The sequence below is a fragment of the Pteropus medius genome, unplaced genomic scaffold, assembly GCF_902729225.1.
Source record: "Pteropus medius unplaced genomic scaffold, Ma_sr-lr_union100, whole genome shotgun sequence".
Classification (NCBI taxonomy): domain Eukaryota; kingdom Metazoa; phylum Chordata; class Mammalia; order Chiroptera; family Pteropodidae; genus Pteropus; species Pteropus medius.
Window position 1 is genome coordinate 4,023,793 of NW_024340692.1, and position 72,089 is coordinate 4,095,881.

The 72,089-nt window shown below is 42.4% G+C and overlaps 2 long non-coding RNA genes and 1 pseudogene across 4 annotated transcripts; 2 read left to right on the forward strand and 1 right to left on the reverse strand.

Moving 5' to 3' along the window:
• Positions 1-7,507: 7,507 nt before the first annotated feature.
• Positions 7,508-45,176, reverse strand: LOC120611171 (uncharacterized). 2 transcript variants are annotated; one of them, XR_005655090.1, is made up of 4 exons: positions 43,766-45,176; positions 41,991-42,123; positions 30,525-34,857; positions 7,508-8,366 (listed from the first exon to the last, which is right to left on the reverse strand). It is a non-coding gene; the product is annotated as an uncharacterized LOC120611171 (long non-coding RNA). The 2 variants fall into 2 exon arrangements; XR_005655102.1 differs by lacking the exon at positions 7,508-8,366 and having other exon boundaries at positions 32,455-34,857; positions 42,921-45,161.
• LOC120611098 (uncharacterized) lies at positions 29,433-50,812 on the forward strand. 2 transcript variants are annotated; one of them, XR_005655084.1, is made up of 3 exons: positions 29,433-29,724; positions 41,304-41,477; positions 50,429-50,812. It is a non-coding gene; the product is annotated as an uncharacterized LOC120611098 (long non-coding RNA). The 2 variants fall into 2 exon arrangements; XR_005655082.1 differs by lacking the exon at positions 41,304-41,477 and having other exon boundaries at positions 29,437-29,724.
• A 1,001-nt stretch (positions 50,813-51,813) lies between these two features.
• Positions 51,814-51,932, forward strand: LOC120593627 (uncharacterized; annotated as a pseudogene).
• Positions 51,933-72,089: the final 20,157 nt, after the last annotated feature.

Genomic DNA, 72,089 nt, shown 5'->3' on the forward strand with positions numbered 1-72,089 from the left:
GGAGGGGGATCACATTCATTAGCCAAGCATTTACCTCTTTGGGTTTCTATCTCCAAATCTGCAAATCAAGCCTCACGATACTGTCCCATCAACCTCACAGGGGTTTGAGAACAGAGGCTGTGATTACAATAAGAAATGTAAAGACATCACGTTCAACCCTCTTGTTTTCCTGATAAGGAACGTGAGGCCCAGAGAATCCCCAGCTAGGAGAATGCTGAGCCTGGGTTTTCACCCTCCCAGCTCTCAGGCTGTTATTCTTTCCCTGCAAATAGCCGAGTGTTATGCACTTGAAGTGGATGGTTATTGTTCCCGCCAGAGGGAACACAGCAGAGCAAGATGATAGAGTTTCTTATTTCAAGAAACCTAGTACTTGAAGGTGCTTTGAATAACACATACTTTTGAAACTAACTAAATATTTGGAGTGTGCCTTCTCATTCTTCCTTTCTGATCTAAAAGTAAAAACAAGCCTCTATAATTTGGTGGTAGTGGGGGGGATTGAATTAGATAAAAGGGAAAATTTAACTCGGTAACCAAAGATGTGAAAGTGCCCTGAAGTATTTAGACCAGATTCACATTTTTGGAAGTAACTCTTAAATTTCCACTGAATCACTGAGAAAACACAGTCAGCCCCCCTCGGTGACTTCACAGTTGCTGTCTGAAAAGGTCATTGTAATCCACCCTCTTTATTCCACAAAGCAGCAACTCCAAAAGCCCGATTGGGATGACCATTATTTGGGGGACCACAGAGGAAATTCGTAAGCAAATAAAATTTATTGTAGTAGTAACTGTGCTTATGAAAAGTTTACTCATTATTTTACTTGGTGTTTATAATAACCCTGAAGTATGAGAATTGTCCCTATTTTCCAGGTGAGGAAACTGTGCCTATACCCTCCACTGACTTCCTACACTTCACCTATAGAGGTCTATTCACAGACCCCACCCTTCACCCCCGCTAACTATACCTTGTACTTTTCACCCTTGGTCATGTCATTCCCTCCCGCAGGCTCTAGGAAAATTTCACCTTCTCTTTGAAATCTTCCCTAATCTTCTCAAGAAGAATTTGGTTTAAAGAATATAGAAAAATACATAAACAAAGATGTTTATTTCAGTATTATCGCTAAAAGAGTAAAAAACCTGAGAGAACTGAGTCCAACTGTTGAGACACAACATACATACAATTATGGTACACACATACAATGGCATATTATGCAATGAGTGAAAACTAAAATGAGGAAAAGATATATCTGTATGTACTGATGATATAGGTTAGAGAAACAATATGCATGTTATGATACCACCACATAAAAATTCATGTTTCCATGTGCACAAAAATTTTGAATGTTTACACCAAAATTCTTATTAGTGCTTGTCTCTCAGATTAGATAAGAAGTAGAATTTTACTCTCTTTACTAAATATGTTTCTAATTTATATTAATTTTTATGGTAGTGAATTGTTTTTATAATAAAAGCTTTTTCCTATTTTGGGGGAAAAAAAAGGTTTTTCTTCCTCTCTGGAAATGCTTCTAGCCTACAGTATACCTGGAGGGTCTGAATATGTCTTACACATTTTTATCCCCTAGAGCACATAACACACTGCCTCACATGTCAGAAGTTATCTTAAATTGGGATATTTTCATTGGTCATAGAGTGCTGACATAGGAGATTAAATTTAAAAATCCTGCTTTCTGGCGTTTCCTCATATATATTGTGGATCCTCCTGACACAAACACACGCATAACTCACAACCACCACCTTCACATACACGAGTGGACACTAAACAAGGCAAAGAATGCATAATCATCTTCAGAGGAAAAACCTGTTTATCAGATTTGGAGAGAGAAGCTAGACCACTCTGATATATAAAATAAAGAGGAAAAAATGAGGATGAATTTGTTGACTCTTCCCCAATCCCTGTTTTCTCATGATTTTAAGGTTTTAAAATGTTATCTCTGGGAGATACTGTGTTAAAACCAGGGTCAAAATCCATCACCAAGAAAGGAGAAACTCTGTTTAAAGTGGTGGTGAAGAAATGGGGATGTATAGGCCCCTATATTTACCTCTCCCCGGTTGGTCATTTGTTGGGAGTCATTGTAAATAATTTAAACAGCTGAGCTGTATTCTTGAAATCAGTCATAAGGCAAGGTATGAAACACAGGCAGCCAGAGCATCTTGTCAGAGGACCTTCTTAAGGACAAAAAACAAACAAACAAACAAAAAACAGGTACCAAGTGCTTTTTCAGCAAACAGTAGTTGTAACTGCAAGATTCTTTGGAGACCCAGAGAACATACCTATGAAGGAGAGCTTCAAAAGTAGAAGTCTGGTAGACTAAGAAAGAAAATTGGGCTTCATAACTACCCACAGATAACAGCGAAGTGGTCTCATGTCAGGACAAGGCTGTCAGTGTGCAGCCCCCGCAACCCCAAAAGATATTTTTAAATGTGGTGGAGGTTCCACCTCCACCACACCAGTACTTCAGAGGTTTAAGTTTGCCAAAATCACTTTATGGACTTGTAATCTGTTGGGAGAAAATAGTTTGATATTCTCATGCATTAATCACAAAGGCTTTATTGACTAGCTCTGTGTCTGTTAGGGTATCCAGTAAAGAAGAAGGAGAGCAATTCTGCCATCAAGGAACCGAGACAAACATGCAGGAGTGTATAATTATGAACTTTGGTAGGATTCAATGCTGTGCAAAGGTGCAGTTCATCAGGAAGTTATTTGAGGCCTCTTAGGAGCCCTGCAAATGCTGAGAACCATATGGGAACTAAAGAAATATGAGATGAGACTCAGATGCTGTTCTCCAGGACCTTAACATTTTCTTGGGAAGTACAAGATTTTAAATGGGAAATAATGTGAGAACAGCAGTATAGAATAAAATACCAAATTACGTGGTACAAAAAGTGATACATTAAGGGTTAAGAAAAAGAAGAAAAAGGTACTTGAAGACTACCTTTCAATTCAGTTCAACAAACATTTAAGGAATTTCTTACTATGTAACAGACACTAGGTAGACACTTGGGAGAGGAGAAAAATAGGACAATTTGGGACAAAACAGATTTTCTCCCCTCAAAGAACCTATGGTCTATAGTTTAGTAGGAGAAACAAGACATATAAATAATTACGATTAATATCAGACACTATTAATTGGACTCATTGCTGAGCCCTACCCAATCAGTCCAACCAAAGACAGGTAGATATTGAGTTCCAAATCAGTTAGGAAGATGTTAGCAGCAAAGAGAGAGAGAGAGAGAGAGGGAGAGAGAGAGAGAGAGAGAGAGAGAGAGAGAGAGAGAGAGAGAGTGAGAGAGAGAGAGAAGAAGACAGTTGGAAGAAGAAGAAGAAGAAGAAGAAGAAGAAGAAGAAGAAGAAATAGCTACAGTTGTTAAAGAAGAAGAAGAAATAGCCAGCTGCGGAGGAGGGAGGAGGAGGGAGGAGGAGGAGGGAGGAGGAGGAGGAGGAGGCAAAGAAGCAGGGAAAAAAAGAAGGAGAAGAAAAGAAGGGAAGAGAAATGAAACAAAGGGAAGTAAAGACCTTGAATCAGAATAGCTTAACCCATAGGAAATTTGCTATTCATTTAACTTCAAGTCCAGAAGTAGGACAATCCCCAGGCTGAAGGTACTCTCAACTTTTGACCTTGTTGTCCTCATTATTGACTTCTCTCTAAAGCTTGTTGCACTTGGCCAGCAAGATGGCTATAGCAGTCCTCGGCATCACTTTCAGATATGACACCAAAGAGAAAACAATGGACAGTTGCACTTAGAAATTTCTCTCCCAGAAGACCCCCAGCAGACTTCTCCTCACATCTTGTTGTCAAAGCTAATGTAGACAAGGAACCATGACCACTGTGGTCTCATACCATGAGCTGGGCCCTACCCTTAGTGCTGTAAATAAGACAAAGTCCCTGGCCTCAAAAATCTCATAGACAAAGTGGGGAAACAGATAAAATAGCACCCAATTCCAGTACCATGTGCTATAAGAGCGCGCGGGAGTGGCATTTGTGAGGGACAGGAGGGATGAGGAAGACAACTCACAGAGCAGTAAAGCTAGCTGGTAGGAGATGAAGGAGTTATAGGCAGAGAGAGAAATAAGTTCTAAGGCTAGAGACAGACTCCATAGGTCAACCAGCTCATGTTCTGGGCACTGCCAGGAGTGATATATTCCCAGTGTCTGGCCAACGTGTTGGAAAACAGTAACCCCTCACTAAATATCAGTTTGATGTCTGAATAAATGAGTGCATTAATGAGCATGGTATGTAAAACAAGAGCAGGCATTTTTGTATGTGTGTAGGAACTGATACCGGTCTTTCATGCTCTGCTAAAGAGCTTGAATTTTATTTTGAAGACTATAGGAAGCCATTGAATGTCTTAAGTACAGGAATAGCATGGTCAAATTTTAGGTTTTATAAAAGATCATTCTTGCTGTAGTATGGCGAAAGAAAGACTAGAGGCAGTGAGATGGGGTAGCAAGAGTCTGCACAATAATAAAAGCCAGAGGATTAGAGACTAGTCACTGCCGCCCAGTGGCAAGTCGAAAACCCTAGACCTCTCTTCTGATTCCATCCATGTGGCAGACAATTCTGGGACTCCTTCCTCTCAGAGACATCTGACAGGGGATCTCCGCCTTCGTTTCCTGGACTCAACGGGACCACAGCTTGAAAGAAGCAGTCCTCCTCCTCTGGCCTTTGCAACTGCTTAGGCGTAGTCGTAGTGATACTTCTCTGTGATCTAGGAGCACCTTCTTAGAAGAGAACCCTCTTGCTAGTTGAAACACACACACAAAAAAACCCATCAATTAACCAGTTTCTGGGCCAAGGGAGTATATATAAGGGATTATATATACCAGAACTTTTTGAAGTGGCAATCTCTCTCACGTGCCTGTAGTGATTGAGCAGGGGTTAGCCGAGAGATTTTCTGTCTCCATAAAGGACTCTTACCAAATCAGCTCTTCCCTGTCTACTTCCTGTTACCCCAACAGAGCTCACTCCCAGAGACCAATTGCTCTGGGCTGTCATTTCCTCATCTATTAAAAAAAAGGGTGGAGAGGGGTGGCAGGGGTTAGATCAAAATCTGATTTAGCCTCAGGGAGTTGTTGAGGGTGAAGAACATCCTGTCTGCTAGGTGTTCCCAGCGCTTCAAAAGAGCAAGGAGAAGGAGTATTATTCATGCAAGACAGTGTTTTCCACTCCCCTCACTGGGGAGTCCCTCATCAGAGAATGGAGAAGATGGAGCATAGTCCCCCCCCCATACGCACCCTCTCCACACACTCTCTCCCCAAACCTGGCCTTGGGGAGGCTCCAGGAGGGAATAAATCGCTGGCAGAACAGCCCTGAGAATAGAGCAGCCCAGTCGCAGGTGTGCTGCAGGCAGCCCTGGACGAGGTCTGGGCCAGGCTCAGAGGCTGCCTGCTCGCCCGGCTCCTCTCCAGGGCACAGACCCTCTTTGCCTTTGCATAAACCCCGTATCCAACCCTGGCTCAGAACTTGAGGGCCATTAATAATGAATCACTGGGACTTGAATTCAGTTTAGCCAATGCACATTCATGGGGGTAATAATCAGGGTTTTTATCCATCCTGCATGTTGGCCTGTTTTTTTTTTTTTTCTTTTTGCTACAGTCACCACCTGAATAGGATTAGAGAAAGCAAAATATTGCAATTCACTGGAGATCACATTTTCCTTTCCTCAAACATTGCCTCCACTTACCGCTGAAAAACAGAGGATCAGAAAGGCTGCAGCTGGGGCTCTGTCCTACAGAGGAGCCGGTGAGGCCCTCACTGGACGCAACCTGGCTCGGCTCCACCTGCTCAGGTCTTCTGCCTCACCTCCTGGCATCCTGGAGCTTACTCTGTCACAGAAGCCCTGCGTTTAGTTATTCACAGAGCCGAAAAAGGACTTTCAGCTTCCAGGAGGCCTTGGCAGGGGCGAAAGAGTTGCTGTTTTTGACTTGAGGCAAAAACCTCTGGGTGGAAAATGTCCTTGGAGGGAAGTCGTGGGGTGTCTTGTGTTTTTACAAGAGGAGCGAAAGGTCCAAAGTCCTCACCTGTGCTGATAAGGGGACAACAGTGGGTCTCCTGCGCCATGACAAGCAACCCTTTCTCACACACACACTCCTGCATATGTGCACACCCTACCCCCTGCCTTCCTGATTACGGTCAGGAATTTGATGATCTGTTTTTGTGGGCACTCCATAATGGTTTGGGGGCATTTCCCAGTTTGTTTCTTCTCTGGGACAATTGTTGGATCTGCTCAGAAGGGAGCCTTTCTGGGATATTCAATATCATGCATTTGTTGCTTTAAAAATACCAGTGCCCCAGCAAGAGAGGGTCATGTCCTCCTTATTGGCACATGTCCCCAGACATGGTGTTTTCTTTGTCTTGGAGAATCGCTTAGGTTTAATGGGTGTTGCATACAAAGAACGATGAGAATTTGGTGATCATTTTTTTAAAAATAATTTTAAAAAAACAAAACAAAAACAAAAGAAATTAAATAAAAACAGCTCTACTTGTACAGGACCCTGAGAAGCCACTCAGAGCAGTTCTCATACTCCCTCAGAAAAAGCCTTCAGTGGCACCTGGGAACCTCTGGACACATTTGGTCTCACAGGAACCATTCTCTAATGCCCAGCTCCTCGTCTTCTCTTCAGGGACCACAGGTCTCCTTCTGCCACACCCTAACCAATTCCATTCCTCTGTCCTAAAACTTTGGGAAGTGTTTTTAACGTAGGCATTTCCTGGGTAACCTCCACTGAGGTGTCTCATTCCAGGGCGTTTCTCCTAAGATGTCCTGGCTGAGTCTTACACCTCAGTAAGTCATATTAGAGCCAAGAAAACAAGGTAATATTTGTTGGCTAAATTGAAGAATGGGGTGTTCCTAATAATCACTGTTTTCTTCTTCCGCGAGCCACCTGATCTGCAGGTGCCTGCTTTGGGTCATGGTGACGGGGGTGGGAGGGCTCCACCCCTAAGTTTGATCAGGGACACAACATTGATCCATAAAGAATCCTGTGCTTTCTACCCCTGGCCTTGTGGTGGCTCAGGCAAGCTAGACTGGGATCAGCACTCAACAATGTTTTTCTATTCATTCCCTTCGGCTATTCCATTCCATTCATTCCCTTCTTCATTTTCATTTTCACGGCCTATTCCCATTCATTCATTCATTATTTCATTTCTCAACAATATTTTATTTCATTTACATTCATTCATTCATTTATTCCATTCATTTTCATTCATTCCCATTTTCATTTACAATTTCATTTCATTCCCATTTCATTCCATTATTCCATAATAACAATATCTCAACAACAATGTTTTAACTCTTTCTTTCTTTCTTTCTTTCTCTTTTTAATAATATATATATTTCTTTATAACTTTCTTTCTTTCTTCTTTCTTTCTTTCTTTTCTCTACTCTCTCTCTCTCTCTCTCTCTCTCTTTTCTTTCTTTCTTTCTTTCTCTCTCTTTTCTCTCTCTCTCTCTCTCCCCCACCCCATGGTTGTATAACAAATGAGCCAAAACTTAGGTAGCTTAAGCAATGACCAACATGTATCGTCTCACATAGTTTGTGTGAATGAGAAATTTGCTCAAGGTTTCTCGTAATACATGCAGTTAAGTGTTTGTCTGGGGCTGCAGTCAGCTGAAGGCTTTATTGGCACAGAAGAATTTACCTCCAAGTCAGGTTGCTTCACATGGTACTGGTTGTCAGTAAGAGGCCTCAGTTCTTCATATGAGCTTCTCCATGGGCTGTCTGAACGTCCTCACATCTTAGTGCCTGCCTTTCCCCAGAGTGAACAGTTCAAGATAAAGATCAAGGAGAAAGCTACAATGCAACACATCATTACTTCTACCATATTCTACTTTTTAAAAAGGAGGTGATAATTCTGGCCCACATTCAAAAGGAGAAGAACTAGGCTCCACTTTCCGAAGGGCGAATTGTTTAAGAATGTTTGGGAATGTTTTCAAACCATCACAGTCACCACGAAAATTCACCTATTACCTTGGAGGCCTCGCCTGTTGGTGCTCAGCTGCATCAGGCTGAATCGGGTGTTGAGAGGGAGACAAGATTCAAGACCAGGAGAGTTCGCAAGTCAGGCACAGTGATGGAAGATGCTGGACTGCCAGGTCACAACATAGTTTCGAGGGAGACATTCATGACTGTTGGACATTGCATGGGAGAGCAGTTGCCCTGGTCTTGCCTAAAGGCTGACAGGCTTTTATCCCAGAGCAGTTAGTCTTGATCTCTCTTGTTGTCGAATGGCTTATTTTTCCCACTGTCTTGGGAGCTTGTAGAATCACTTCTGAAGAAAATTATTTACTGGTCTGAGAGATTCGTTCCCCTTGTATGGGTAGGTTTTATTTTCTCCTGGGCCTTGGCCCTGACAAGGGTTCAGCAAGAGATTAAATCAGAAAGATCATGAACTCAAGAGCCAACAGGGAATGATCAAAAGGAGCATAACAGATCTAAGAAACAATTAGGAGTGGTAAGCATTATGGCAGACTAGAAAGCAAGTTACAGGTAATTTCACACCAGAAAAAGAGAAGTATCTGGATCTTTTAGGAATTGTCGGTCATTGATACTAACCCTATCATTAGGATTCCAGAAAATCACCATGATCCACAGGTAAAAGTAGATGTTTATGAGAGTCTATTGAAACAATTTGGGGTTACTTCAATCTCTCAGTGGTCCCAGTATAAAATATTTACAAAAATATTTATTTGTTATTTCCATAGTTCCCAAAAATTTAGTTTGAGTAAGTACACTCAGCAACTAATAGAATCACCACATTGGCTCTTTGACTTGTAGAGTGAGGGCTTTTATGATAAGACAGGCAAAGCAGAAGCACTCCCCTGCAGCACTCCCCTCTTACCAAAACAATAAGGCAATATCACATCCCTGGGGGACTAGCACAGGTTAGCCCACCAACGAAGACTTTAAAGTTGTAAAGGCAGTGGTCCCTAGCATATCTCTATTTAACTTCCCTGTTTGACCTCTTCAAAAGATAGATTGTATTATTTTAAGTGTTATTAGGTGATGACTGAAATTGAAGCTGATGTTCTAAATGTCATCTCTTTACCCTGTGTGTCTGCTATAAGGCTATCGATCTGGTGAATACATTTTCTTTATTGGAAGAAGTTTGCTTTTACCTAACAGGAATAACAATACATATTCACCATCCTGGTTTGGAGCAATATTAATTTTTTTGCTTTATGCCATAATTTAGATCAGAGTGAATTTTGATCCTCTTATTAAACCACAGAACATTATGTTGGACCACAGTTTCAATGACATCATGCTAATAGACCAAGTAAACAAGTAGGAGCAGATGCTATAGCCACTCCATAAAACCCATGTGCATCTGAGTTTGGGAGATACATCCATTGGAAATTCAGGGATCTCAGACATTTCTAGACGTTTATATCTCTGTATAATCTCGGAGTATTTTATCCAAAGTGAAAGGAACTTGCACTATGCATACTTTACCAGTAAGAACAAGCAACACATTTATTGTTCCTCTCTGAATTTTGAAGGCAATATATACCACACATGGTCGTAGTCCTCTGACCCTTTGCTGAGTAATGTGTAAGTTTACTTGAGTAGAGTCCAAAGCAGGAGAAGAGGCACAACACAAGCAATTCGGTCAATAGGTCTTCTAACTAATGAATACAATGATGCTTGAAGCATCAGTGGCTGTTCAGAGCGCTACCTGGAGCCTGTGCCAAGCCCAAAGAGAAAAATCACAATGGAGAGAGTTCTGTTGCCCTCAACATCATATTAGTATATATTTTTTTAAAAAATCAACTTTACTGAGATATAACTAACATACAATAAAGTATACCCACTTTAGTATACAGTTTGATGACAGTTCATAATTTATACACCTGAAAAGCTACAGCACGATCAAGATAAGGAATGTTTTCATCAAACCAGAATACTTCCTTTTGCCCCTTCACAGAAATCCCTGAGCCCCCCAGAACCTAGCCCTAGGCAGCCACTAATTCTGTCATTATATATTTGATTTCTCTTTTCTACAGTTTTACATAAATAGAATCAGGCAGTATGAACTCTTTTGTGTCTGGATTTTTTTTCACTCAGCATAATGTTTTTGAGTTTCATTTTGTCACATGTGTCAGTGTATCAGTGGTTTGTTCCTTTTTATTAATAAGTATAAATATAGCACAATTTTATTATCCATTAATAGACATTTGAATTGTTTTCAGGTTTTGGTTCTCATGAATAAAGCTGCTATAAAATTCTTGTAAAGTCTTTATGTGGAAAAATGTTTTTATTTCTCTTGGATAAATACTTAAGAGTGGAATTTCTGGGGCATATGTTTAGTGCATATTTAACTTTATAAGACAGCAAACATCGGTTTTTCAAAGTGGTTGCACCATCTTACATTCTTATCACCAATATATGAGGGTTCCAGTTGCTATACATCCTCATCAGCATTTGATATTGCTAATGCTTTTAATTTTAGCTATTTTAATGGGTGTATAGTAGTATTTAATTAGGGTTAAAATTTTAATTCCTTGATGTCTAATGATGTTGAGCATCTTTTAATGGGCTTATTAGCTATTTTCATATTTTTTGTGATATCTGTTCAACTTTTGCCCTTTTTAATTGGGTTACTTTTTTTCTTATTATTAAGTTGTAAAAGTTCTCTATCTATGCCAGACATAAGTCATTTGTCAGTACATGTATCTTGAATACTTTCTTCTAATCTGTGACTTACCTTTTCATTTTCTTAATAGAGTTTCTCAATGAATAGAAGTTTTTAATTTTGATGAAGTTTGGTTATTACATTTTATTTAATGATTTTTTTTGTCCTGCCTAAGGAACTCATTTTTCAGCAAAAGAAGCAAAGCAATAGACATGCTCGTGGTATTTGTGACGTAGCTATGTCACAAATCACCCAGAGGCGGCTGTTCATACCAGATGGTAAAATGGACTCTTGAAGACTCAGTTCCAGCTCCATCTGGGAGAACCATATTCTAGCTTTGGAATGAGTCCTGCAGGATGCAGCATATGCTTTGAACCAGTGACCAAAATATAGTGGTGTTTCACCGATAGCCAGAAAACATGGATCTACTAAAACATAGAACTAGGAAAGAAACCCCTAGTATTTCACTCAATGCTCTACTTAGAAATATTCATTTGTCAATCCTAGAACTCTGCTGGTTTGGAGGTTATAGTACTAAAACACACACACACACACACACACACACCCATGTTTCCAGTGAATTGGATATAAAGATTGTCACCCAGAATTTCAGCCTCCTCATTTCAATGGGTGCTGTTATTTATTTCGGGTAGACCTGCCTTCACAACTCTGACCTTCGACCTACACATTCAGAGATGTTCATCTTCTGTGAAACGATTGCTTGTGTCACCCTCAAAATGGAAGAACATTCTAAGGATTTTTAATCAGTCAGGTTTGTGCCTTATCCTTTTTGCTGTAAATATGATTCAATAAAACACTTAAAATTGCAAAGAAAGTTGTTTTTATCACAAGGGAGGGAATTTTTTAGAGCCATGTGTATATTTAATTAGTTGTGACATTGTTATATAAATAGTCAAACACATTGCCTATTTTATCCATTGGTATAGATTATTTTTATGACGAACCTGTTAGAATCCATTTTGCCCTAACAGATGAACAGGACTCTAAGTGATTCAGACACAAGATAGATGTGTTTCAATAGAGACGTGGTTCAAAAAAAGTCTAGGGCATGTGGCACCACTGTTTATCAGAAGAATAAAAAGCCTAGTTGTGGAGAAGAAAAAGGAACCAGGGTATGCCATAACACAGGTATGTAGGAGCTTGGAGAGGAAATACTCAAAATGAGATGCGAGGAAGAAGTAAAATCAAGCGTTACCTGCCCAAATAGCTGGCTCTCCCATTAAAAAACAGTGTAATCTAATAGAAACTCCACAAAGCACCTGAATTAGGAAAGAAAGTCCTTGTCCAAACTCTGCCAGAGCTTCAGTGAGAGCTCACAGTACCATCACTGCCTTTAGCTAGACCTTATTTTTCTCACCTGCAAAATGGGGAAATTAAATTAAATTAACTTAATGAAGATAACTATTCTGTTTTTTAGTCTCATAAGTTTAATATGATACTTAATTGAGCCCTTGGATCATCTCAAATAATAATACATAAAGTATTTAAATTTATGCAAGCTGTCTCTTCTGAAGAAGTGGAAACAAAACATATTCTCATTCATTAATCTTCAAATTTTCCAATTAAGGCATTAAAAAAAAAGTATCCTACTACCCAGATGAGGAGCCAAACCTGGATTTTAGTCTTAGCTCTGCCACTAACTTATTCTGTGACTTTAGCAAGTCACTCCCATTCCCAGGGACTTTATTTTGTCTACAGAATTACAGGATGAAATGTCACTCCTTCTGTGGTCCCTCCCAGTTTGGAATTCAGTGACGTGGGGCCACCTGCCGTAACTGATTACAGCCCTAACAGTGATTTGTCCCTGGATGTCTTGTCTCAGATGGGGAAATGTGGACAGCTTCTCCTAGCCATTTGTTGTAGAGAAAATGTAAGGCGCAAAGTATGGAAATATAAATTATGAACATTGTGATACACACTCATTCTATGCCTGTTGACACTCACAGGCCTCTTCTCAGCTCTCCCAATCCCAAACTTTCCCCCTAAGTTAGAGGAATCTCCCATGGAATTTGGGATAACCTGGTGAGGGGGTTTTCTCTAAAATCTGCACAGAGCGGAAGAGTCTCAGGGATACAATGGGGTTCGGCAATCCTCAGGATCAAGAAAATGTTTAAATAATGATCAGAACAGCAAGTACTAACAATTTTTTTTATTTATGCTTCAGACTGTCTAATAGAATTGTGTCATTCTTGGTAAAATTCAATTTAGAAAACTCATTTATAATAAAGTCAATTAACCTGACACATATATTTTACATATTTTATATATCACTTGCATATTTTGTGGGATAGGTATTTCATACGGCATACCTTCATCCCATGATGCCAAATTTCTAGAAGAAATTCCAGAATCATATGTACTATATCTGCTCATTCTAGAATCCTTGAAAAATCTGTCCTCTGCATACCCAGTACCATTTTAACCAGTGACTTAGGAAGCAGCACAGGGTACAATATATTAATACTTATTTTGCAATCAGGAAAATCAAGGCAAATAGGAGTTAAATAACTTATTTTTTTTTTTTAAACACATAGAAAATAAAATATAAAATTCAGGAGCCCTTGATATTTATATGTCAAATGGAAAGTTGCCAATAAATATTTGTGAGTAAATGTAAGAAGACAAGAAAGCGTTTGCATTACTGGATTATACTGCCTCCCAAAGAGCTGCATAAATACTGAGACTAGAATAGCAAACACCAAGCTCAACTAAGTCGGAACATTGTTCTTGTTCTATAAAAGTGACATCAGGTGAGTAGTTTCTTATTTTGTGATTTACTGGTTTTGAAGCAACTTCCAAAGTCAGTAAATTATCAGCCTGATTTGTTCCAGCTTCTGAATGATAGAATTCTTTGTGATTGAAGTTTATACTGCTGACCCTGAGGTTTCCCTTCATCTACAAATAAAAATGTATTTTTGTATTATTATGTAAAACATACTTCATATCATATATTTTCTATTAAAATGAAATATTTTATTTTATCACAATATACCTTATATATAAATTATATAAAAATGCATGGTATATGCTATATTTTCATGAGATATTTTCTTTTATAAATATTCTTCTACATGCCAGGCCCTATGCTGGTACTCAGTCACCAAAGATGTTTAAGACACAGGTTCCTGACCTTGAGAAACTTACAGCTTTGTTAAAGTTATGAGAAATCTTTAAAAATGTTTCTTTTGTTAAAATGCAAAGAAAAAGTCTTCGTTTATAAGAAATGCTCTCTAAACCATTTAGGGATAAAGGGGCACATCTGCAACTTACTCTGAAACAGTTCAGAAAAAAAAAAATATATATATATACATATAGACATGAATGTGTATATATACATATATGTGTATATGTATAAATAAATGTATGTTTATGTGTGTATGTATATATGATATATATTTATATATATGTATATATATTTATATATACACACATTTAGAGAAAGAATATTAAAGCAAATATGGAAAAATATTAGCATTTGGGGAATCTGAGTAAAGGACACACAGCATGCATTCTCCATGAGGTAATATTCCACTCAAAGGAAAAACAATGTTCTTGGGGGCAAAAAAATCTTGCTCTTTTTCCATGTAAAGCTCAGATATACATAGAGTCCATAAGCAGATATATAGTATATCTGTGGTATTAAAATTTCATGGCAGAAGGCAATTAGGGCGAAAAAATGTCTAAAAAGGGCTCTTGGGGAAGCAATAATGAGAAAAAAGTTGAGAAACACTGGTATACAGGAATTCTTTAGCCTTTTTTTGCAACTTTTCTGTAAGTCTGAAATTATTTTTGAACAAAAAGTGTAAACGCTGCAATGTGCCAGTGCTGGAAGAGTTATGGGAACACAGATGAAGAAGCCCTAACTCTGCGGGGCGGGTGGGGGCCGCTCTGGGTTAGGTGGCAAGGGAAGTCCCCACCAGGAAGGTGACATTTGCCCCAAGTCTTGAAGGAGAATCATGAGTGTGTTGGATAGATAAGGACACAGCCTAATCCCAAAAGGCCTCAGCGGAAGATTAAATTCTATATCATTTAGTTGTATTGTTTAGCATATTTTACCATATTCTAATGAGATACAAATTGATAAGACATATCTTTTCTAGAGGATGACTTGAAATTAAATAACAATCCTTTGTTAAGCAGAAGATCCAACTTCTAGACTTTCTAAAGAAATGGAAGTTTGAAGGAAAACAACCGTCTTTGCCTTAGGATTCACTGCTTATCCAAACTTTCAGTCCCTGGGGGAATGTTTCTAGATTTGCGATTTCTGTTCTTGGAAAACCCTTTGGGATTTTGGAGATGGAAGGTTCCATCCTGTGAAATTTACCTTCAGCTCCAGTGTTGCACTGGATCAGGAGACTTGAGAGAGGCAGAGGTGGCTTTCACATTTCAGAGTAGCAAGCTCTGCCTTTCTGTCCCTGGAAACCTGACACTAAGCTGTGGAAACGCACAGAGTCAGAAAGCATGCTGTGAGAAGGGGTGCGGAAAGGGGCAAACCTTGGAAAAAATGTACTTTTCTCCCCAAGACAGTTTTCTTTTGTTTGGACAAATAATTTGAGGAGAGAACAAAAAGCAATTGTTTGCTTAATGCCAAGCCACAGAAACATGGAGGATTTCTAGCCCCAGCAAGGAAAAAATTCCTTGTCCCAAGCCTTCCTGATGATTCACCCTTTGGTCCTGCAGACCAAGGTGACACAGAAAGCACTCACTGTCCCTGGACCCCCTTTCACTGGGCAGAGGCCACCTCACTCATTCATAACTCAGTAGGACAGGAGTTCAGGGAGTGCCAGGCTGGGCTAAGTCAGAGGGTGGCTGTGATGGGGTGGGGTGGCCTGAAAGCAAGTTATTAATGCACATAGATGCCCTGCCTGCCAGTTGCCTGTTTTCTTGGCCAGAAGAATCTGCAAAGAGAGTACAAAACCTTGTGTTCAAAAGTTTTGGAGTTTATAACATATACAGACTCATACACACATACGCACATGCCCAGAAACACACAAACTGCTTGTGATACATACATTTGGTGCCAACATAAACAGAGCCCTGGCCAAAAATCGTGTTGGTTAGCAACTGGCCAATGAAGTGTTTAAAGTTAGAGGCCAACAAAAAAAAACCCAAACAGTGGTGTTTTTCCCAAACTTGAAGTCACCAGTCAGTATTGCTTTTCCTTTGCAGAATGATTTTCTAATATCTTTACTCAGGAAAGATCCTGTCTGCAAAGAGGCCCATGACAGGTTTGCTATTAGGTGAGTTCATTACCATAAATCCATCCAAGGTGAGTTCCAATAACAATTACAAGGGCATCAGGCCATGAAACCCAATGGCGCTTTGAATTTGTGACCAGTGCCAGTGAAAGGGAGGAGGGAAGTGCTGGGCTTCTAAAACTGCCTGGTCTCCAAAGTTTATAGAAGCACTGAGGCCCCCACAAAAAGGAAGGAACAGCTAGTCTAGCCAGCCAACTGACATAAGGAGGAAGAACAGGCTGGGAAGGAAGCACACGCTGTTCCCCAAGGCCTTCAGAGTTCACCCTGGTACCATGTAGAGTGAGCACGTCATCCTGGGGATACATACACATACTAGGTGTGACTCTTTTCCCAAAATCTCCTGTTTCCAGGTGTTAAATGTCCCTTTTACCCTCTAATAACACCTGTTCCCAGGAAAGGACTGATGTCTTGTTATTTACCACTTAGTCCCAATACATTTAAATCACCGTTACCAGGTCATACGATGAGTTGCACTTGAACTCTGACCTATCAGTCTTGACATCTAGTAGATCTAAAGTCCTTGGCAGCCAATGAGAGATTTGGTAGGGATGTAGAGGGGGAGGATTTCTCAAAAGCTGTTCCCATTGCCTGTATGTTCTTCCGTCTCAACCTTCAGATCTCAGCCTAATTCCCCATTCCTAAGTAGGTCAAATCCCAACAAGAAAGTCTCTTGGTACCATATACCTCTCCTTAGTCCTTACTGAAAGTCAAGATCACCATTCTCTCTCAAATGCCCAGCCCAGTGCCTGGCATATAGCACATTTCAATGAATGTTTGTTGAATGAATAAATCAATAAATGGCTAAATAAAGCCTTAGATGGATAGATGGATGGGTGGATGGATGGATGGATGGAGGGATGGAGTGAATGGATGGATGGATGGATGGAAAGGATAGATGGATGGATGGATGGGTGGATGGATGGATAGGTGGATGGATAGTGGATGTAAGATGGAATTTCATTAAACTCCCTCTGAGCCCTGTCTATCTTCCTATGATCCTGGCTTTCTGAGAATTTTGTTGCTTCAGTGCAAAATTTAAAGAAGCCCAGTCAATAGGTGATGGTGTTACTGGATGCTCATGATAAATTACTGCAGTTGCAACTGAGAAAGGCCAAGAGAGCAACCAAAGAGAGGGGCTAGGAAAATAAAAGGCAGAGAGGGAGAAATAGAGAGGTTGAGAGGTGTGCAGGAAAAAAACAGACATGGGCAGCTGGAGGAGAAAGGCAGAAGCTTTGGGGACCTGAAGGAAAAACAGAGGGAAGAGGGGCATTGAGACTACCAGTGGGGAGGAGGAGGCAGCTGAGAGTAGGAATCATGGAAAAGAATTTGCATCATCAGGAAAACAAAAATGATAAGGGCTTCTCTAATAGGACTGTAGGGAGATAAAAGTTGAAAGTGGGAGGCTCTTAAGAGGAAAAGAGAGGAGGTGAATCTTAACCAGAAAAAAAAAAAAATTTAAATAGCAGAGAAAGAGAGAAACAAGACTAGAGAAAAATTCTGGCCCTGAAATCTACAGAAGGGGTGCCCGATGTGAGAGAGCCAAAGCCACAGCCGCTCTGCCAAGGGAGGAAACCGTAGGAGACCCTCCCGGCCAGAATCTTGAAGTCTCAGACTTTTTCCACCTTATGAGCTGTAAATTGATCTATTCAGTTAGAGAAACCTGGTTTTTATTGAGTAATTTCCTCTGAACGACCTCCAGTTTTGAAAATGTCCCCAAAGTTCTCTGAATTCCCCCTCCCCCTCCGGGTCCCTGCGTCAGTGCTCGTAAATCACAGGAAGGCAGCCCGCCTCCCCCCCGCTTCCTGCTCATCAGGTCCCTTGGCTAATCCTGATATGGCACTGGGTCCTGCTTGGTGCAGAGACCTCAGATCTGTTTGTTGAGCCGGCCAGGTCCCATCATGCATCTCGGTGAGCTGCCATCCCAGCAGCTGCTCAGGAGCCCCCAGCCACAGAAGGGTTTTCTAACTGGTCCCAAGCCACGTCCTCCGCCTGGCCTCAATATCAAGGAAATTTCTCAATTTTCCTTCTTAGCCCTCAAATAGGGCTTCTTGAAGATGCAAACAAGGGGCTCTTTATGAGAAACACTGTCCATCATTTGCTTTTACATTGCAGCTTTTATGCCAGCATCCCTCAAAGCATTTTCTCAGACAAGTGTCATTGTCTCCCTTTTGCAGATGGCACCAAGAGGAAAGCACAGTAAGTTAAGTGGTTCAACGAAGGTCACTAGAAAAGTCAGAGCAGAGGTGGGAGCAGAACTCAGAGCTCCCTGATCCCAGATCTGTCACCTGCTCATTCCCAGGCCTCGCTGGAAATAGTCAGTGTCTGTGAGTGCCCTTCCCACACTCCAGCAGCATGCCAACCCCCCACCTTGGCCACTTAAAGCTCAGAACTGAACCCCCTTCTTCCTAGCCAGTATTGCACAGATCTTTGGATGGAAGGAGCCATCTTGCAAAATCAATTGAAGGCCGATGGACTTGCCAAGACCCAGTAGGATGGGAGGGAGGCCTGAAGGCCCCCTCAGGAGGTGAGATGCAGGCGTCAGGCTCAAAAAGCAATTACATTACCTGTGTGGCTGAGGTTTTACTGCCTGCTCAATCTGAAAGTTAGCAAAGTAGTAATCAATGAAAAGGAAATATAATTGAGAAGATTAAAAGCTGAGGGTGGGTATGGACTGGAGAGGGAAGTGATTGCTAAAGAGGTCCATTTGTATAATTCAAAGGTCGATGCCTCTCATTAAACTCGCATCTCCAGACACTCAGGGGATGAAAGAGAATCTCTCCAAGCTGACTGGCTGACACCTAACAGTTTCCTCCGGCCACTTTCAAGGGCAGCATGAGGCCAGAGGGACAGAAGGAGCTGTTGGAAAGAGAATTTAGAGGAATCCATAAGCAAAGGAACATTTGGAGCATTGAAACACGAAACCAGGTCTTCTGACCCTTTTAAAAAGTTTCTTTTAGACTCTGAGGGCTTGTTCACATGATCTAAATGAAAGCTGAATTGATGCCCAAGGAAGTTGTAGACTGGCAAGGCCTCTCACCTTTTCTGTTTATATTTATACCCACCTACCAACACATTTACACACACACACACACACACACACACACACCCTCTTATCTTTACATGGAATGCATATGTTTCTTCAGCTTCAGGTTAGTAATGTGCTCTGGATGACATCATATGTTTACTCTCAGAACTAGCAACTACTTTTGTTTCTGAGACAAGTGACAAGCTTGTGCCCCACACTCCTCCCTGGGAAGGGAGGTATATAGGAGTGTGTGTGTGTGTGTGTGTGTGTGTGTGTGTGTAGGTGAAAACTGAGATGGTGGGGCCTAGAGCCCATGGGGAGCCAGGTCACTCTTGCCTTCCAGGACACAGGCACCAGAGCACGTGATGTTATGGTTTGCCTTCCTGCCCTTGCTCTTTTTCTATTGTGGTTGCTAACAAGATGTCCAGTACATCTGGGTCTCCTGGCTCTCCATTTCTTCCCCTGTCCTTGTTGCTGACACCAGGACCCCCTACAAGTGTGTCTTGGAGACCATAGGATACTGATAGGGCAGCCAGATTTAGCAAATATATTAGTTCACTATTGCTCCCTAATATATTACCACAAACTTAGCTGCTTGAAACAACATAAATTTTTGTCTCACAGTCTGCAGGGTTCAGGAGTCTGGTACAGCATGGATGGGTTCTCTGCTCAGGGTCTCGCACAGCTAAAATCAGGGTATAGGCCAGGCTGACATCTCTCCTGAGGCTCAGGATCTTCTTACAAGCTTTTACTGGGTGTTGGCAGAAGCCAGTTCATTACAATGTAGGACCAAGCTTCCTGTTTTCTTGATGGCTGTTAACTGGGGTGGTTCTTAGCTCCTAGAGGCCAACTGCTATTCCCTGCCATGTCACCTTCTCCACAACGAAGAAATTTTCTCTTTCAAGGCCAACAGAAGAATTCTCTGTGGCTTCAAATCTCAGATTTCTGTTTCTGGCCTCTGGATCCAGACTTAAAAGGGTTCATGTGGTTAGTTCAAGCCCATCTAGATAATCTCCATTTTGATTAACTCAAAGTCTACTGATTAGTGACCTTAATTACACTTGCAAAAACCCCTTTTGCCATGAAATGTAACACAATCACAGGACCGATGTCTCATCATAGTGACAGATTTCACTCACACTCCAGGAAAAGAGATTATACGAAGCTAAGGGTCATTGGGGAAGTACATCTAAGAATTCTTCCTAACACAACAAATAAAAAAAACAGATGCCCAATTAAATTTGAATTTCAGATAAACAATGAATAATTCTTTTAGTGTTATTATGTCCTATACCATATTTGGGACATAATTATATTTAAATATTCATTGTTTATCCGAAATTCAAATTTAACTGGGCATCATGGATTTTATCCAGCAACTTCAGACACAGAGCCTCAGGGGCCTTTTCCCCACATAAAGGGCCACTCGTGGCCTGCAGTAGGAGAAGGCATTTCCTTTGCGAGGCAAGCAGCAGTAAGTAGGCTTTCTTCAGCTAGGGGCTCTTTCGTGGTAAGAGAAGGCCTCTGTGGCCTTATTTCTACAGCATCACTTCCTCTGCTTCACTCCCCCAGCTCCCTCAGCCCATGGCTGTCAACACCTTGCAAGCACATGGAGAGCAATTGCTGTTCCCAGGCCATGCGCAGAAGCAGGCCCCCAAGGTCAGCCACACAGCCTCACTTTCCTAGAATCACAGCCTGGTGGGTGGGATAGGGAATTGGGAGAGGAGTTTGGGGAGGGGGTGGGGATGAGGGGGAGGCAGAAACAGCCCCAGGCCTTCTACCCTCTGCCCTATGTGAAAGATTCCTGCCCCAGAGGCACTCTTGCCCATGAAGCGGGTCATGCAGGCTCTTTGGACCATGGAAAGCTCCCCTCACCATCAGAGTTTTCCTTCTGAGCGATGTTTGACTCTCCCCACGGCCGCTCCAAATCAAATCTTTGCCAGCAACACTTCAAACTCTGGCCAGCCCAGTGTTACATTTTAACAGGCCAGGCCCTATTAGACTGATCCTAGGATGGGTTATTCTTTCCAGTTTCACTAACAAAAATCCCCTTTTATTTGGACACTCAAGTGGCCTCTAGGAACGAGGCTTTCATGAGTTGCCAAAAATGTTCAGATGCGGCAACATTTGTGTGTGTGGCCAATTATAGCGGTACCTCTGGGGCTGATCCCACAGGCCTTTCTCAGGCAACATTCCTGTGAACTTCCAGCAGACCCCCACCCTTTTCCCTGAACTCTATTTGCAAGAGGAGGCCCTCGGTGGCTGTAGATAGGCGTATGTATGGAGTTCTTACCCTTATGAAATCAATCTGAGTGGAGAGAGTGATTTATATGAGCACTAGTCAATACATTATTAGAATTAATATCATTATTTTGCTGCTTCCCTTTTTAGGTTTTCCTCTCATAAATCAATTTAGTTCGATAAGATTGGGCTGAGTTTTGGCTGCACACAGAGTGGAGTGTTCTGCATTGTGGGAGCAAAGGACTATTTGGCGAGTTCAGACAATGCCTCCATTGTTTTCTGATTTATTGAAAGCTCAGGTTTTGCTAGTATTACATGTACTCGTCGATGTTTTGCAAAGCAGGGATTAGTGAGATTGTTTTGACCTGAAAGCTATCTCCGAACAGCATCGGTTTCTCAGAGTCTCTAGCTGGTTGTGAGTTGGCTTTTCCACAGACAAGTAATGGCCAGTGAAAGGGTGGGTAGATGTTTTTATAATCATTATTTCTTTCCATTTTCATATTGGGCCAATACACATTAACTTGTCTCATGTCTGCTCTGAGTTTCCTAACTGCTTGCAAAAGAGGATCTATTGGAGTCCCTTTTTTTCCACATCATACTTATTAAATGCCTTGGTAGTGCAATCTGTATTTATTCTTGATGCTATCCCATTGCTATATCAACTCAGGCTGTAACCTTCCATCAGTAGTCCATGAATACAGGCACCTGGGGCATATCCATGGAGGTTCGGATGCCCTCTTCCATTGACCTCTTAGTGCACCTCAGGGAAAGGTTCCCTCCACTACCTGCTTCTCAGAAACTTGCTGCAGAAGACGTCACTGGGAAAGCCTGAGGTATTTTTCTTATGAACAAGGCAGCATAAGAAATGCTTAGACATTAGTCTGCAATAGGAGATCGGAACAGGCTGATTTATCTTCAAGTTGAGTCACACTCACTTCACCCTTCATTTCTTCCACCTACCACATCTTCACCCTTGCATTTGCCACCCTCCTGCAGACCAGAGCCATCCCAGAGCTCTGAGCAATGGCCTTTGCTGCCTGTGCCTCTCTCCTGGGGATTCCTCTGCCCCTTCTCCTCTTTGTTCAGAAAATGAAACAGGAGAAAGAAATTAGGAGAACAGGGTGCATTCCCACTCACACATGCACCTGCTCTTAAGAGGAATGTGGATGTTAACCCCTCTTGGGGTGGCCAAAAGCACGGTCATGCTTTGTTTTATTAAATCTAGCAAGAATCCAGCAAGAAATTGAAGTTTAAATAAGCCTTAAAGAGATGGGGCTTCCAAACCCAGAGTCTAACATTCAAAAGTCACTCACTAAACAGTTGTCGTACCAACTGGATTTGATATTGATGAGTTTTTCTATTTTAAGAGAAATTACTAAAATAAAAACCTTCCCCAAATGAAAGCTATTTCAAAATAAGGACTTATTAGTGTGGCTTTATGGCAATCCCATGTCGGAGCTACACAATGAGCTTTCCCTGCCCTATTACTTGGATCTGGGAATTCTCAGGGCAACCTCAATTTTACTGGAAACATAACATGCCTACATGTGAGCACAACACATTGTACCATTATTGCTCCCCCAATCCCAATTCACACACCTTCTCTGGCTAACACATGCAAGTGTATTTCTTCCAAGGGGGAACATTACAAAGGAAAGTGAATCAAGAAATTGCTTTTGGAAACGGAAAGGGATTTTTTAGATGTTGGTTCTGGAATGCACACTGTGGAGACAGCAATCAAAGGTGACAAAAACCTGGCTGGTGGTGTTACAAGTTAGGAGCACTCTTACTACCTTGTAATTCCATGCTCTAAGGCACTGGGTTTCATTTAATCTACGTCATTAGCACAGTATTCTGGGAAGCTGACACATTATTAGCCCCATTTTACATATGCCGAAATTGAGGCTCTGGGAAATTAGGTGGCTTGCCCTAACACTCAAGGGTATGGACTAAAACCAGCTTTCTTGTTCTCCTTTTGAGGAATGCTGTTCAGAGTGAACACATTTTTCTAAATAGCAGCTCTTATTAACATATTGCTCCAACCAGGCTGTGAAGTCCTTGATAATGATGACATATACAATGATGATGGTGATGATAACAAGGATGAACATTTATTTTGACACACTGTATTTCAAGCAGTATGTTATGCTTGAATTTAATCTAATTTTCAAAATGGCTCTGTCAGTTAGGGTAATAATATTAGCCCCATTTTTTTAATGAGAAGAGGAAAAGGCTTAGAGATGTTGATTAACTAATCCAAAGTCACACAGCTAAAATATAGGCAAGCTCTGACTTGGAAGGTGCTGTGTGTGCTCTGGGTAATTATTGGCTTGCACTGAAGCAACACCTGGTTAGAAAGACTAGGCTGATTGTTTTCATGTCTGTTTTCCTTTAAAGCTCAGACTTTCTTTCTCCTCATTTCTCACAGTAGGCATTTCCAACTGCTAGCCCCATTTAACATTTCATAGTGTGCAACTGACTGATACCAATGCATGGCTGACCATCTGGAGCACAATGCATGGAGTGCAAAGGAGAGCAAAATGTAAGCTTCTCTCTCTCTCTCTCTCTCTCTCTCTCTCTCTCTCTCTCTCTCGATAGCTACATTTAAGGCTCAATATTGTCCTACTTCTGGTTTCTCACCAATAATAAATCATAGCCACTAAGAGAGATCCATTTATTTATTTCAACAAATCTCATAGTAAAATGATGCACCTTATATATGATGCAGTCTTAGCAAGGTTTGCCCTAGAAAAACAAGCAGAATGTGGAAGTGTATAGTCATGCCTCAACTACTAAAAATGTTCATGGATCATTCTGGATAATCATTCACCCTTTTCTGAGATAGTGTGGTTGCTCAATGAAATCAGAAAAGCTGTGTTCAGCTCCTATCTCTGAAACTAGCTTTAAAAGTAACTTTTTTATAGTAACTTTTTTAAAGTGTAACTTTGGGCAAGTTACTTAATTTCACTGAATATTCTTCCTTACCTATAAAATGGGGATAATACTATTTTCATTTCAGCTGCTAGGAGGATTAAAATATATCTGTTCTGGCAAGGAGTAGGCTCTCAACAAATATTGCTTTCCCTTTTGGAATACATACCGAATATAATTTAACTTTATTTCCAAGATGTTCACTTACATAAACTGTAACCATTAACTCATAGACTGTGTCTTAATATAGTGAAGCACTCAGAGGTTATTGACTTAAGTTACCTCAATTTACCCTTGCACTAAGCACTCCAACCCGCTTGTGTGGACCATCCTGTGTGGCTTTACTTTGACACTTGCTATGTTCTAAAGGGCTGGGGAGTCTAAGTGTGCTGGATGGACCCCGACTGCAATCTCGGTGTTTCACCTCTTTGCCCCATGCATCATGTATCCACTCTGTTGATGTTACCCCAGTTTGTAGCTTGCCTTCTCTACTCTTCTGTCCTCCACTCCCTTCTCCTCTTTCTGCTTTTCTTCTTTCTCCTTTTGCCTTCTTTACTCCAGATTTCTCAGTCTTAAGTACCAGTGAGACTTGGCTTGTATAATTGTTGCAGTCAAGGGCCCAGCAAGAAATAGATGACACACTCAAATTGGAAAAACTCTAGAAAGGTTTATTTCAAACACTATTTACCAAGTGTGGGCAAAATGCACCACACAAGGGATGGTGCAATACCCTAGGCCTAAAACAAGGGAGCTGTTACCACCTCTAGACTCAAAGGGGTGAGGAAAGAGAACCTGGAATCTGGAAAGAGAGTGTCATAGAGAGAGACCCCATTGGGAAGGGACAATAATCTCAGTTGAGAGAACCAGAGGATAACTACCTCAAACCTTCTCTTTTCTCTTCCTTCCACGTCCTGCAAGGGTTTCCCATTGGAGAAACCCAACGAGAAGCCAAAGACCAAGGCTTCTAGTGTCCAGAGCGGGGTGAAAAAGGGTAGAGGATCTGGAGGGGCATGGACACCATGAATCAATCAGTCGGACATCTCTAACCTCTTGCAGCAGCATTTGATTCTCTTTTGGGTCTGGACTCCATACCGTGCTAGATAGCCAGAATTCCTGGTGTGGGGAATGGGGGTGGGGGGTAATTGAGGTGTGGCTATCATTTTATGCAGACTTACGAGCTAAACTGTGTTTTCAATCTTAGTTCCATTTTCCTCCCTTTCTTTAATTTACTATCGCCTGCACTACGTTTTATGGAGCTATTTTAAGCATACACAGGAGATCTTGCCATACACAGGGAACAATCAATGTTCTCACTTAATAATTCATTCTTTCATTAAATGCCCCAAGTAATTAAATAAAACATGAATAAATTCCACACTGATATTTGCTAAAGTTTTGTTTCTAGAGATTTTACCTGTTGGAGGATGTGCTGAGACCATTATTCACTATGATGAACAATGAAACAAGGAAACCTTAACGGTGTGTAGTCACATAGTACTAATTTCATTTTATATTTGTCAAATGCCTACTAAGCACTAGAGATTTCATAGACATCACCACCCACACTGAAGAAGCGTAATGAGGTTTTAAAACATGGAGGCTCAGAAAAGCTCAGTGTCTTACCCAGGATCACATCAGGCAGAATTTGACGCAGTGTTTGTCTGGCACCAAAGCCCTGCTCTTTCTCATATTCCCCACCACTCCATCTTTCTAATACTTCTATGGGTAAGTAGGCAATGCAGAAAAACATCCTGATTACTCACAGAATTGTCCATATTTTAATGCATGCTTGCATATGGGGCGGGGGTACATTGGAGCCAGGTGTGGGTTTCAGAAGCTTGAGAGACCGCCTCTGAGGAGAGTTCTAAAAGAACAGGAGTGAAGAAGGGGAGAAAACCGGCAGAAAATAGGATTTTTTGCTCTTACCTCATTACTCTGAGCATTCTTTCCTGAAAGAAGTTAAGCCAGCATTCTTCCATGGGCCCAAATATTTATCTAAGTTCTCCGAAGAAGCCCACCCTCACAGGACGCAATCGTGTCCTGGCTTTGCTATGGATTGCTGGGTGGCACGACCACTTCTGAAAGGGCTTTCACATTGGGGGTCACACTCCTTTCTAATAATTTGTTCTTTGGATGACCTCCCTGTTAGCACGTTCTGATTGCTGCACATACTTCCTCACTTTAACGCTAGTTTTGTAGAAGGTGTGGGTTCATGCTAAGTCTCCTGAAAACCTTCTGAATGTTAGGATAGTCTCAGTCCTCAGGAAGGAAACGCAGTTCCGTATACATCCCCACCACTCCTCCATCTCTATCCCAAAGAGCTCCTCTTCTTTCTTGTGCCCTTTGGAATAATGGCCCTATCAGTGCCTTTGTGGTCTCGGTAACCCTTGACTCCTGCCCCTCCCTCATCATACCACATCAAAGCAGTGTCAAGTCCTGTGGGATCTGTGTTGCGAATCTCTTTCTCCTTCTTCTCACAATGACCAGCACAGTTTAAGCCTTTACCCTCTCTCCTTTGACACATGCCAAACATTGCATAAAGGTTTTTGAAGACTGAACAAATGAACTATTTTGAGAGAGAGTTTCCCAACCACCTCACCACTCCCTATTCGTATTCCACTGAGCCACTAGGGTTAACTTTGTGAGATTTAGATTTAATCATTTCACTTCCTTATTTAAGGTGCCTCCTAATGTCTGCCAGTTGCCTAAGAGAAAATTGCAAATACTTTAACATGACACAACAGGGGCCCTACCCTCCTTTCTAGGTGCTCCCTCCAGCCTACCATACACTCTTTATTCATTTATGCCTCCCTACCTGTGTTCATCATGTCTTCTTCACCCACAACACCTATCACCCTACTTCTTACCACACCTTCTACATTAGCACCAGTGCATGCTCTTAACCACGACACCAAGGAGAGGAAGAATCCACTGGCCCAGATTGGTTCAGTTAGCTATGGCCGCTTAGGGGGAACAAGGCCACTTATTAAACATACTTATTTTACACATGTGTATACTTACAGACATAGTCAGTGGGGAGCACTTGTTTGCGGTGGGCATGGAAGGGTGAACCATGACTAACCAGGTGGCCACCATGAGTTATCTGTTGTATTTCCCATGTTGCTGTAGGAACATAGAGAGGACAGGCTCTATGCCCATGGGCTAGTGTCTGCCAACTGGGATAGGCTGAAGCAGGGGACTCACTTATTGTATTGGTAAGCCAATGTGCTTTTCTTGTCATTCAGAATATATAGAGACATAATTCTTTGCTAGTTCTTTCTTGCTTTTGATAACTCAGCCTTAAGTTAGCATGCACACCCCTAGCGAGAGGAGCAGAGGGTTAAAGATGGAAATGGTGGGCACCGTCAGAGAGAGGAGGAACACGGAAATCAATGCACTTCTCGTAATTCTTTTCTCTTCCTTTCTTTAGTGTAACCACCCATTAGAATGCATGTGAGATCACAGTACTCTACAGTATTTCAGATGTCCTTTACCTGCAGAACCTTTTCTTCAAAAGAGACTTTATTAGCAATATATTAATGACTCAGATAGAAATAGAGCTGTTTGGTGCAGGGGCTCTGAGAGCACTGTGTGGCCTGCCCCAATCCCCTCTCTAAGGAGCTTGGGAAGCACCAGGGCTGGAGCACAGTTAGAAAGACCCTGGAAAAGACCAGTATCGGGTAGGGCTGCCCACCAGAGAGGACTGAATCTCAACCAGGGCGCAGGAAGCTTCATTACAAGCTCTGGTTAAGTTTTCCATATTAGCTTTTCATCAAAGAATTCTAACAAAGCTGTTTTTCTTTTACCTTTTCAGGTCCCTTATTTGAGACGAAAAAATGGCTGTATCATTTGTGGCCTGTGTGTGTTGTGTCTGGTTCCCGTGGTTTGTTTTCCTGCTTTGAAAACGAAACCGTTCATGGCTCAGAGATGGAAAGCAGACCACATTTTGTCAGCGAGGCCATTCGTCATGTCCCCCAGAGGGGGCTGTGAACTCCTGCAGCATTGCGCACTGCCAGCAAGCAGACCACCCATGTTGTGAAGCTCGGAAGGCCACCAGGCAGTGCTGGGCATGAGGCTCTGCTACCCAGCTGGCTCGAGGCTTCAGCCAGCTCCCACCGACCCCTGGGGATACAGGTCTGAAATAAACCAGTGTGATGGTCCTGGGAGACCAGTTTCCACATGGCGGTCCCAGTTTCTTGCAGGACGAATCTGAGATGGGCCCAGGAAAAACTTGCAAAAATGTCCAGAGTGAACAGAGTGTCTCAGATCTGCTTCAGAGCAGAGCTCAGTGAAGAAATCAGTCGACTGCTCCATTAAAAGTTGTTTGGCTATGTTTAAGTTGAACTCTATTGTTTTTTACTGTTCTGCAGAAAGCTGGTTGTAAAATGCTCTGACATCCAGCAAAGAACTTCTGTTAGCAAATGTCTGCACCTGCTGGGTGGGAGAACCAAAGGAGGCATAAGGAGGCATCGTTGCAAAAAGGAAGTTCCTGATGCAGCTGTCCCAGGCCGGCTGGCATTTCTCAGCAACTCTGTCAGACTCACCTGGAAACTCACTAAGATGCAGTGATCTGCAGTGGCCCACCCAGACGTTTGGGGCTGGCAGCCTGGAATCTGCCTTTATAACAAGTTTCCCAGGTGATTGTTATGTGAATTCATATAACCAGGGCACAGGGGCCAGTGTTGATTGCAGGGCTCCATGTCTGGGGAATGTCTCTCCATGTGAGTTCCGGGCTGATTAGCAGGGCCAAAGAAAAGAATCCTGTTTGCTTTGCCAAATTATGTCAAGATAGGAAAAAATGAGCACAGAGCTTGAGCCTTCTGAATCCATAAAAGACTGGTATAAATATGCCAGTTGGACCAGGAATGACAGTGTAAGACAGAGTGGGAACTAATTGTAATTGGGCTCAGTGAGGAACAAGTCGAGCCTAGAGCCTGTATTTAAAAACTTGTTTCATTCTTATGACTTGGTTCATTTTTATAGGAAGTAATGACTGACTCCAATTATAATTTTAATAAAGATAAAGCCATACTAGAAAAAGCATGGAAGTATGTGCTTTCTCACTTCCTCTCATTTAAGCCGACTGGATATCACATCTTACTCATCTTGGGCACATGCAGCTGAGGCGCCGTTCATGTGGGGCAGACCTCTAGCCTCAGGATGAATCGAGGGAATGAATTTATGAAAAGATGGGATTTCCCTCACAACTGCAGGGGTACCCAGTCCGCAGTTTATCGTGACCCCGGAACTGATCTCACCTTTCAGGATTTCCCAGAATGTGCTGAAGTAGTCCCATCTCCTCTCTCTCCTTCCAGCTGACTCCTGCCCAAGAACGCCCTCAGACCAGGCCTGTGCTCCAGGGATTGGCTGGGTTACCAGTTGCCCCAGACCATTTGGTGCTTGGTCAGCTCCCACACTGCATGGTGACTCCTGAGTCAGATTTCCCGACCTCATGACTTCAGCATGTGTGGCCGAAGGGACTGAGTGGTCACACTCTCCACAGCATCTGGCATGCTCTGTCTCTTGGGCTTCATTTTGCAAATTTTCTAAGGAAAAAAATTCTGATCATCTCATTTCTTTCCCATTGGATACAATGGTGAGTTTTGGTGGGAGGAGGAGATGCTGGGGGAAAAAAAATGGTTCTTCTTCCTGTGTGTTAACTGTCTTTGAAATCCAGTGATGAAGATATATGTGGGAGGGAAGAGGGCTTTGGAAGGAGGGCACATTCCAAGACCTACTGGCCTGAGCAGTCGGCTAATCATATGTTATCCACAAATGATTTATATTAATACAATCAGTATTCCTGGGGCGGGGGAGAACCATTACTGGCTGTGGCCAAATTTCCTTGGAAATGAAAGAAAGGGAAGAGCAAAGGGCACAATTGGTGTGAGGAGAGAAAGAGAGACTAGAGAACAAGTAAATGCTGAAATGGGGATTAGAAAAAGAAAGAGCTGGAGGAAAAAATGAGAAGGCAATTCTCTACAAGATTAATTTTTCTATTTCTCTCATCATCTCACTTTTACTTTTAAAAAGAAAGATTTTTTTTCATTGTATTAATATCCTAGAAGGGCTTCACTGCATTACAGACATTTTGAGAACTGTTGATTTAGGAATCTCTCTCTTAATGGTGGAATATAAACTCTTTGCCAATATTTGAAATTCATTTAAACTTGGTAAAGACTCAGCAAGTAACTGAAATGATTATTACAAAATTTTAAAAAATTATCTTCACTGGTGAATGAAGTTGTTTACTTTGGGGATACAAAGATAGGTTAAAGTGAGGCCATCATTGGTTTCCTTCTCTCTTCATTTTTATTTCTCTATTTCTTTTTTTTTTTTCCTAAAAAAGAAGTTTTTAAAGAGGATAAAGAATACCAAATTCTAATTAGCACTCACCTTCATATCCGTAATCATCGTTGTATTTGTGATCATCATGCAGCCTTGGTCTAATGCATTCTTACATGGTAACAGTGTTTTACATGTAGTGAGGACTAAAAAAAATGTCTTTAAAATAGATACAGGCAATGTCCTCGGTTGTCAGCTGATAACTCAGCATCAACACCACCTCCTGCTCTATTCTCCTCTGCATCATGGGAGAGGATCCTGAAAACACATTTCTCAGAAATCTTCCCCTGTATAGTTGTGGGTTAGAGTCTGCCTCTCAGTGGCCCTTGCACTACATTTGGAAACCAGAGTTCCCCTGCATGAGTTCCAGGCAGATGTGTTGTCAGTCAGCAGATGCAGGAGTTTCCAGACAAGCTCCAGAGAGCTGCCTGCTCTGGAGCTGTAGGCCAGTGGCATTGGCTTCACAGAGATTTCATAGTGACTTCCAGGCAAGCTTTCGAGAATTACCCAATCCAGTGCTGCAGGCAGCTGAGATGAGCAGTAGGAGCTTCCCTGGCCTTAACTCTCCAGTCCTTCCAACAGTTTTGTAAGCCTCTTATTCTCTGAATTAAAGACATTTCTGCTTATAATGCCTAGAGTGGCTTTTGTTTCTCTGATCAAGCTCTGAACAATGCAGCAAGCCATTGGAATGGAACAATATCAGGGCAGGAGCATAGAGAAGAGGACAAGGAAGCATGCAAGCTACTTCCTTCCTTCCCCTGCCCGGCACTCTCTGACATGCTGCCTTCCAGCTCGGTGGGGCCACTCCCAGTATCCAAACCAGACAGTTGGTAGCCCACCTCTGATGCTCTCCAGAGTTAAACAGAAATGGTGCCCAGGACCAAAAGACATTCTTTCTCTAATTTAAAGAAACAGCCTTTACTTTAAGCATGCTGCTTTACAGATTTCAAATGTTAATAGCACAACTTCTGGAACATATTGATCCAGGTTTAAAAGGAACCACCTGTGTCCAACATTCACTCAATGGAATATTCTGTAAGAGCAAAGTAACTCAAGTAGAAAAACAATGTTTTGTCTCTTTAGTCTATTACTAATCTCAGCAAAATCGACTGTTTGCTCCTGAATACAGTCTCTGTAAACAAGAAAACATGATAGGATCACTAAAGGGAGGGGCCGAGCGCCTCCAGTATATATAGACACTCAAAAAATTGTTAACTGAGTGAGTTTTTGAACTCACAGAGTGAATTCCAGGAGCTATGGTTATCAGGACAAAATAATATCTCTTAGATGCAGAAAGAGCATTGAAACTTTTAACTCTTCCACAGGGGAGCTAACAACAGCAGTGAATCCTTTCATCATGTGAACTTTGAAAGGGTCCAGCTCCAGAGAATCTAAATATCTGGATTTCTAAGGGAGGAATGTGAAGCAATGGCTTTCTAGAAACAACCCCACCCTTGCCGTAAGAAGTATTTAATAACGTAGAAAAGATTTAACAGGCATGCCAGCCAGAGAACCCAAATAAACAGTTCTATTTTCCAACAAAGAGAGTTATTTAAAATCTCTGTGGAATATCATAAAAAATCAGTGTCAAGAACAACACAGGCAACATTTCAGACACGCTCTCAGAGTACTGTTTCAAACTTTGTTTCTTTCTGTGGTGGAAAGAGAGTAGGCTCAGAAGCACTGAGTTTAAGTTCCAGGACTGGCCACTTTTGAATTGAATGGCCTTGGGAAAAGTCACTTTGCTTCCTTGAGTTGCTTTTCTTCAACTATAAAACGGGAATAATGGCATGGGCCCTCCTAACCCAGGATTATTGTGAGGATAAAAGGATGAGAGTGAAATGTCTTAGACAATAGGAATATTCTCAATATATAACCCATTACTAAAACCTTATGTTCCTGATTATGGTAACCCCATCTAATTGCTCAGATTTTAAGATATCGCTCTTTTCATAACAAAATAAAAACCCTTGATAACCAATTCCTATGGTATGGAAATGGATAGTTATTTTATTCCACTGACTTATAAGCAGTATATCTGCAACCATTCAGCATTGTCATTACGCTCACATACTTACAAATAGAAAAGTCCATAGCAAAGTTGGTATGGCAACAGCTGGACTGTGAGTATGAGACCGGAGTGGACCATGTCCTCACTAATAAATGTCAGCTTCATTTGAATTACTCGCTAAAGTACAGCTTAGACAAAGCCAAAAAGGAAAACCAAAGCTTTCTCGATAAAATGGAATCCCAAAGCATAAATAAAAGATTCCACCTGAGAAGAATGATTTATTATCTCTCACTCAAAAAAAGCATGCACAGTCCATTCTGTGTGACCACATCTCTTAAGCTGTTTGCTACTGGTTTATAAAAAGCTCACGCATGTGTGTACATAAACACACACACACACACACACACACACACACACACACACCAAATGTATAAGTTCACTAGAAGGAAAACTAGAAATTATACACTGGTTACTTGAATGAAACTAGGAAAGTTTATCCTTTTCAAGAATTGATACTTCTCTGCCTCTAAAAAAGCAAATTATCTCACATCCAGGTCAGAAGCACTGATGAAAGTTTACAGTGGTCAAAGAGAACTTGGGACCACTGGGAACCAAGGTTGCCAGTCCTTGGGTATCACAGTGAGGCTGCATAAAAGAGACTGAATGCCTAAAACTTAAAAACTCATCATATCCAGCATGAATACATGGACAAAAAAATTTTTTTTTTATCAAACCAGTTTGAAACATATATAATTCACCTCCTTATAAGCTATTTGATCAGAAATATTGAAAATAATAATTTTACAGCATAAATCCCTTCATTCTCCAAGTTCTTCAAGCCATCAGAGATATACTATAAAGAATATTTACATTTTTGTGAGGAAGACACTAAGTACATTCACTAAGAGCAGCCATCTAGAAATGAAAGGCCGTAATATATTTTTCCTTTTTTTCAGTCATACATGATCTAAATACCTCTTTTTCAACATAATTTAGACAGCTTTATAAAATCAGTATCAGATTTTTAAGGGTTTTTTAAGGTTTTTATAGTCAAGTGTCATTTATAAGATGTGTCCAGTTCACCATGTGATGACCCCTACTCTATATAAGATACGTGGAATAATTGGGATAAAATATCGGATCAGTGGGGAAGTCATTTGAGGGCTCAGTGAGCATCTCTGGCTTGCATTTAAAAAAGCTAATCAATAGGAAGCAAACACTTTAGTTGCATTAAACAAACACAGACAACAGTTCACCATTTAAAATCTGGGTTTTCTCCCATACTAACCCACTTCGGGAGCTGTACCATACATACCTGACAAGAACACAAGATTCCTATTTTCTTAAGGCTCTCTGTCAATTAAAACATTTGACTCTTAACAGCGAAGAAATGTATTATCTCGCATATCAGGAAGGCTAGGCACATTATGACCCAGGCTCTGTTGCTCAGAAATTCTCTCAGTTTGGCCCTTCCACACTTGTTGACATTTAAATTGCATGCTTTCTGAGTAGCATGATAAAATCCTCAAGTCCTGCTCATCCCTCCCTGGACGTGAATTATTCCTTTGTCCTGTTAATCACTAGCTGTTTCTTCAGTCATCGGATCCACCTTCACAGTATCTCAGTGCTTATGTTCAAGTAACCCTTATTTTACTTAATATAAGTAAGTGGCGTCAAAGCTCAAGAATAGTGATGCTGGCAATTTGGAAATGCCCAAGAGAAGCTGTAAAGAGTTTCCTTTAAGTGAAAAGGTATGTATGTGTAGGAAAAACTATAGTATATGTAGGGTTAGATACTACCTGCAGTTTCAGGCTTTCACTACTGGTCTTGGAACATAGGGGTGACTACTGCATTTTCTCTTTTTATAAGGACACCAGTCATATTAGATTAGGGCTCACACTAATAACCTCACTTTAACTAATAACCTCACTTTATCTCTGTAAAGACCCTATCTCCAAATAAGGTACTGAAGGGTTAGGAAGCCAACACATGAATTTGGAAAAACATGGTTCAAGCCATAACACCATGTCGCTGGAGATCTTTAAAAAGAGGTGAGATGGCCTAATGTTGCTGGTTGAATACTGCAGTGCAGCTTACTGCGGACATGCTTTTACAAAACAATTAGAGGTCAAATCAGGACTCCCAGCATACAGTGTAAGGTGCAATAAAAAGCTTAATTTCCTAAACCAGAGACCTAACTTGGCCTTACAAATTACAATGGTGAAAGGACAGAGCAATATTGCTGTTACTTCTTTGGTCCATCTTCCTGTAGAGACCGCAGGGGAAAATATCTCATTACGACCCCTTCAAGGCTGCATTCTTGCTTCAGCATTCTTTTTGCTCCACAAGCACCAAGCACCAAGACAGCAGTATCTATAGAGAAATAACATTCTATCAGTTCTAGGGCATTGCAGACTTTTTCCATCTTCATCTCATTTTATCTTCCCAACGATTATGGAGACTACAGACATCAAATAGTTTCATGCTCATTTCTACATGAGGGAACTTAGAGGTTAAGCTTTTAGTCTAGAGTCATGTAATTAATTAATGGCAGTGCTGTGATTAGGTTTAAGTTTTCTGATAATCTATCAATTACGAGTCAATTTATCGAGCATCTCCTATTCGTTTAGCAACTATGCTAAGTATTGAATACTGAGATCTAGCATCAGTAAAATCAAATCAAAGTTCCGGTTTTGAATGAAAAGCTACATTGGTCAAGGCAAAGTGAATTTCTGCTCACTCTTGATGAAGCCACGACCATAAAAGCTCTCAGAACATTTTTTTTTCCCTTTATTTTGGCACGGTTCTGTGTAGATCACCCAAAGGCCTTCACTTTGATCTCTCACAGTAAACAACACTTTGAAATGCCTTTTCCCTCCTCTTTGCTGGAACTGATCCCTCAGTTCTCCTTGCTGCATCTCAGCAAGTGCTGAAGACTATGTCTCTGCTCTCCCCTCTATTCCTTGGAGACGATGGCACTGCCTTTTAGATTGGTCACCTTGCCACAGAAAGCAATGGTTTAGAGTTTTCCTGGGCTCTGAAACCACCTCCACTTACTAAACTCAAGTATCAACTCAGAAAAGAGTAGAGTGTGCTTCCTTCATTTGTCCAAGGGCAGCTCTGTTAAGTGGATACATCAGTCAGGTTAGCTGCATAACAAACCACAAAATATCTCTGGAAATCAACAACAAAAAATTTTTTGCCCTCACATATCTATGAGTTGACGGGCATTTGGCTATTGATGTAGGCAGGGCTTGGCTGGCTGTGGGTTGGATTTAGAGCTCTTCCACACATCTCTCATTTTGTCTGGACCAGCAATTACCTGAGGTGTGTTCTTTCCATGGCAAAAAGCAGGAGCACAAAAGGGCAAGCCCAATCTCACAAGTGCATTTCAAGCCTACATTCACATCACATCCATGAACCTCTTGTTAGCCCAAGGAAATCCCTTAGCCAAGCCTAAAATCAAAGGGTGGAGAAGTACCCCCCACCCACCAAGAGACCACGGCAAAGGTGCACAGGTATGACACTACTACAAGGAAGTGACAAATCAGACCCACGACTTGATCTACCCTGGTAAAGTAAAGGCCCAATTTTTCAGGTTGCCCAAGATGGCTCACCTGCCCTTTCTGGCAGTGCACTTTTATCTTTGACCATTGAGCATCTGCCTTCTTCTTTCCTCCCCAAATTCCATGACACCGCCTTTTCAAAAGCAGCTCCTCCCTCCTCGTGCTGTTTTATTAAAAGCTCTCTGCCAGGCTGGGAAGTTAAGGAATCCCACCTGCATCCAATCTATGATAATTTACTAGTAACCCAGCACAGTAACCCAGATTTTTTTCTCAGTCCGTTGTTTGCCTGTTGCATTGTTGTTGGCCAAGTTTCAAAAACCATAATAGGAAAGGGAAAAAAAGAAACTATTTAGAGGATGATTATCCAAATATCCAAGTCATTCTCCAGGTAATGAATCCATACTGAGTGAGACTAGTATTTGGAACAATAACATAAGAAGAAAAGAAAACAAAAAATTCCCATCAAAGTAAATAGGTCCTACAAGTCTATCTTTGCAGGTTCACTATATGGAGCCTCACAGATTTAATTGTTTACACCTCTCCCTTATTTTCAGAGCCATTAACCAGAGTGGACTTGTCAGGGTTTCAACAATGTAATTGTTTAGCTATAAATTTCCCTGCTGGCCAGGGCCTGAGGTTTCCAATAATCACAGGCAAAGGCCAAAGTCAAAAAAGATAGTGCATGGGGAACAGAGAGAGTGCAGCATAAGAATTTACTGAGTGGGAGGACCCGGGCAGCAGGGAGAGGGGGTGAAGTCTGTGGGAGGCACAGGATGCTGAGGAGCAGGGCACAGGACCATGGTGGTTCTAGGCTACACTGCAGGTATGGTTCCTGTTTCCCATCAAGATGAAAACTAGCCTGAGCTGCTGGATCCCTCCCACAAAACCAACCTGGAAGGACTACAGAAATAGGAAGCAAGAATTGATTTGGAGAATTAATATAAAAACTGTGCGGAACCCTTAGGTAGACTAAATATGTGGGGAGGGCCAACCTGGGACATGGGTATCAGTGAATTAATGAAGAACAGTTGAGGGAAAGCTCTCAAGTTCTACTCTTGCCTACATTACCTCTGGAGGATAATCGTCTGTCTCCCTACAGAAAAGAAGCCAAAAGTATGAGCCAGGTGGGAAGTGGGAGATGAGTAAAACCAAGGCAGCGCCAACACCCTGTGGGGTGAGGAACTGATAAAACAAAGTAGACTGGCTAGCTGACCTTAAGCATTCACTCCTATCTCCTCCATGGCCTTTTGCCTCAGGATTGGTTCTTCAGATTTATTTTGACTTTCACAGTGAAAAAAAAAACATATTTTACATAGTGACTCAGTATCTATATAGCCCTGTACAAATGAAAGAGTTGCAGAAAGCATCATGCTTACTATTGGTATGACCAGTATATTTTTCCTATTCTATTCTATCCTATCTGATTTCATTCTATTCCATTCTATTTCTTCTCCTTCTTCTCTCCTCCCCAATTTTCCCCTCCCTCTCTCCCTCTTCTTCCTCCCCCTTCTCTTCTTCCTCCTCCTCCTCCTCCTCCTCTCTCCCTCCCCACCCCTATACTAAACTGATTTCATGACTCATTAATGGGTTGCTTCCCAGAGTTTGAAAAACTTATCTGTATACATTATTCTCTTTCCAGGTTGCCTTTCCAGGGCATTTAAGGGAGGATACTAACCAAAGTTATGACCTGATGGAGGGGTAAAATATTGAAGAGGTGGGCTATGTTCTGTGGGACATGGAGCACTCTGCCTTGGCACCCATCCCTGCCCCTCTTCTAGGAGCTGAATCTGAGCCTCTCATCAACACAGATAACCAGACATGGTAACTGTTTCCTCTAAAAGAAAAAACAATTTTAATATAAAATTATATATTCACCCAAATTACAATTTAAATCTAGGGGCTCAATAGACATGTTCTCATGCATATAAGGCTTTAGCAGGTTTGCTGCACAAAGAACCATTTAGAAAACTCAGGCAAGAAGTAAATCCAGGAGATTGCTAAAGACATATGGGAAATAAAGGGATTCAAATAATTTAGTAGAATTTATTTTTGTCTAAAATATTAAGAAACAGATAGAAATAAGTGTATCCATAATAACACAAAACAAAAGTTTTAAACAATATCAAGAAGAAAATTTAAGAAAAGAATGAAAAGCAAAGAGATGTGAGATTATGCTAACATGTCCAACTTGTTCAGGGTAAGATTATAGACAGATGATAGATGATAAATAATAGAGAGATGTTAGGTGGATAGAATACAGATAGATCTGAGATAGCCTTAAGGATAAGTAAAGTATAGGAAAGACAGAGACTCAGATTAGCTAAAATTTGTTTTTGCATATATATCAAAAATATGTGGTCTATGAGAGAAATTAAAAGAAACAGAAAAATGAAAGGATGAAAACATATTCAGGGCAAATATGAATAAAAGAAAGTCAGAGTATAGATTTCAATATTTGACAATAAACTTCAAGACCAAAAAAAAAGAATAGCAAGAACAATAACACATGCACCATATAACCATCATGGGAATACAGGAATCTCACAATATACATTTAATGTATATAAAGTAACAGTGATAAAACTGGAAGAAATAGAAAACAAGGTAAACCACCCCTCCCACCCAAAAAAGAACACAAATGGTGCAGTCACATTTGTACTTAGAGCACTTGGTGCCTTCCTACTGTCCTCAAAGTAAATCTAATATCAGGGCTTGTGAGGCTCTGTGTGATCTGGTTTCTCTTACCTCTCCAGCCCCATTCTTCATACCTCCCTCTCTTTAATAATTTCTGTAACTTTTTGAATTTATTTTTATTTTTATATGTGCCTTTTCTCTCTTACATTCAAACTTTAACATTTTTGTTTTTCTACCTGGTTCACCTCTTTACTTGGCTAATGCCTACTTATGTACATCATCTCAGCTTTGATGTTGCTCCTTTCACGAAACCTTCAATGTATTGATCCTTTCGTAGCACTCCTCTCACTTGTAAGTTTCCTGTTTGACTGTCTCTCTCCCCAACTAGACTGTAAACATCGTGAGGAAAAGACAGTGTCTGTGGTGGTCACCAATGTCCTTCGAGTACTCAGGACACTGATGGGCATAGGGAAAAATTAGAAAGAAACAAGTATTTGTATTGTAAAAACATAATTTTTTTTAAAGGGAAGTCAGCCCAACTTCCAGTTCAACCCAACATGGCCGAACAAGGAGAAAGGTATTGAAGATAGCTTATCGAAGTCAATAAAGATGAAGCCTCACTGGATGGAAGGGTGGGCTTGGGAACCAACAAGAAGCACAGTCAGTCACAAAAACTGGAACGGCTCAGTAATTGAAGGCACTGAGTGTTTCAGAACATTGGGAGTGGGGGAGGGGGGCAGGTTAGAATATATGGCTGAAAATCGGGAGATTGATTGAAAGTCTTTATGGAAAATCTAGCCACTCCCCACCCTCTTCTCTAGCCACTAAAAGAAAAGGAAAGAAAAGAGGTTTACATTGTGGCTAGATCATTCCAGAAGGGCTCTGGACTTAGAGGCAGGTAAAGCAGAGAGGAGCAGTGAGATGCTATACTGAAAATAAGAAGATTAAGCAAAAATTTGAAACCCCTCTTTTCAGTCACTTTCCCACTTTGTTTGCCCCCACCTGAGTCTGGCGACTAGAAGAGATGGGAGATTGCAGAAACTGATGACTCCAATAGAAAGATCTACCTTTGTTGGTGTCAAAATCAACTGCCAGATCACAATTTGGTGAGGTCCACCACTCAGCAGTCCTACCTATGCGCATGGGTTTTTCCTTTACTTTCTGGCCCCTCATTCTTAAATATACATAAATATAAAGGATTTCTGCTCTTAGACTCTTGAGGAAAACCGCTAACCTAGAAGAAAGAGACCAAAAAAAGAATTTATAGGAAATAGAGACAAGGCAAAGAACAGAACAAATATTTCTTAATTAACATGATTAATATTCTGAGAAATAAGAGAAGATTTTACATCCGTGAAACGAGAATAGAGTGCCTATAAAAGGAATTTTCAGTAAAAAAACAAAACAAAACAAGAGCTCTTGGAATTTAAAAATATAATTGACAGCTTCCCTGTGGGCTGGGACAGAATTATTTGTATAAAAATATGCTGTCTCACCCCAAATTGTCACTCTACTGACCTCTACCCAGAGCTCCTAAACCAAACCTGAGTATGGTTTTGCGTGTAAACTACACCACCTTGAAGAGGAAGAGGCATCCTTGATCCGGTTCACCCACCAATCCCTAGTTTCTCATCTGTGGTCTTAGTCCCAGGTCCAGTCTTTAGCTTCAGTCTGCTGATGTATGGCGTCAGATGGGCACTAGACTTATTGGGGTAATAACTCCATAAGTTATATAAGTGTCTAGTAACTATGTTGTACACCTGAAACCATTGATATTCCCAGGAACCCTCAAGCAAATAGAGATCAACATGGATGGACCTAGAGAGTACTATGCTAAATGAAATAAGTCAAAAAGAGAAAAACGAATACCATATGTTTTCATTTATATGTGGAATCTAAAAAAAAAAATTACCAAACGAAACAGAAACAAACTCATAGATACAGAGAACAAATTGATGGTCGTCAGATGGGAGGGGTGGGGGATGGGTGAAAAAGGTGAAAGAGATTAAGAAGTACAAATTGGCAGTTATAAGAATAGTCACAGGGATGTAAAGTACAGCATAGGGAATATAGTCAATAACATTTTAATAATTATGTATGGTGTCAGATGGGCACTAGACTTATCAGGGTGATCACTTCATAAGTTATATAAATGCCTAGTAACTATGTTCTACACCTGAAACTAATACAATATTGTATGTCAACTGTAATTTAAAATTTTTAAAAAAGAACATGATTGATTAGAAAATAATCCACAGGCTGAGAAAGGTAAAGTGACTTGCCCAAGATCACATAGATAAAGGACGAAGACACTAAATCTTGTTTCTTGATACCTCCTATTATTCGTGAATTCATCCACTTAAGAAATATCATGGCGGGGGCAACAAAGATGATTAGTTCCTGCACTTCATGAGTTCACAATCTAGTGAGCACAGAAAAAGATAAGCAAGACTATTTTAGTGGACACTAAGATGGAGCTCTGCTCATGGGGCTGTGGTAGCTCAGGAGGGATGGCCAAGAAGGGTGTTTTGCCTGAGCTGAGCAATAATGGATAAAGACAAGAGAAGAAGAGGGTGGAGAGACCCAAGATAAAAGTGAGACTGACCACTGTGCTTTCAGGGCACTGCAGTCTTGCTTAAAGTCTGGACATCAAAGCTTGAAAGGTCATGAGGAGAGTTGAGACTGAAGCATCAGGCCAAGACCAGATCAGCCAAGAGCCAGAGTGCCATGCTAAGGAGCCTGGACTTCATCCCACAGCCAGAGAAGACAGAGACTTTTAAGAGTTTTGAACTGGTGAGTGAATCTTGTCTAGTATATAATCCATTTAGTGGTATGGTTTCCAAAGGCTACACAGGTAAGAGAAGGTACTGGTGTTTATGCCTGAAAGAGGCAGGTGATTTAGGCTGATGAAGTAGAAGGGGAGATCATTTGGAAAAGGAGGCAGTGACATGAAACAAGGTTGAGCATGAAAATGTTGAGTTCAAAGAACAGCCAGAAGGATCCTCCACCTCCAGGAAATAATGAGACAAGGAGGAGAGTAGGAAAGAGAGGGCCAGTGGAGCTAGACACTGAATCGAGGAGGTTAGACGTGACTCTACATGTTGGTGCCTCTCCAAACTTCCTTCCCAATGGCAGGGACAAAAAAGAACGCCAGAACTCTTGGGTGGTGACTTCTCCAATCTCAGAATGTCTTTGAAATTTATGTTTCATCTTTAAAATTCATCTGAATTTTGCATTCTACTTTACGTAAGATCAATCTGTTTTAATACAAAATGTTTTTAATTACTTGCTCATTAAAACACTTACCTTCCCCCAAGAAATCTTGAAGTCAAATTAGCATTCCAGAACGATGCTCCTGTGGCTTCTCGTGGTCATGAATACCAATATCTGAGGGGCATGGTGATGAGCATCAGTAAGAAATCTGGTTTCCTCAGATAAGCTGAAAGGTTAAAAAGGTATTTGGGGAATGAACAGAAGGGTGCTAAATAGGTAGGACAGTTTGAAATGGGTATTAGAAAGCCAGGTAAGAGACTTTTGAGATAAATGTGATAAATCTTAGACCAGAGGATGGAGAGTATTGGATGGAAAAAAGATGACATATACCAGAGAACTTTTTGAAGACTTGACGGATGATTCAATATGGGGCAGGAAGGAGAAGAAGAAGGAATCAAAGATAATTTTGACTTTGAACTAGGGGCACCAGATGCCATGGCTGAAGAAGAGGAAGTGGAGAAGGGGGGCCCTCTCCTTCCAGAGGATTGGGAGTAACAAATTGACTTCAGCCAGCTGTGCATGTCCACGTGCATGATGCACATGTGGAAATGTGTTATAGATGGCTGGACATGGGGAACAAGATCTAAGTTAGAACCACAAATGTGGGAGAGAGGGTCATCCTCACAAAGGTTGACACCACAGAGTGGATGGGAAGCCTGAGCGAGTAAGGTAAAGAAGAAAGCACAGAAAGCTAAGTAATTAACTTTGGGAGATACACATAGATGAGTAGTAGAAAGAGAGAGAAGGACCTCCATTCAGGAAAAACAAAAATGGTGTATCGACCTAACATACAGACATATACTTTCAATTAGAACTAGCAGAAAAAAATTCAACTGTATTTTAAAAAAGGGGTTGAGAAGTTTCTTAGTTAGTTTCATTGAAGAGTTTGGGAATGGACACTGACCTCAGGTATAGTTAATCCCAGTGCTCAGATGATGCCAGCAGAAATCCACCTCTACCTACCTCTTTACTCTTCTTCCCTTTCCAGTAGCTTCACTTTCAGACAGATTTTCTCATCATAGTGGCCCTAGGAAGCTCCGGGCTTTTATCCTCTCATTAACCCAGATGAATGAGAAATTCTCTGTCCCAAAAGTTCCAACAAAAGTTTCCAACAGAAGTTCCAGCTTTGGCTTTGATCAGACCATCTTAGCTCGCAGGTCCATCTTTAAATACAATGACCAGGGTTACATGCCCCAAGTCTCTGTACCCAAATCTGCACAAACTAAGCATTGGGGCAGGGGGCTTCCCTATATGAAAGATGCTTATGCAATTTCCATAAAAAGAGAGAATGCGTGCACTCAGAGAAGCAGAGAGAAGATCCATTGAAACAAAGGAAGGATTTAAGAAGCTGGAGGGTAGAGATGAGGTAGCCAAAAGTGTGAAATGTCATACAAAGGCCAAAACGAGGACAATAGAAGCCTCACTGCACTTAGCTGGACAGGAAACGGGGCATCTCCTCTCTCCTCTACATCTCCCTCCTGCCTCAGAAGAGTGAGTCTGAGGACAGTGATGCCCCGTCTCCAGCTTTCCTCCCTCCTCATTCCCAGCCTGGCTTCCAGAGCCCTGGGGCACAGCCCCCCATCACCACAGCCTGCCACAGCCATGCCACAGGCACCTTGGCTGGGGACTGCAGGCCTCTCAGGCAATAAAAATTCTCTCTGGCTTCAGAAGGCAGTCTTGTAATGTGAGAGCCAGGTCCTTCCTGGCTGGACTTCCCCGCCACACACATCATACAATTCCTTCTTTCCCAGCAGGTAATTTTTCCAGTGAAAGAATCACCCCTCCCCTGGCCTTTGCCTCTGACCCACCAATTGTTTGCCGAGGCAGGACCAGTAACACTCCTTGGCTGGACTTCAGAGTTCCAGTTCAGCTGGGGGAGCTAGGCTGGGATTTAATCAAGGACCCTGAGGGGCTCATGTTATATGAATCATCTCCCCAGTGCGCCCAGACATCAAACCACACTTCACCCCTCGCTCTTCCTTTCCCGGCTGCTTCAGCTCATTGCGTTTAAAGCAACATCTCTGGCAGCAGCTCATCTGGAACATCCTGGCACTCTCCCCTTTTCATGAGAGCGAGCACCCTTTACCTCAGAGAGCAAGGAAGACAGAGTCAGACAGACAGACAGACAGATGAACAGGGAGAGGGGAGTCCAGCAGACAGATAAATATGGATTTCGAGCTTCTGCTGCGGGAGGGGGAGCCGTGGCAATCGCATCCAATATTACACTCCAACTCGGGGTGGACCGACAGCAGCTCCCCTTAGGAATCTGAGTGGGTTCTTTCTTGTGTGCTGTTTTGAAGCATGTCAGCATTCCTGGGCACTGACTGTCAGCCTCCTCCAAATGACCTGAGTGGGGGTGTGAATAGCAAACTCTCACCGCCTTGGGCTGTGCAGAGGGAAAGGCTGGAAATACTGTTCCAGAGGTTTCCTCTCACTGTGAAAATCAAGGCAGAAATGCCTCATCCTTAGCTCCCCAAATACCCTTGAAGATCAAGGGGCAGATAAGCTAATCTATTATAAATTCTAATGCAGTACAGTTCCCTGACCAGAGCCTCCTCTCCTTCGGTGCCCCGAGCGTTAGCCAATATTTCATCAAAACCAGTTCCCTTCCGCAGGCTCACATCTGCTCCTCCCGCTCACCCCAAGAGGCCTGCATGCTGGCGCCTTCACTGTGCATGGAAAAGCTCTGACAGTCTTTACACACATGGACATGGACATGCATACACACATATACCCACATATGTATGTGTACACACCTTTCACATGTACACACATATATATACACACATACACATACACAAAGCCAGACCCTGGTCTTCTTTCCTGATTTATGACCCTACCTTGCCCGGTCTGGCTTAAAATTATCATTTTTCAATCTCAGAATGTTTGAATTCCGCAAAAGGATGCTTAAGAACACCAAAATGGTAATACGCGTCCACACACACACGCACACACACATTTGCACACACACAAGCACACATCGAGAAGACTGTCAGAGCTTTTCCATGAGACATTTGATTCCGATTTAACTTGTCTTCAGATTTCAGCCTTACTCCTTGCTCCACGGAGGCCTGACTCTCTCCAGTCTAAATTTGACCAATCCCAAGCTCAGGAGCAGCCCAGCCACTTCTCTGGCTGTTCATTCACTGTTTATTTCTCGGCAGCCAGAATGTCCTCCTCATCTGCTTGGTGACCCCATGCTGTCACTTCAATACTATTTAGTCTTAATTCTCCCTCCTGTAAAATGGGTCTAATAAACCCTAACAGGAGTCAGGCTGTAGGAATTCGTGTGTTAATACTGTCAAATCCTTTTGAAGATGAACACATGATTAGCGCCTTTCAGCCCTGGTATGCTGAGCCAGGAGGAGGGCAGGGCTCAACCTGAACTTGAGACCCTGTCTGGGTGAGCATTTTAAGAAAGCATTATAGTCCAGCAGCTGAGTGCGAGCAAAGACGAAACAGCTTCATAAAAACTGCACTTCCAGCAGAATATATCATATGAGCCCAGGTTTCTATTGCACGTAACAATAATTCTAAAGGAAAACCCCTTGCAATGTTTACTGCATGCTAGGCACTGTGTTTTACTTGGATTAGTCCCTCTGAGGAAGGCACTATATGAAGCCCTAGCTTATAGATGAGGAAACAATAGTAGAATAGTTAAATAACTTGCCCAAGTGGTGAAACCAGACTGTGCTTTTAACTACAACTATATACTGTAGTGAGTGAGGACCTGGACATGCATGCATGTGCATGTGCATAGAAAAGAGCCTCGAAGAAAACAGCACAGCGGCTCATGCTTACAGGTGGTAGGGTGGCAGGTGATTTTTTTCCTTCTCACTATAGTATCTGTATTTTATCTGGATTTTTTCATTTCTACAGAGAACACGTATTGCTTTTATAAGAATCATTTTTAAATGTTCTTTTGAGAAAGCATCTCCATTTCTGTTTCTCAGACCACCATGCTCTCTCACCCAGAGCAGCAGAGACAAGTAAGGACAGTGCTCATATTTCTGAGTGGGCTCGAGCCACTCTTTAGACACAGCCATCAAAACAAGGCAGAATGGCCTGGAAGAGGTTAGTCTGCTGTTCAGAACTGTCATCATCGAGGAAATAGAAAGTAGCCTCATGCACCCAAAATCTACCCAAGCTCCCAGTGTCTGTGGACATCATTGGAGAGACAGCGAGAAGGACAGAAAGAGACCTAGGTGGGGGTCGGGAGACCAGATTTCTGTACCCACCTCTTTCTTTTTTTCATCTTGTGCTAGTAGATAATTTCATCACTCCCTGAACTAGCTTTCTCACCTCATGACCTCTGAGGGCCTCCTAGATTCTAAAATAGCCATTAAGAGATCCTGTCTACATGCCTGTCACTCTGCATGCTCTTTACATGCATTGTCCCACTCAATCTCCACAAAAAGCCCATGAAGTATATGTTAATATTCCCATTTCACAGATGGAAACACTGAAGCTCCAAAACTAAAGAACTTGATCAAGTTCACAAGGCAGATAAGCTACTGCATTTGAGTGCAAACTCAGGTATATCCCACCCCAGATATTGGAGTTCTCTTTGAATTAATGACGTTGCCAGATTTCCAATGCCAACATTCCAAAGACAACTACCTGGCCTACTTCTCCAGTTCAAGCTATGTGTCAGAGTGGTGTTGACACTGTCAGTACTGCTTTGGGTGTTTTCAGGTAAAGTGTCTTGTAACTCTTACTCTATTTCAGCCCACCCCATCACTTTCTTATCATTCCGGCTCCACGAAGTCCTCCAAGGCCTCTCAAGCTTTCCAAGGTGAAGGGAAACCAGTTCATCAGGAAGAGAGCTCAGTTCTCTGGCACCTACAGAAAGACGATTGCACATTAGCCCCTAGGTGCTGAGCCATAAGCTTTTCCCAGAAGGGATCAGAGTGGGAGGGAGGGAGGGAGTTTGCACTACACCCAGTCAGTTAGCATTTCAGGCAGGCAGCAATAATGGAGAACGTGATAAGCTGTCACTAGAAGCCAGCTCAGTTCTCTGAGACTTAATGGTAGAATAACACAATAGGGTCAGACTAAAAAGGTTCCCTTATGAAAATTTTATCAGCAACTTTGGTAAATGGCTATGGGAAAGGTGCTTTGCTCCCAGGCAGACCTGGGACCCGATTTTACAAGGTACAGGCAGCCTGCATTGCATCACCCCCACAAGATATTAAGGGCACTCAAATTGAATTAACACCAAATCAAGCCGGTGCACTTAACAATACAAATGCACTTAAGGGATGCCTCAGGATGATTTGTGACTAAAGAAAGCAAAGAAGAAAACGGCCTGCAAGCCACAAGGGTGGTGTTGTGTGTCATATACAGGAAAGGCCATAAGTAGAACTTAGAATACCGGAAAACCATGAACTTCAGGGGCTCTCAAATACCTTAGACCCAGCCGTAAAGTAGAAGGCCGCTTTTGTGGTATGCAGAAACAATTGATAAATAAATTACAGCCAATTTTCTTAGTGGCATGGTCTCCATTACCTCTGACAATGGCGTAACTACTCTGCTAAGATGATAAGAGGCAAGTAATGGCGTATCAGGTAGCGCCCCAGGAAATTCTTTGCCAGTTGCCAGGTCTCTTCATGACAGTGATGACACAAAGATCCTCAGTGAGAGCCAAGTGATGAGAAGTGACAGCTCGCCAGGCAAACTGTGACAGGTCCTAAAAAGAATCAGCTGAAAATGTCGCTGGCAGATGGGACCCCAGAGTCAGGGCTGGCCCTTTGGTCTCTTTCCTTTTCCCGTCAGCATTTGTCGGTACACATTTTCTCCTCATTTGTCTTAATCTTTTGCTTTCAGTCTCCCTCACCCTCTTCCCACTCCCCTATTCTCACGCTCTCACCTTCTCTTCTGAACACACCCTGTCTACTGAGCTGGAAGACAAGTGCGCCATCTTCATAGATGAATGGCTCTTCTGAGATTATCTTGGAAACTTAGATACATTCTGGGACTTGGGAGAATTCAGGGGGAAAAAATGGCCTCACCGGGGATTCCTTTCCATCAAGTGAAATACACACAAAAGCATGCTTTTGTTATCCTTTCAGGAAAGAGCTGTCTCCATACAGGGTCTTACTCTGAAAACAAGCTCCATTTAGATTGGAGGTGGCCTAATTTTGTCAGAGTTAAAGCAATTGCTCGTCGAGTCATAAGGTGGCTGGGAAACTGGGGCAGGCGGGTTCAATTTTTCACGACAGAGAAAAAAGTTCTCGGATAGTAAAAAGGACCTTTTTTACCCACTGTTCTGTCTCAGCCAAAACTTGCTCACTCTAGGAGGTAGGTATTATCATAAGGGAAATCAGGAGAATAGGAAGATCTCTGTGTCTAAAATGAACGATCTTGGGCCCTCGCTCTACTAGAATTCATTGCCGTGACCTCATGGGATTGTTTCGAGGATGCAGTGAAAATAATTATCGGAAAGATTTTGGGAAACTAGGAACTGTCTACAAATATAAGGCATTTTTATGAGGAAAATAATCTACAAAATATACATGCAGACCTACTTCTTACAAAAAGAGTTCTAGATCCCAAGAAATAAGAATATTCAAACTACCCCTGGTTTTCCACAAGAACGACCTCCTCTCAGATAATCAGAGAAAGAGGAGAGCAAACAGATGTGAATAAAATGCATAGAAATCACCAAACTTCGCTGTACCAATTACTTTTTAGCTTCGCTCATACTGAACTTTGAAAACAAAACAGCAAACAATATAATTCCTGGCATTCCCAAGCTCGCCAAACATGTCTGCAGGCTTGTGACAACACCTCTTGCTTCTCAGAGTGGGAGCCTGAGATTTGCCCCATCTTCAGATCATCCTCAGCAAGATCATTCCCACCCACATGCCACGAGACTGCATTCCAGGACACACACTTGCTTGTCAGAGTACTTTCCTTCCACTCTGGGCATCTAGAGTCCCTGCCCATTTTCTGCCCTCCGCTTACTCTATTTCTCTATATGAGCCCTTAAATACTTAGGGATCACTAACACTGCTTATTTTCTTACCAATCACCTCCTTTGAAGCTCACAAGTCATTATCCATAAATGATTCATCTGGTCAGTTAATATTCATTAAGTGCTTATTATGTGCCCAGCATGGTGCTAGCTGTCAAGAATGTAGGGGTAAATCAGACAACATCCCAACTTTAAGGAGCCTCCTTCCTGCGTCATCATCCCTTTCTTGACCCCATCTTTGGTTTCTCTGTTTCATTCTGAAATGCAGAAAGCTGAACTGAGCACACCTCTTGAGTGAGAGGAGCCCCTCCACAAATTGGAAAAGAAGGAAAATGTGTGTTACCTGGAAGCCTCCATGTATACGTAACTAACCATGTCCTTCTGCTCACTGGGAAGAATTCATTTCTCCTTACCCTGGGCTCACACACTCATACATCCTGCCCATCTTACTCATGCCTATATTGCAAGCAAATATCACAAAGCTTGGAACTTAGCTGGTACTCAATAAGCCTTTGTGAAATAAGGAATGAATAAATGAATTTGTCATCTCTACTTTCTCTATTCATGTCCATCTCCCCTTAGATCCCCTCACCTGTGATCCAAGGAGGTTGCATAGGTCAGTGGTGATCAACGAACACTCTCTGGAGCGTTTGGGGTTTCACTCCGATTAGCTTGCAAAGGCAGATCATTAAATATTTAGAAATTTTTTGAGGGGGTTTTAAACTGTTGGTAAATCAACCATGGTGGGAGTATTTGCATGTGGAAATCAGTAAACATTACAAATCAGGGATTTGGGGTTTTGTTCTTAAGAGCCCATTGGTCAGCACACCACTGCTCTGATTCAGCCAGACCTGGGCTTGTGGCTTAGCTCTGCCACTCATTCACTAATTGTGTGACAAGTTGCTTGATATTTCTAAGACTCAGTTTTCTCATCTGTAAAATGGGAGTGATAATTATGGCTTCACAAGGCTATTGTGAGAAATAAATGACTTAATGTTTATAAAGTGCTTCGTACAGCTCCTCAAACAAAGTGAGTGTCCAATAAAAGCAATATATTAGTATTAGTATTAGTATTAGTATTAGTATTGTAATGCATTTTTTCATCCAATTTGTTATACTTTCTTCTTATTCCCTAGAGTGCTTGTGAAAACTTAAAAAAAAAAAAACCATAAAGTAGAAAGTAGAAATAAAAAATCGAGATAAAGAAAATTAAAAATCATAATACGAAGTCAATATCACAACGCTATCATGATTGGATAGAATCTGTAGACTAAGATTCACTGGAGTGTTAGTTGGAAATGTATTAAGGTGTTGCCAACAGAGTTACAAAGTGTTAGAGCAGAAGAGACCTCAGAGATCTTCTAGTTCAATCCTCCGCTTTGCAGATGGAAAACTGAGGCAGACAGGCAAGAAGGAATAATTTCTTGAGCACTTACGAGCATAATGGCAGATGCTTTTATTTTTATCATCCCACCCATATCATTCTGTTTTACAGATGAAGCTACTGAGGCAAAGGAAATGACAGACCTTTCCTAAAGCCACCAGGCCAGTATTAGTAAAACCGAAACTGGAACCCAGATTCCCATTGGCCAGTCTTCTCAACACCCTCTTCTCGGAACCATGATGTCTCTTCACCCCAGGAAGACCCATTTTATAACAGGTTCCCGAAGACCAAAAAAATCTCCCAAGATTCAACAGAATTATACTCGAATGGAGAAACTACAGTCCCTGTGACAGAGGGAGCTCCCAGGGAATTTCCTAAGTCTGACTCTGATGTATGAAAGAATGAGACCATAAGCCCAATGGCAAGAAGAGCTGCTCTTGCATAAAATACACCCTCATTTTGCATTGGCTTTTGAAAAGAGAGCTATGTTCTTAATTCGTATTCATTTGTGGTACCCTCTGAGGTTCAAAACTTTTTCTGCTGTTCTTATAACTGGAATTTTTCTTTTTCTAACTTCTACCAATTGCTTCAACTTCACTCTTCACCAAGCCTTCTTTTGGAGTGCTAATAGGCACAGAAATCAATTTTCTTTCCCCTTCCTCTTCATCTAAAAGAAGCAGCACAAAGGAAGAAAGGGGTTAAAAAGCAACCAACAGGACAAATAGGAGGGCAAGGAAGAGCCTGCATGATCCACAAAGCAAATGAATCCACCATTTATGGAGAGCTGACAGCAATGTCTCATTTATTAGACCACCACCCCTGTTTGGTAGTAAGCAGGCTGGACGCCCAACCTGGGGGGTCCATTTTATGGGGATAGTGTTATTGCCCTCAGAGCTGTAGCTGACCTCACACCAAATAAACACGTCAGCCACTTCCCAAGTCCCTGTTCCAGGTGTGGTATGAAGGCACTGTGCAAGGACTCTTGAGGCCATCACTCCCCTTTTCCCCACCTCCACTCAGTTATGGCTCCCTAAGTACCAGTGTCCATGCTGACAACCCTCTCTCTCCCTTTCCCCTTTCTCAAATCATCTGTCACATCTGTCCAAAATCTCATCTGGACCTGCATTGCCACCCAGGTGCAGAGAGAGGCATTAACCTTCAGAGAAACATCTGGTTATTAAAGAAGGCCCAAAAAGGAGGAAAGCCAATGCAAAAGTAAATACAAATTCTATTCTATCTATACCTATATCCACATCTACATCTACATCTTTCTATATATATCTCCCTCAAAAGTTAGATTGGGCACTTGTTTTTTATTATTTCTTTTTCGAGTTAAAAAAAGAATTAGTTTTTTATTTGTTTTTCACACAGCAGAATTAACTGCTCCAGACTTAATTCCAGGTTGGCTTAACCACAAGCATAATCTCGAGCCCCATCACTCCACCACCTGGTGCGTGAGCTTGGGGAACACTGGCTTACTCTTAAGTTTTTAAATAGTCTACGGCCACGTCACCCTGAACAAGCCCGATCCCGTCTGATCTCAGAAGCTAAGCAGGGTCGGGCCTAGTTAGTACTTGGATGGGAGACCACCTAAGGAGATCAGGTGCTGTAGGTGTGTAAAAAAGAAAGAGAGAAAGAGAGAAAGAGAGAAAGAAGTTTTTAAATAAAGCAGGCCTGATTTAAAAAAATAAAATAAAATAAAAGTCTGCTACCAAAAATCAAACAAACCCCGCACAATCCACTGAAAATCTCATTCTAAGTGCTCTTTGCATCACCCGGCCTGAGGAAGTCCTCTCTGCACTGTCTTCTTCACACCCTGACATGCTCACCTGGGGATTTCTATAGCTGGACCATGATTCCCTTAGAAGACAAACGTGGATTCCAACTCCACCACTCACCACTTCTGTGACCTTAGGCAAGTCACGTCAATCTTAGACCTTTAAGTGTAAAATGGGAATATTAACACCTGCCTTACATACTTCACATAGCAAACTCAAATGCGGTAGAAAATGGCAGCTGTTATTATTGTGATAAGATCAAAAATGAGACGGGTATGTGTTTTATTAGACAAAATTTAGTGTATTTGATTCTGGAAGTATTTCTTTTGGAGCTAGCAGTGAGGCCGCTGTGGAGACAGGAGTGGGAGGAGGCTCCATCTTGGGTTGGAGGAGAATGTTCAGAGAGTCGACTCGAAACCACACTCTTTAGAAAGTACTGCGTGTACACCCTGAGCAAAAAGAATAAAACACTCAGGTCTACTCTGGGACTTTTCCCAGGGCCAATCCTGCCTTAGAACCTTGCTGAGGAATTTACTTTCCTCGTTACTTGAGGGAAATAAGAAGCACAGCTGAGACAATTATAACTCTATTCTGAAGGTGAAACAACAGTTCCGGTTTGGCCTGGCTTTTATTCCCACCTCTCCTGCAGGCTTTACCTGAAGTCTCCCAAGGGAAACAAGGCTGGGAGTTGGTATCTTTGCAGGTCTATCACAAGGTCTCTTTGTGTTCTGCTTCTCAAGTTTCTGAGTTTGTAACTTGTGAAATACAACTTGCAAAGTGCCTCTTTAGGCAGAAGTACCACTGAAATTCATTACCTCCTCTTTCTCCTCTGAGAACGAGGGGGAGGTACAGGAACCCACGTGGAGAAGACCTGCACATTTACAAACCTGTCTGGACCAGGTGAGGGTGACTCGTGCGGGCCGGCAGAGAACCCCGACATGCCAGGCTGTCACTGAAGGGTAACAAGCAAGGGGCTGAAAAATGGAGGGAGGAAAGAGGCGGGCCAGTGTTCTCACAGTAGATGGTGAGGGGAGAGTGGAAGGATGTGGTCGTGGGGAGAGAGGAAAGAAAGATGAATGGGGCTTGAGTCAGTCATAGGCTAAAGCAAACAGGAAGGTTTTAAAGTGAGATTTGAGGAGAGGAAGTGGTTCTGAGCAAGGGAGGGAGAGAGTTCCAGAGATCCGTCTTGGAAAAGAGCTACTCTTCATTTTTTTGGATAGTACACCTCGTGTGAATATTTCTTGGCGGTACTGACAGACGAGTGAACTAGTTTTTTATTTTATTTTTTTAAGAATCACAACTGGCTCCAACTTTTCCCTAGAACTTGAACCAAAAAGGCTTGAGACTTTAGGTTTGAAAACATTCAGTGGATTCATTTATGTTAAATTGCACCGCTGCCTGCTGCTCTTAGCAAACACTCAGGGCCACCCAGATGAAGAAAGCATAGGGAGGGGGGCGGCCTGTTCAACCAAGGTCATCTCTCTAATGTTATGTCCACTGCACCTCATGTCCAGGGAACATGATCCCAGGAGAGCTTGGCATCTCTCTAAATCTTTCTAAATCTCCAGATGTGGAATTACGATTGGCTAAGTCCCCACCAGGCAAGAGGAGGGGAGGGAAGATGGATGAGGTTATGGGGCTGGAGGTCTAGAGTGAGCTCACATGAAAAGATAAGGATTTTTTGCGTGGCAAGGAAAGCATAAGGACACAGATCCAACCAAATAAAGGGTAACCTGTCTTCCCTGAACTAAGCTTAGGACAGCTCTACAAGCCAAAAAACAAAAACAAACTTCATTTAAAGGGCTTAAAAACAGCGACTCTTTCCAGTTCCCTGGGGAAGTACTCTTCCCAAGACAATTTATCAGAAAATGATCTGTCCATATTGTGAAAGATAATAAAATCCTCTGGGCTTCAAGAACTAAGAGACTTTGCTTTCGCTTCTTGTTTCATGACTTTGGAAACTGAGCCTCCATAGGCCTCATTTTTCTCATCTGTAGAACGGGCATTAACAAGCTTTGTTCCCACCTCAAAAGATATTACTCACTATTTGAACTTGCATAAAGAATTAAACATGTATACAAAAGAATATTATTCATAATGGCACAAATTGCTGCAGAGCAACAACTGACAATATCCAAGTATTGTTTGTTTCTGCCTGGTCTAAAACTGAACTTGGGCATGAACAAGCTTAATGCTGGATCACTTTTTGTTGAACTAGAAGATAAACTATTTAAATAAACACCCCAGTATTTTCTTGTGCTGTGTTCATATTCTCTATTATGAAGTCTAAACTCACTTACACACCGCAGTAAAATTTCAGACTTTGCTGTAGTGAACACATTTTAAGTGCTTATTTTATTTTAACAGTTTTATTGCGATATAATACATATTTTTTATATTAATTTTTTTACTTTAAAATTGTACTGTCAAGTACAGTGTCACTAGCCTCACCTGGCTACTAAAATTTAACTTCAAATTAGTAATAATTTATTACAATTAAAAATTCAGTTTCTCAGTCACATTGATCACACTTCAAGTGCTAAATAGTCGTATGTGACTGGTGGCTACGGACCAGACAACACGAATACAGACCATTTCTATCATGGTAGAAAGTTCTATTGAATGACACCACTCTAAAATAATATGCACTCATTACAAAAATTTGAAAAATACATAAAATCAGAAAAAAGATAAATATATTTCTTATTTTCCTACCACCCAGTGAATACCACTATTAATATTTTGGCAGCTTCTTCACAGTGCTTCTTTTCTTCCCTGCACGTCTGTTTTGTTTTGTTTTGTTTTGTTTTGTTTTGTTTACATCACATGGTTGTAACTTATTCAATATGCAATGTTACATTCTGCCTTTTTAGCTTTAAAATATAAACATTCTTCCATGTTATTATATACCTCTCAGAAATATTTTCAATGGCTGCAGAATGTTTCTCCAAATAGAGGTGACATTACCCTGTTTGAATTTTTAAAAAATAAAATGGAGGTAAAATTTAAAACCTGACAACATTTGTTAGCTTTAAAAAGGGCCAGAGAAATTGCTACATTCTGAGATAGTTTCTAATCAATTTTATTTTTCTAGGAACATACACAAAATCCAGTAACAGGTGACTGATATCCAGGGATAATCCACTTGAACCAATGGCAGCTTCATCTCCCTTCCTGAGCTTCTAAAAATGGTGGAGGCCACAAGAGTGTCATCACGCATCAGAACACCAGACTCCCACTACCTTGGGGATGTGCTCAGCAGATGATAAGTAAGGGCAACCTGCTGCAGAATGAAGATAATCATCATGAAATTACACGTTTCATTTGCCAAAAGATAAAGCAGAAGAATTATGCTCTCACAGAGCATTCCTTCTGCAATCTACCATAAGCCTCAAAGGGTTGATGAGAGTAGCTGATGAGGCGATTTATCCGAAAAGGCCCCACACAGTGCCTGGGACACTCTCTCCAGCTTCCAAAACCTCACTCTGCTAGTTCTTCTCCTTCCTCACTGCCTGCTACTTCTCTGTCCCTTTCGCTGGATCCTCTCTGCTTCCCGATCCGTGAATGTCCAGGTCCCCAGGCTCTGCCTTTGGACCTCACTCTACCTACAACCTCTCCCCGGGAGATCTCAGCCAGACTGAGGGCTTTGACAACCATGAGGACCCCCAAATTTCTCTCTGCCTCCTGATGCCAGTCTCATATGCCCACCTGAACATCTTCTCTAGGCATCTCAAAATTAAAATGTAATTTTATCTTATTCTCCCCATTAAACAAACAAAAATAACAAAAATCTCTGCCCCCGCCCTGTAGTTTTCCCCATCTCCATAAATGATACCGCCATTTTGCTAAATGCACAGGTCAAAAACCTGGGGTCCTCATTGCCTTCATCTTTCTCTAACACCTAGTTCATCATTAAATCCCATAAGTTCTACCTTCCCGACCTCTGCCACCCCAACTGAGCCACCGTCCCCCTAACTGGCCTCGGTGCCTCCATGCATGCCCTTCAGGGTCTTGCCCCAAGGTGGTTCCATCTGCCCCACTCTCCCTGGGGTTTTTGGAAATATGTGAGGGTTTTTGGGGTTGTCATATAATGCTTATAGCCTTTAGTACCTGGGGACCAGTATCCTAAACCTAGGACTGTCCCTCACAGCTAAGTATTGTCCCACTCAGAATGTCAATAGCTCCCCACTGAGAAGCTCTGAACTAAAGTGATCATTTTAGAACTAAAATCAGATTTTTTTGCCCTGTTCAAAACCCTCCATGGCTCCCCTTCCCACTTAGAATAAAATCCCAATTTCTCACCATGTTCTAGGAGGCCCGCTTGTCTGCCTTCAACTCTCAGCCCCCAAATGCCCCCACTCCCCGCTCCCTTCACTCCACTGGATCCCACACGGCCTCTTGCTCTCCCCGATCTGGCCTTTCACACTGGCTGTTCCATCTGCTGGGGAGCTCCTCCTGGCCCCACCCTCCTGCACTCAGGCTGCCGTTCAAATGTCACCTCCTCAGAAGGCCTTTCCCACCATCACCAGCCCTGTTGGTGTTGGTCCCCTTTGCTTTCTTTCTCTTTATTAACATTGATTTACTTCTTTATTTGTAATCTGGCCCCTCCACGTGAATGCAAACTCCATGATAAGAGGAATTTTATGCAGGGAGGTGGTTTTAAATTTTTTCACTGCCACCACCCCAGAATCTAACCTAGAACCTGGTAGAGAGAAATCATGACAGTGCTAAGCAACCTAGTGAAGCTCTTCCCACCTGCCATGCTCTGTCCCGAGCACTCCGCATGCATTAACTGTACTAGCTTCCTATCCTTTCTGTAACAAATTACCACAAATTTAGCAGCTTAAAACAATGTAAATTTATGATCTTACGGTTCTGGTGGTCCGAAGTTCAAAACGGCTCTCACTGAGCTCAAATCAAAGCGTCAGCAGGGCTGTATTCCTGCTGGAAGCTCTAGATGCAAATCTGTTCCTTGCCTTTTCCAGCTTCTAGAAGCCACCTGCATCCCTTGAGACCCTTTTCTCTACCTTCTGGCTCTCCTGCCTCCCTGTCACATATAAGGACTCTTGTGATTACACTGGGTCCACTGAGGTAAACCAGGATAATCTTCCCATCCCGAGATCCTTAACCACATCCACAAAGTCTTTTGCCACATAAAGTAACACACTCACATCTTAACCCCGGTTAAGATGTGGGCCTCGAGTGGGGGGCTGTTATTCTGTCTGCCACATTAACCCACTGTGGGTTGATTTTACTCACAACACTTCTGGTTTTATTCCACACCAATGACCAGCTCTCCGATTCTCTGGACACTGACTGGGTAGCCTACAATTCAATCTTTCCTGACGCTGTCTACCTGATAGTAGCAAATCCCGCAAGTTAAGAGCTCAGCTCACAAGACTACCATCACCGCAGTTGCCAGTTGTAAGTTCCAGGTGGTCACTAGTACATCTGACCACCCAATTGTAAATTCAGGGAGTTCCCACAACCCCTCCTCAGGTTTGATAATTCTCAAACTTGAGAACTCAGGAAAGCGCTTTACTTACTATTGACAGTTTATTATAAATGGTACAACTCAGGACCAGCCAAATAGGAGTTTTGGAGGTTTGCATAGGACAAGGTATGGGGGAATGGGCACAGAGCTTCCACGCCCTCTCTGGTCATGCCACCCTCCCAGCAACTTGATGTGTTCACTAATCTGGAGGCTCTCCAAACCCCATAATTTAAGGTTTTTTTTATGGCAGTTTCATTATGTAGATTTAATTGATTCAATCATTAATCATTGTTGTTTCATGCAATCTCCAGCCCCTTTCCTGTCCTGGAGATCAGAATGTGGGGCTGAAAGTTCCAGGCTTCTAATTAAGGCTTGGTCTCTCTGGTGACCAGTGCCCATCCTGAAGCTATCTAGACTGTAGCGGTCCCTAACCTTTTTGACACCAGGGACCAGTGCTCCTATGAGAATCTAATGCCTGATGATCTGAGGTGGAGCTGAGGCGGTGATGCTAGTGCTAGGGAGTGGCTGAAAATTCAGACGAAGCTTTGCTGGCTGGCCCACAGCTCACCTCCTGCAGTGTGGCCCAGTTCCTAACAGGCCATGGACCAGTACCGGTCCCTGGCCCAGTGGTTGGGGACCCCTGATCTAAAGACCCACCAAGAGTCACCTCGTTAAAAAAAAAAAAAAAAAAAGATGCTCCTATCACTCAGGAAATTCCAAGGGATTTAGAAGCTCTGTGTCAGGAATCAGAAAAAACAAACAAACAGACATCTATTTCTTATGCCGTACTCACTACTCACTCCAGCAACCTGATGAGGTAAGTAAGTATATTACCCCTGTTTTACAAATGAGAAATCTGAGGCAGAGAGGGGTAAGTCATTGTCCAAGTTCACAGAACTAGTAAGTGGAACAGTCTTCCTTCCTACACAACCAGGCAATAGGGTCAGTATTCAATCCATAGTATTGAAACAGATTATTCTTTAGTTCGCCGATATGAGTGAGATTCACCCCCGCACCCAGCTTAGAAGGACTCCCACCATCAAATGACAAGCTAAAAGAGATTTTTAATTGTCTAGTTTGAATGGGATTTTTTTGAACCCTGAAGCCAGCTATTTCCATATTTAGTCTTCTCCACTTTGTTTGTCCCCATGGTGCTGTTAGGGATAGGTAGAAGGCCTATCACGGTCAACCACCACTAATCGAAAAATATCCTGGGTGGTCAAGGGGGAAGGAGAGGAGAGAATCTTTGGAGAATACAGAAGATGTTTATAAGAATTCGCTAAGTCTGGACTGCCCCTCTGCATCTAGCTGGTACACTCCTACTAATCCTTGAGAATTCCCTCTAAATGTCACCTCCTCTGGAAGCCCTCACTGACCTCTGCACACAGATTCAGGCTCCTTTCTCAACCTCGTCAGCACTGGGCTTTGTGCATACCTTCATGATAGCATTCGTCAAAACGTACCAATAATTTATCATTGATCTTTCCCCTGCTAGCTAGAGTTCACTGAGGGCAGGAACAGTCTCAGGGTGGCAGGACAAATGGTTACCAGGATGTGGTTCCAGTAGCCCTTATCAGGCATCTCACTTCACCCTCTCTGGCTGCTCTCTATGAAACCTGTATCAGTACCAGCTTCTGCCATCCAGGCTGGACCCTGGGTTCAGAGTGTGGACCCAGAGAAGAACCACATCCCTCTGTGTACTCAAAGACGTGAAAGACTCATGCACATACTTTGGAAAACAGCACCGAGCCCTGAAGAAAAAGGAGAGCATGTTGCAGGAGGCAGAAAAGGGCACCAGCAGGCAGGCAGGTGCTGGGAACCAACTCCAACTCCTTTCCCCCTAGACAAAGGCCGGCTCAGCCCTAGAACTACAGTGAGAGTGCTAACAGGGGCAAGACATTGAATGCATTAATTACCTGAGAGGCAACATGCCTTGAGGAAGGGATGCTCAGATTTACGCCCATCTGTGGACCCAAAAATCTTTTGGTGGAATAATTTTGAAACCATGCCTTAAACCTCATCGGTCTAAGAAGCTCCTGAAACGAAGAAGTGCAGCCATAGTGAGGCAGCCAGCATCCTGAAAGCCTCTGCAGGCGCCAGATACACATCATGTGCTCTCTCTGGCCCAACACTGTAGTAGCATCTGAGGATTCAGCCTTCAAGACAAATAGTAGCTTCTGTCACCATTGATGGTGAGGAACCACATTCCGGTGCAAGCTGACCAGCAGATTGCTTTTCAGAGAAGCAGAGAAGCGAGAGGGAGAGCAAAGAGAGGCATTCATTTCTTGACTTGTACCTGTATCAGGCACCCTGCTGTTATTTACATCCTCACATCCTCACAACATGCCTACAACAAGGACAGGAAACTGAGGCTCGGAAGTGCCGAGATGGGAGCCTATATGCCCCCCACTTCCCAGATCCCTTCCTGTTTATTACACTTTCCCACCCTAAAAGCTCTCAGCAGCGCTATCATGAGGCAGGAGGTGGAAGAAGATTCGAGATGGTGGGAAAGGTGCTGGGTGCTCCTAAGGCTCTGCAGACCTGGACCCTGGTCCAGGCTCGGTTGGTGGGTGACTTTGGGCAGGTTCCCTGAGCTCCACGACTTCAGGTTCCTCCTCTGTCTAGAGTGGAGTTGCCTAGCCATCTCCAAGAGGCCTCCCAGCTCTAAAACTCTACGATCCTTGGAACTTACACCCATCAGTGAGGATTTGTCCAGCTACTAATCTGAGGAGAATTATTCCTGCGGATATGAGACTCAGAATGTTAAGACTCTGCAAATGTTACCGTTCCAGCAACAATGTGTGCACAGAATATTCTTGGCTGCGGAGGGCGATATTCGGGAAGGGAGGAAGGCCGTCTGTCAGCAGTGGGCTTAAATGCGGCTGAATGGCGAGTGGGGTGATGGGAGGAGGGAATCTGGAAAGCCTCACGGTCTGTTTGAAAAGACAAAGCGTTTTAATGGGACATGCTCACTCACTCTGGATTTTAACAACCTCTCAAAGCATCACTCGGGGAGAAGGAAAGTTAAGGAAGAGGATTTGTGCAGTGAACAGAGAGAAAGAGAAAGTGATCAAAACAGGACAAATTCAGCGCTGGGGGCCATTGAGCATATGAACTAGAGGACAAGATCTGCCCTGGGTAGCTAGGCCCATAGTTAAACTCTTAAGAATATGTTAAACTTTAAAAATTGGAAAGTTCTAATGTATATAATGCAATTCCATTCGTTAACTTCTCTAGGCCTTAGTTTCCTCATTTCTGGTGTGAAGAAAAGTTCATTCCTCATATAAAGATTTTGTGAGAATGATATGAGACAGCACAAGCATAACCCAGCAGTGCCCCAAAAGTGCTGTCACTCATTCTGTGACAGGAAACAGCCCCAAGGAACAATAGCCCCATGGAAGCAGCAGACAAGGATGGCCAGACTGTGCAAAGCCATCCTTCCCCAGTGAAAAACAACAAAAGATAGGGTGGTACCTGACAGCTGGTCACAGAGAGAACTGTTAACGGCACAAGGCCCCAAGGGCCAAGGAGGTGCCGGCAAGTACAATCCCAGAGACAGCTCTGTAGAGAAGGGGAAGCCAAGCCAAAACAAGCCAGCCAGGCCACTGAGGACAGAGATGATTATGGATGGTAGGAAGAGAGAGTACCCTTCTGGGGCAGAGTACAAACCAAAGCCTGGGTCCCACAGGCCACTGACACATTGTACCTAAACTATCCGTAGATAAGGAAGCTGAGGTCAGAGTGGCTAGGTGATGTGGATAATCAGAGACACAGAAAAGAACAGAATCTAGCACTTCTGTCCCTCAGTCTGGGGTTGTAGCTAAGTGCCTACTTGAAATCATTGCTAATACTCTCATCTGCAGCACTTACCATGTGTCAAGCACGTTTCTAAGTACTTGGCATAAAATAATTCCTTTAATCCTCAGAGCAACTCCATTGAGTGGGTACTGTTAATATCCCCACTTCACAGAGGAGGAAGTTCGAGCCACTTGCCCAACATCACATTGGCTAGTAAGTGACAGAACTGAGATTTGAACCCTGAGGATTTCACCTCAAATCTGTGATCTGAACCTCTAATGGATAACTGTCAGAGAGGGACCCTTGAAGAAACTGAGGGGATTGTCGCTGTTACTGAGGTAGCAGGACTCAGGGTAACTACTCATTTGCTGAAATGTGGCATTTGCTGCCCATGCCTCACCAAGTACCTACAGCTTACTCTCCAAGATAGGTCCCTCTAAGGGGACCTCCTGTCCTCCCTCCCCCAGCCAGCTCCCTCCTAGAGAGTTTTGACAAAGGGCTGGAGAAGCACATGAGGACTCATGGAGGAACCACACTGGTCCACCACCCTGGCCTGCACCTTTTCTGGCCAGCCCAGCTGCCATGTGCAGTGCTATATGTATATACAGTAAGGGCTCTACACATTCTCCCCCAGTTCAATCCATCAGGCAGTGTGTCCTGGGAATATTCTAGACCCCTTAATTGTGTTCCCAAAGACGCTCACAGGGCAGCATGGTAAATTCTTGGACAGGAGGCAACTCAAGCTCAGCAACCAATGTATAAACTTGATGTATCAATTGCTGCTTTGCCTGACTCCTAAGAGCTTATCGCTGGACACAGCACAGACTCAGAACCCTGTTCCTCACGCAGGCGCCCTCCATGTGTCCTTTTCCACTGGGGTCTTTCCTCCTGATGGATGTGCCAATGCTGACAGTGTGCTAATCCTTCCTGCATCCCTGCTCCCTAGCCAGCCCAGGGCCAAAAATTCTGTGTCACAGATGAGGAACAGGATGCAGTGACAAGATGATATACGGCAGGCAGAGCTCTTCCACAAGTTTCACCTTACTTCACACACTTAGCAATCTTGGAAGTCAGGCAATTATAATGGTAGAGAATATTTACTGATCTCTTAATATGGGCCAGGTTCTGTTAAAAGTGCTTTCTTTATGGAATATTTATACAGGTTACTATTGATCCCATTTTATATTTGAGGAAACTTTGCCTCATTTCAGTTATGGAAAATGAGAAGTTTTGGTCATGTAGACCTATATATCTACTTGAGTCAACCCCCTTTTTTTTTAATGAAGGTACTGAGATGCTCTGAAGCTCTGTTTCTTCATGGGTCAAGTGGGACCCCCAGCCAACTTCCCTGGGGTGTATCAGGGTGAAACGAGGACATTAAGAGCTGGCCATTGTGCTCATTGTGCTATTCTCACCCAGAGATTAAGAAAAGATAGGTAATTTTCCTGAGGTGCCAAGATCTGAATCCAGGGAGCGTCTATTCTAAATCACACTATATTCTCCCTCTTCAGGCGACTAAGAACTCGGTATACTTGGAAAAACTATTTGGAGTTCATTTGGGATGTGGTAAGAATTATATTTTTAAATTTCAAATAGAACGTGGTGATGGTCATATTTGCCTTTTAGAAAGAATGGTCAGTGGAGACTTGAAGACGGGGAGGTCAGCTTGGAGGCTGCGCGATGTTGGAGGGATGAATAACAAAGGCTATCTGCGTTAAAGCAGCAGTGGTAGGTGGTGAGAGGAGAAAGACCTAGGAGATATTGGAGGCAGAATGGGACTTGTTGGGCGGCAAATGGGTGGAGGAGGATGGGGTGGAAAGGAGAGCTTTAGGACCCCCATCCCAGATTTCTGCCTTGAGAAGCTTCATATATAAGTGGGTCACCAACTGGAAAGAGATTACAGGAAGGGGGCAAATTTAAGGGCAGTTGGAGGGAGGTTAATGGGTTCTGTTTGAGACGTGTTGAGTCTAAGTTACTTACCCACAGGATATTCACACAGAAATGTCCTCTGTTATAAACTAAATTATCACCCCAAAATTCATATGATGTAACCCTACCCCCAATGTGGTGGTATCAGGAGGTAAGGCCTTTGGGACGTGATTAGGATTAGATGTGGTTATGACGGTGGTGCTCTCATGAATGGAATTAGTGCTCTGCAGAGACACAAGAGGGCTTGCTTGCTGTCTCTGCTTTCTGCCATGTGAGGGCATAATGAGAAGTTAGCAGTCTACAGCCTGGAACAAGGCCTCCACCAAACCTGACCATGCTGGCACTCTGATCTTGGACTTCCATCCTCCGTAACCATGAGAAATAAATTTCTGCTGTCTATAAACCACCCTGTGTTTGGTATTTTTGTTATAGCAGCCCCAAGCAGAGACTTGCAAGTCACCAATCTAAAAATCAGGAACTGATACATTGAAGTCGATGACTTCATCCAGGGAAATTATGAATTATAAATGATAATGATCAAGCTGAGGATGTGGCCTTTAGAGCCCACGCTTAAGGGTAACTGTTGGAGAACCAGCCAAGGAGACTGGGAAGGAATGATCAGAGCAATGGAGAAAAGAAGCAGGTAAGATGTACAAGGAACATTGAAGAAGATGATTTCCAGAAGAGGTGGTTTACATGTCAAATGTGAAGGTCAAGGGGAAGAAGGCAGAAATATGTCCATTGGACTTGGCCAGATCTTTGCCAGAATAGCATCAGTGGAATAGTGAAGGCAGCTCCTGGAGTCCTGGGCTCTGGGGACAATCCTACTCAACTGGGCCTTGGTAAAAAGGAAAGCAGCGCTATTCTAACACATCACACTCCTTTAAAATCCTCAATTCCCCATGCTCAAGACCACGTTTCATTCCTCTGGTGTTTTGTTGTTGTTTTTTTCAGCATTCTCCTAAAAATGTTCCTCTTCCTAAAATATTCTTTCCCCACCCCCAACCCACTGGAAAAATAGTAAAATTCACGCACTTTACATGCAGGGAGAGCTGGGTTCATATCTGAACTTTGCCCTTCAATAGCTTTGTGTCTATAGGTGGTGACCTCCCCCAGTGTGTGACACAGGTTAACGAGACTTTTACTGCAGGGCTGATCTGAGAAAGCAATGAGACAGCCCAGGGAAACTGCTTGACTCCCAGTAGGCTCAAGAAATGGGTGTCTTGAGGCTCAATTCTCTCCAGGCCCAGAGAGCATCTGTAGCCTGGGGAAAGAGAGCCTTAGTTTATCTAATCTTTTCTCGGAGAGGATATGATGAGGGTGAAGGATGAACGGACATCAAGTTGACGGAAGCTTACAGAACTAGGAAGAAGTCATTGAAAACGAATGTTTCTGTAGGTTTTATTACAGGACGGCCTCTTGCCTGAAGCTATCTGCAGTCAGCCACCAACACTGAGTGACAGCAGTTCTGCTCACTCCTCCGTTTCCAGAAGAGGTTGCAGCAGACACTTTAATGCCCGCCCGTGGCACATCCCCTTGTCCTTACCATCTCAGTGCTTGCCATCTAGACTTCCCACAGCCCGCACCTGAACCTGACCTATGATTCCCCATGGTTCCCATGCTTCTAAACCACAGGCTGTTTTGCCTCCACCAGGAGGTGTTTGGCACCCTCTGGGGACATTTTTGTCACTCCTGTTGAAATGGGGAGTTGCTAATGGCATCTAGTAAGTAGAGACCAGGAATGCTGGTAAATCACCTACAGTTCCCAGGACAATCCCCACGACAAGAAATTATCTGGCTCAAAATGTCAGTAGTGCCAAGGTTGAGATAGCTTCCCTGGCTGGAATAAGACCCGACTGCCCACAGCGGCCACTAGCTTGATGAGGCCCCTTTGGTGTCCTCCTTTTCTTCCTCCCTCCCTCTCTGCTCTCCTAGGATCTCAAATCAGTATCAGGGTGTGTTTCTGGGGGCTCCCGGACAAGACATACCTCGAGCATGTGGAATCTGTCTCCTATCCTCCCAGTAGAAAAAACACTTCCCACCATGAGGGAAAATATGTTTTTAACATACTTATAGAGAAAAGGCAAAAGTCCAAATAAATGTAGCGGTGACCTCTTAGGATATAATACAGAGAGCACTAAAATGAGCAGAGATTGGATTTGGGCAGAGTCTACCCAGGCACATGTCCTCCAGGAGATGCATTTGAAGGAGGCTCAAAGTGACGAGTGGGGCAGATTGGCAACAGGAAAGAGGAAGGGTTTTCTGAGAAGAGAAAGCACCCCTGTGGGTGCTCCCCAGATTCCAGCCCTACATCCCAACACCCTGGGTTTCTTTCCCTTCCAAGGCGAGGCTCAAAGGGCATCCTGGGGATTTTAAACACAACGTGGAACATTACAGGTTGTGCACAGGGCCCATAACATCCTCCTCCCTGAGCGCTTCCTTTCTGTGGGAGGGAACAAAACGGCTGCAAATGTCTCCAGTGTGAAGGGAAATCTTTGCTGGTGTCACGGCCAGGGGATTACATCTGCCTACAGTTACAGGATGTATCGCTTGCAGAGAATTCCTTCCATAACATACTCAAAGAACCAGGGGAAAAAAAAGTATTAAATAGCTGGTTAAATTTGCTCTATATTTTTCATTCTGGTTTTTTTTCTCTTGTGGTTTTTCACCAAAGTCCAGTTTGACATGACATTAAAAGAAAACCCTATGTACATGAGCAATAGATTTTAAAAGGAAAAAAAAAAAAACTAATATATTGAACAACCCAACGTATACAATTTGGAAGAGGTAACCGGATCCCCCGCTCTGGCAGGCTGTAAACTGGGCTAGGGAGGGACATTGTTTTTCTTTTGGTCATTCTGCCAAGTCAAAAAGGAAGTTGGAGATTAGAACAAAATATTTAAATCAAAAATGAATCCTTCAATGAAAGTTGCTTGATCCCCTTTGCTACCACCCCCTGCCTCCCTTCCCCCTTATTGGAAGCATATTTCTCTTTGAAAAGAAGTAGTGTATTGTTGCTGAATAGAAAGGGACAGCCCACTGGGGAGACACATCGATCTCATCATTTTAAAAGTGGGAGATAAATGACCTAAGGCCTCTTCCCAATCAAATGCTGTTTCTGCACGTTCTTGGAATAAATGGCATGGTTTTCCCCAGTGAGTAGCGAGGGCTCTCCCTCTGGCCTGGTTTACCAATGCCAGCCATGCATCTCAGCTCCAGGAACAAGGGTAAGTAAATGCAACTAAAATAGACATACATGAGTGATGCCAGGTCATTTCATTGTTCTTTGAAACTCAGGCAAGACTTGGATTCTTCCTAATAGCGAACTTGTAGAATGACCCCCATATTAAGGTTCAGTATTTTGATTTCATTAGTCACCCTCAAATTCACTATAAGTGATGGATAGATACCTTAGGTTCTGCAAGTAGTGTTGTAGAAGGAGATCCAAGGAAGGATATGTAAGGAACAGAGCCACATCTGATAACCAAAGATGCCTCTTCCACTGCACCCTGCCAGTCTCTCCTCAAAAGGATTCCACTTTTGAAGTGGCCCAAATAAATGTGGTCCTCTTGGTGCTGAGCCCACTTAATACATGTTGAAATTACAGTGCAAAACAAATAATGTGGTGGGACCTTCTGACACCAGGTTCTGCTTATTAGAAATATGGTTCAAGAATGTATGGGTGGGAAGGAGGCAGGAATTCAGCAAGAATGTGATTCTGGAAGAGCTCAAGCAAACAGGGCAATCAAGAATGATTTTATTAAATTGGCTACCACCTTCCGAAACTGGCTGGGTTCTCCACACTTCAGTACTCATCACCAAGATTCTGTGCTTTTGCTAAACCAATACACCTACTGCTCTTCAACACCGTAATGTTGCCCATCAATGTGAATCGTACAGCTCTGACAAACGACAGAATCATCCAAGATATAAAAGTATAAGGGAACATTTATATCATTAACAACAACATGGAAATACATAATAGTGGTTATTATTATGTGTGATAATGAGTTATATTACACGATGGATTTGAAAATAAGTATTTATAAATAGCATGCATTTAGATAGTAAACAATGATATAGAATCCACTTATATCCTGATTGTTCTTCCTGACCTCTCTGGCTTCACCATCCTGTGACCTCGTGTATTTCAACGTTGATCTTATGTCAGAGATGACTTGAGCTCATCACACCTCCCTGGCTTACCACCCACCCAATACCCATGCAAATAACCTGGAAGCCCAGCATTCTCCCTTGTAAGCACTAAATATTTTAGAAGGAGGCTTTAAAACAGGAATACATAATCATCATCAAATGATCCTTGATAGTCCCACAAATGGGCATCTCAAGTGGAGGCCTTTTCCATTGTCCATTCTGATGACCTATAGCACGTCCTCAGCAAGATTTGTGTGCATGCGTGTGTGTGCGCGCACGCATGTGTGGTTCTTCAGCCTGATCTTCCTCAATGATCTATTATAAATTATAACAGAAAGAGAGCTCCTGTTCCTTAGAGTCTCTCTTTTGTTCTTAGATGTAAAACCCAATGCCACCTTCTTCCCTAGACAAACTGCAGATCTCCCTATCGTTTCTAGCTTACCTGCTTGGCAGTTCCATTGATGGAATCATTCAAAAAACCTATACTGAACATGGCCATGTCCCAGGGACAGAGCCAGAGGCTTTGCCTCCATCTCGTCATCTAATTCTCGCAACACTTCACCTTCAGCGGCTGTGATTCATTTCATTTGCACAGGAGGAAGCTAAGACTCAGAAAAATCAAGCGACTTGCCCAGGATCCCAGGGGGAGTCAAGTGCCTTCTACCTCTCAGTGTCTTTGCTTGGGCTAGCCCTGGATGGGAGCCCTTCCCTATCAGTGCCATGCCACCTGGCCTGTGAGAGCTGTCATTGGGGTTGTTGCTGCCACTCTTCCCTCAGGCTAGAATCCTCATGACCCTCTTCACAAGAGTTGTCTCTTTCTCACTTCATCCTGGTCACCCTGTCATCACCTCTCACCTGCCTGGCTGAAGCAGCCTCTGTCTAATTTTGTTGCCTCCTTGACTGTACGCCCGTGCCTCTGACCCACTGGAGTGCATGCACTGCCAACTCACTATTTCAAGGACACTGCTTGAACCTCTCTAGACTCCTGAGAGTCTTGCTCCACCATGAACTAGCTGTGTGAGCCTGGGAAAGTCATTAAAAGTCTTTGACAGTTTCTTCACATTTATAATAGACATCATAATTCCAGCTCTATCTCTGGAAGAAAACTGAAGTGAATATCGAATGAGACTCAGAAAGTGGGCTTTGGGGGACATAATTCCCACACCAGATTTTATCTCCAAAATGGCCCTGAAATGCAAATTTTCATCCAAATTTGCTCAAAATATGATGTTTCTTGGTCCGACTCCAAAGCTGAATGTTTTATCCAAAGTTTGCCGCTCTGTCCACAAAGCATGAAAGTTGGTCTGTCAACTTTTCCCTGAAAATTTGAGTTCATAGTTTGTGTTCCAGAAGGTGTGGCCAAGAATTATACTCAATAAGAAACTCCAAATTTCTCATTTGTGAAATCATCAATTAAGAAAATCTCAATAAGGAATCTTATTTTTAATACCTAAACATCATATTTAATTAATCCAATCCTAATTTTCTGGGTTAAGTCACTTACACGGAAGTAGCCAAAATAAAAAAATAGTTTGGAAGCATAAATTATTGATAATCTTGGTGCCCGGACTGATCCAGATCAAAATAAGTACCCAAAGCCTTCAGTGGCTCCCCTTTACCATGCAGCAGAAATCCCAGCTCCTCAGCCTGATTTCCCAGTCCACTCCCAGCCTCAGTCTACGACCATTCATTCCCTCCTGAAGTTAATTTTCTCCTACGTGAACCATTTACTCTAGTTATTCTGGATTATTTACTTTCTTCTTTTAAAAGCCCCCTCATTTTTTTTCCTCCTCAGATTCCCTCAAGCCTCCCCCACCTAGTATGCCTCCCCCAGTTCCCTCGACTGTGCCAGATCTATCTAGTTCAAACCCCCACTTCTTCCACAATATCTGCCTTGACCTTGAAGATCTAAACAAATCTCTCCTTCCCCTGAACGCTGGTGGCAAGCTCATGCTCTTATTCGCCATGTGCTGCCTTCTGATGCTTCTCCTAGTATTATCTTGAACTATCATTAAACATCCTTCCTTTTCATATTTTAACATGCGATGCCCCATTCTCCCTGTTTACCCCAGGACCAGCTAACGTAGCACTTCACATACAATAGCCATTCATTAAAAACTTGTTACTTAAATTTGACTTAGATGCTTGCAAACTGCTCTGATCAAAAGAAATATTTCTCATGCATAAAGCAATGGAATCGTAGAAATCCACCCCATCAAATATTTTTGGCTAAAAAGGAAGGAGTATCTTTCCACCGTCTCAACGGAAACCGTGTGTGTGAATGTGTGTTTGGGGTACAGAAGTAGAGAGAGGCTTGTTAATTTTAAAGCCACATAGCATGTTTGGCTAAGACTATGACTCCATTTGTGTATTTCAACCACGTAAAATACACCCTGGGATTCTGGACTGAGAAAAATAGCCATATAAGGAGAAAACAAGACATTCCCTATAGCTGCCCTTGTAAAACACTCTATGATTTAACCCTCTGCTCGGACAGATCCAAGCTCCTGTACTTTACAACTGCAAACAATCAGATTCCTGGGAGAAGCTCAGCGTGTGACCTGCACCATTGGGCAAAAACGAATCACAAACAAAACCTGACAGGTCACACATAGGGCAGCATGACCAAAGCTTTGTAGCCGCCTGCCTGTCTCTCGGTGGTGGGCCGCCCCCAGCCCGAGCAGGCACCAAGATGAGAGACACCAGCCCAGAGACAACTCTGAGGAGCTCATTAATCCTTCTTTCCTTCAAGAATACAGGGATCTGGGGTCTGCCTCCACCTTCCAGGTGACAGTTCATCAATCTGCAAAATCCTTTCATTGAGGAAGTGGGAGCAGGAGAAGGGGGATTCAGGAGAAGGAACGAGGGGCTCCAGGAATGGCAGCCAGAGGCAGGAGCAGGTCAACTGTTGGCCGACCCTCCAAACAGGGCCTGTGGCTCTGAGGTGCAGGGTGTGCCTGGCTGAGGCCTCTGCTCCAGGTAGAACAGACACTACAGAGCCAGGGGCCAACCAAGAGCTCTTTGGCTCTCACTTCCACTCTCTTGATTGCTGGGGATAATGGTTCTGTGAGATTTTCTGGAGGATAAAGCTGAGGTTCAAAGAGGTTCCGTTGTCTCTCACACATAATGAGTGGGACTACAATTAGAAATAAAGTTTTATGCTGCCATTGACACTGCTCATTTTCTTCTGTTGTCCAGTATAATTTTCTTCTTTGTAGCAGTAGAATGACCCCACAACACACACACACACACACACACATGTATGCTGAGGAGTAAGGAAGATGGATGCCCAGCTGGAGACAATATTTCCTAGGTTCCCATGCAGCTCAGACTGGCTATGTGACTGAGTTCCAGAGAGAGGGACATAGGTGGAAGTTCTGCGTGCAAATTCTGAGTCACAATTTTAAAAAGGAGTTGCTTGCCTTTTCCATGGGTTGAGATGCAGATGTGGGAATGAAGACGAGGACAACAAAATAGAAGGAAGTAGGATGAGCAGCGCCACCTACCTGCTTGGTACTGACTGTTCCCAGGAAGAGAAATAAACAATCTCATCTGAGCCACTGTATCTTTCTGTGTCTTTGTGACAGCAGTTTAGCCTGCATCTTAACTAATGCATGTGACTTTCTGCTGCCTCAGCTTTGTGCAAAGAATCTTGAGGCCACACTAGCTTGCACTAATTTAAAAAGCAGAAGGAAAAAAATTCCAGCCAAGTTACATAACAGTCAGCAGTGTTTCCATGCCAAAATCACCTCCTCCCTAAGGCGAGACTGGAACAGGTCTCATCCACATGAGGGAGTCCTGCTCAGGTTAGAGTAAAGGTCAGAGAATTTGGCTCCTTCCTTCCCATAAAAGAATGTCTGTCCTGTAGAAAGTTTGCCTTCCCAAATGAATTTCAGAGAGAAGAACCCTAAACCTCTTTGAGCTGGAGCCAGAAGCATTATTTGCACACTTGTCATTATCATTCCAAAAGTGACGTATTCAAATCTTCTTCCTTAACTAATTTTAAAAATTTGCTTTATCTATCTGAAGAGATGGATTAAAACAGCTCCTACTATGATTTTCTCCTGGGAATTCAATTTTTGCTTTTTATTTGAGGTTATTAGGTACATATTACATATTATAATTGTCATATTTTTATAACAATCTTTATTTCCTAATCACGAATTTCGCCCTAAAGTCTGATATAAATGTAACTCTAATAAACACCCCTCTTTTGTTTTTGATCTGTTTTTATTTTAGATGAGTCTCTTATAAACCACACAGATTTTTTTTCCATCCAAGTTAACAATCTCTGGGTTTTAACTGACACATTTAATCCATTTACATTTACTTAGAATTTATTTCCGCCATCCTATTTTGGGCTTTATATTTACTTTGCTATATATCAGCTTTCTTTTTTTCTTGCCTTTTAATAGATTGATTAAGTTTTTTTTATTCCCTTTTCCTATTCCACTGATTTGGTAATAATACATCTCATTTGTATATTTGTATATTCATACAACCTTTTTAGGTGTCGATCTTACATTTTTATCACACATACTTGATTTTAAAAAGTGTAATATTAAGTGAGCATCTCTATCCATCCACCAATCTTCAGAGCTCCGATCATCTTTGACTT